Source organism: Neodiprion pinetum, chromosome 3 (genome assembly GCF_021155775.2).
Source record: "Neodiprion pinetum isolate iyNeoPine1 chromosome 3, iyNeoPine1.2, whole genome shotgun sequence".
In the NCBI taxonomy this organism is placed as follows: domain Eukaryota; kingdom Metazoa; phylum Arthropoda; class Insecta; order Hymenoptera; family Diprionidae; genus Neodiprion; species Neodiprion pinetum.
The window spans coordinates 24,796,465-24,868,553 of record NC_060234.1 but is presented as its reverse complement, the minus strand read 5'-3'; the positions used below and the strand labels follow the sequence as shown (position 1 = coordinate 24,868,553).

General features: G+C 40.4%; 1 protein-coding gene across 2 annotated transcripts; it reads right to left on the bottom strand.

The window, feature by feature from the left end:
• Window positions 1–17,112: 17,112 nt before the first annotated feature.
• Window positions 17,113–70,916, bottom strand: LOC124214220 (uncharacterized). 2 transcript variants are annotated; one of them, XM_046616398.2, is made up of 6 exons: window positions 70,814–70,916; window positions 57,239–57,580; window positions 26,668–26,811; window positions 20,768–21,099; window positions 20,422–20,696; window positions 17,113–19,234 (listed from the first exon to the last, which is right to left on the bottom strand). In XM_046616398.2, exons 2-6 carry the CDS (start codon window positions 57,549–57,551, stop codon window positions 18,505–18,507), a joined length of 1,794 nt encoding a protein of 597 aa, XP_046472354.1. In that variant the 5' UTR covers window positions 57,552–57,580; window positions 70,814–70,916; the 3' UTR covers window positions 17,113–18,504. The 2 variants fall into 2 exon arrangements, with proteins under 2 accessions (XP_046472354.1, XP_046472353.1); XM_046616397.2 differs by lacking the exon at window positions 70,814–70,916 and adding an exon at window positions 65,633–66,263.
• Between the last annotated feature and the right edge of the window lie 1,173 nt (window positions 70,917–72,089).

Here is a 72,089-nt window from a genome sequence, read left to right as displayed (position 1 = left end):
CGAACCATTCCTTTCCACGTTACTGTAAGTTTCATGCTTTACTTTTATTCCTTTTGTTTGTTTTTTCCGAAAATTTGTCGAAACATGTACTACGCTGTAATAAATTAGTGGTATACGCTTTGATGTTCCTTTCAAACACCTATCATCGAATCATTTTAGGTCTATAGAATTTAAGCGTTTGAGAATTTTAATACCACATTTGTATGCATACACCTACAGGCCAAAACATCGATCGGATAATATTTCGACACTTTTTCTATTGCAGTAGCCCGAGTAGATATTTGTTGGGATACTTTAAACCTGATTTTGGATTGGAGAACCTTATACCTTCGAGCTTGACCACGCACTGTAAAAATGTGGCGGTGTTGAAGCTGACCAAATCTTTTACCGGTATGGACTGCTGTACAAAATTTTTTCTACTTAATCCGTAAATTCTACATCGCACAGTATTTACAGATTGACACCAAATTATATAGTCTACAAAAATCCTCGGTGCATTTTTCTCGCAGTACATCCTATTTATCCCCCCCGCCCCCCTTTCCACCCTCGCCCTCTCTCTTGGTATCTTCACGGCTCCTACGTCCAAGCATCTCCTCTCGCGATCTGGTGTGTAAGATTTGCCGATTCGGATAAGCACTACAGCCGAACTATGCCGAACGACGTAACAAACGAGTCAGCGTCTAAACGAAAGCGCACGACCGCGTCTTCACTTCAGCTTCTCCCGAGACTGGATGGGGTGAGCAACCTTATTTGGCGAGGAGTGCCCTCGTCATAGTGAGAGCTTCGACCTAACCGACTAACCTAACCAGACATCAGTTCAAGGAATCCTCCGTCGACTTCATTGTCGATAGAGGATTTCAAGATCCATTACAACTATTATCACAGAAATGAATCTTGCTGTTAGAAGTATTTTTTCGTACTCTACGGTGGGGATGACTTTCTTGTCACATTCCCTGCCACGGCTAGAACGAAGTCAGAGTAAAAACTGTTGCCCAAAGAATTGAGATCAACCACGGTTTAGATTTTAGATCCTTAGATTTTCAATTGTCTAGATGAGATCATTTCATGGATTGTGTAAAGTTTTGAAACGCTAATTGCGAATCTGGCATCGTACTTATGCCGAAAACAACACGACTACTCTAATCACGAGTGTTTGCTATATATCCGAGTATATAATACAAATAAAGATAGGCCTGCAAGATTTTACTTGGCTTTGAAACGGTGATCCAATTTTCTAACTCAGTTATCGCCGGATCGTCGAGTTTGCCAGGGAATTGTCAGCTTTTGCTTGGAAGACAAGCCTAGGAAATAATTGAGAAGTGGATTAATATCGACGACTACGATATAGTTACATACCCACAATTTCATCGAGTCCAACTTTTTAAGATATGATGGGTATACGAGTGATTCGAGTTTTCAAAATTACAACTCAAGCATATATATAACTGCTTCTGTCTTGAAACTTGCATGAATAGAAAAATCTGAAAGAATAACGGTACACTTTGTACCATATTGCAATTTGTACACTTGACGTTATAGTCGACAAAAAAAAAAACCACTATGAACTAGCTCGAGTTTACCTGGTCAGCACAAATCGCAATCAATGAATAGCATTGAAGCAAACTCAGCAGAGACCTCATCATTTTTGAGCCACGTGCATAACCTTAATTTTAGTTTTAATTGGCCCGCGATTGCGAGAAAGATTAGCGAGTTTCAGAGAATCGGTTACCCGGCTGATCGTGAATCGCGGAGCCTCAGAGGCGAGGATTTAAGAGGATTTAAGGAGAGGACCGAAGGGCCCTGCAGAACAACCAGTTGGCGAGATTGGCAAACGTGGGCGCAATGACCACTTCACAATACCTCTAACGATCCGCGAAATTCTTGGCCGCTCCTCTCCGTCGTTGGAGCGGCGTCCCGTCGCGCTGAATCGCGTCGGGCACCCCGAAAGGATTTAAGACCGGATTTTAGTGACGGAAAGTTGAATCGTCCCCGAACGAAGGGCGATGTCTTAGCGCCCACGTAATACCGTCTCGACATTAGAGCGTTGAATGGCCGGGCACTCGGCTCTGTCGTGCTTTTCAAACCAGCTAAACGAAAAAAAAAAGAAAAAGAAACGGTAGATATCAACCGAGAGCGAGTTTTGCAAGCTGCCGCAGACAGTCGCAGCTTCGTTTCGCGTTCAATGCCCTCGTCGACGCGATTCTTTCAGAGATTTGGCCAGAACTTCCTCTTAAGTTTTAGAGGCCCTTGGGACCGATGACAAGAAGAGAACCGCTGTGGAATGACTAGCAATATTGTTCGCGTGTTATTCCGAAAAATACGAATGCCCGTTAATCTACATGAAAGCTCACGGATTTCGGAATTTCTCGTAATGCAGTCAACAATATTAGACTTCTCTCAAGTGGTTAACGAGTACACGTACCTCGTGTTTGCATATCGGAATATTTATAGGGGAATTAGTTTGAGGAATGGCAACACTTTGGACACTTTAAACCATAAACTAAATTGGAACCAAACTTGAAAGAATTTAGAAAGTACGTTATAGCTGGTTCAATTAATTTTAGTGGACTATGGTAAAATGCTTTTCAAAAACGAAGTCTTTTGTAGACTGTCGTTATACGACTTCTGCAACGACACAATCACGTGATATTCCGAAAAATAACTGCTCTATTTTCATCTAAAATTCTGATAGCCATACAGTAAGATAATAAATGTTTGACTCAGTCAAGAAAATTGTCTAAAACTTTGGTACAAAAATATATTATCTTCAGAAGGAGATGAAACTGGAGAGAGCCAATTAACCCGAGCCACAAATTCAAAAACTGATACGGATAAAATAGAAACGATATCGAGTCCCTGCATTATATTTGTCATTGCGAAAAATGCTGCTTTGACTGTTTTATAGCTTTTCCAAAATGTATTAGAATCAAGAATTCCGGGACACCAGTGTCATCAATTTAGATGACCGTTGGATGAAACATAACTATTGGGTGGGGACGATATATGAAACTTCTCGAGCGTCTACCATTTCCGGTTACTGACACTAATTTTTCAACAATTGTTTAATATTTTCTAAATTACAGAGAAACATCTCCACCGATTTGAACCAATTTCCAGCAGGCATTACATCCAATATTTGGTAGATACGTGTCACGAAAGTTATGTTTCACGCAGTAAGCTATGAATTCTCAACAACGCAACGGTTCAGAATCATTTCCATAAAGTATGGAAAGCGAGTAAGCTATTTAGTGGAGATGCGATACCGTTTTTTTTTAATATCTCCCGATTTTTGGTTACAAAATGGATTTAATATAAACTTCGAAAAAAAATTTAAATTATAAAAATTGGCCACGTATTTTTTATTATACTTCACTGCTACTTACTTAGATACAACTGATTCCAAACCCTTTTGTTCTTTGTATTGTTATTTATTTACGTATCCTCGGTATCGGTCAGCAGTTCTAAGTTTTTTTTTTTTTTGTAAAATATTTTGCCCCGGTCTCCCCCATTCTTCTACATCTAACGATTTAACCCGAGCTATCGAGAGCTAGAAATGCGATCATCCAGCCATACCTATTGGAAAAAAAATGAATCTTTCTTTGTTCGTCCGGCTAGTTTTTACACCCGGTTTTCTCGGGGGATTCCCCTGCGGATTGATCGATACCAAAGTGAGTCTCGTAGCGTACTGACACACATGCAGGGAAAGCGTAGAGCCACCAGCGAACAACTAGCTATATACGGCTGCGCCGTGCAAATCAGGAGCAAACAAGGGGCAAACGGGATAAATGGAGGGGGTGAGCTCTTCGCGCATTGGCATTCTACGGCGGCGGGTTCTTCCGGTTTGTGTGCACCGGTTCCCGTTACTCCCCAAGATAGAACGCGCGTTAGACTCACGATTGTGCTAATGGGTCAAATTGCGGGTAAGACTGCCTCCTGTTAGACGATCCAGGCTCGACGCGCGTGCGACTACGTGTAGCATGTTTCGAACCAAGATGCCCGCCTTTATCGACTGAGCGAACGGTGTCTACGTTGCTAAACTTCCCTTCTCAGTTACGTCACTCCGGAAGGTTTCAGTCGAGTTTTCCTAATTTTAAAACCCGGGTAATTTTTTTTATTAGGTTTGATTCAAACTCCAGCCCTGTTCAAAGGAACTCCTTATCTGCAAACGAACTCGCGAATAAAAACTAGAGATTAGCAAGGGGATCGCGTTGTGCGAAATAATTTGTGACGATTGATGCGTAATAAATTTTAAACGAGTTACAATGTTACGAAATTTCTATTTTATATTAATCAGAGAAAAAAAAAAATAACATAATTTTTCATTCATAAACAACATTTTTTAAATTACGTAACGTTAGTTTACACCGTGCTTGTGATTAGTACATTATGTTTACAAAATGTAAAACATTGACCAAAATTTTTTAGTACCCAGCAAACGATAGCCAACAAATAGATTTTATTGGTTTTAAACCATAAATTAGAATGATTCATTCGCTTTTCATGGATGATCGTTACTTCTTGATGATTTTTTTTTCACATGTATTCTGACAACGAAGCCTGTCTGTGATAAAGCACATCCAAAACAAATAAGAACCTAGATATCATCTTGGAGAAAGGATTTGTTCTCATTTCATCGCCAACTCCTATTTTTTCCAAATTCAATCACGCGAATGTGAATATGCGAAGTGATTAAAAATAGTGGATTGCTTTTCACATTGTAGATCCATTTAGGCAGGGTTCAGTCCTACGTGGTGAAAATATAAACTGGCCTCGAGAAGTAAGTTTAGGTCAGGAGAAATATGCTTATACTGTTAGTCTGCAAAGTCCGAAGGTGATATTTAAAGAACGCGACCGGCATGTTGAAAATTTAACTTTACGTATCATTTGAAAGTGCAGAAGGAGAGCATTTATGTACGTACGTACATACCTACGTCCAAAATCATGGAGGCAACCGGAATGAAAACTACGATAAATCAATCACTGCTGAAAACGGATGACGAGGAGTAACGTAATAGCTTGATTACCGCATTAACATCGAAGTTAATGCACGCGGTATTTCTATACCTACCTAATGCGCAAAAATTCTAATTTGGCGCGCAATTCAACTCTCCACTTTTATCAGCACGCCAATCTCTCGATCAATCATCGTTAATCTGCGAAATTTGTTTTCTTTTTCTCAGGAATTTTTTCTACATTTCATTTTTTCGTGCCTTATTCAGATTCGTCGTATAGCTGACGTGGGCTAAATCGCTGGATATGTGTTTGACCCAGGTCTCAATGCACAAAAACACGATGATTTTAAAGCAGTTCGACTCGTGTCGATATACGAAATTTTTTTCCCGTGCATCGTCGTTTATTTTTATAAGAATACGGATTATATAACGTCAAACTTCGGATTCACGGAACTTCTTTAGCTGCACAAAATGTAGGCTGGGCCAGACCGAACGCGTATACAGATCGATTCAGTTGAAACGATCATCGCGTTGGAAAAATAAAATGCAAATGTGATTCAGAGAGTTGACAAGTTGAAAGAAATACGTAAGACTAAAAACTGAGAAAATGACTACGATTTTCGTCTAATTTGTAGATAAGAAAAAAAAATAAAAAAAAAAACAATCAAAAGAACTGCGCATTTTCATATTTCAGTATCATTTTCAACGATGGCAGTCAGCGTATAACATCGACACGTTTTATTAATTTTACTACGAGACAGTTGTTATACGATGAGTATTTATCGAACAACCATTTTCTTCAGCTGGAAAGATCTCTTCAAAAATACAAAAATAGAAAATACTTTAATCAAAAAACAAAAGTTAAACTTCGATGCTTCATTTCAAACCGCTTCAAAATGTTTAAAAATCTAGTAACAAGATTGGTAATTTACCGGATTTTCAACAATTTAGAAACGATTTGAAACGAAGTATCGACATCTATCTATTGATTATAAATCTAGTATGATCTATTTTAGTATTTTTATCAAGATCCCCGCAACACATACGAGTAGGTGTAACAATAATTTATGACTATCTGGTATGACAAAAGGAATGAAAAAAGCGTCGATTTTTGGCGAACTTGCGACAGCTCCTTATGATTTTGCGAGGGGCGCCATTCGCTCTTCACTTTCTTAAGATCATATTCATCTAGGCGAGAGGATGCAAAGTCCTGCATCTCTTCGAATGGACCAGTCGCTACGTACACGGACTGTAAAAGGCAAACCCGTTGTACCAGCACCGGCACCATTCGTGGTCCGCAGGCATTCCGCTCGACGCCAGCCCCCCGTCCCCTAACCACGACGTCTCCGGTCCTCCCGGAGACCCCTTCTTCTACTTCTTCTTCTTCTTCTTCTTCTTCTTCTTCTTCTTCTTCTTCTTCTTCTTCTTCTTCTTCTTCTTCTTCTTCTTCTTCTTCTTCTTCTTCTTCTTCTTCTTCTTCTTCTTCTCCTTCTTCTTCTTCTTCTTCGAGGGACACGCAACACAACGCAACCGCATGCAGTCACCTTATCGATGGTATCATTATCGTACTCCGTACTTTTAGAGGTGAGATATCGATTCTTCGTTACTGCAGCCGACAGAATTATCACTGATTGTGAATTAAGATATTTCTTGCACAAACCGGAGTAATTGACAATTTATTGATTTTTGCCTACAATAAAGTACAAATACGTACCATTAGACGTAGAAAAATTTCAAGGTAAATAACCGAGAATTTATCTAAAAATTGTTAAATTTTCTACGCACTCTATGGAGATAACATGATGACTGTATTCCTATTTAATCAATTATATGCTGAATAATTCCAGATGCCTGATACAAACTGCCCTACGAATGTAAAAAATTCTAAAGAACTTGTAACTATGTAACGATAAAAATAGGCGGTCACCGAATGTTTGAGAAAATAATAACTAATTTATGAATGATTGATAAGGTGTCATATAGGGTGGCTCATTTTTAAACTTTTTTTTTCGTTGACAATCGTAAAATTTGTGACAAATATTGACAAAAGAACTGTCGTAAAACCTAGAGGAGGTAGGATAATATTTAGATAGTTCCTGCAGGCAGTTTTCCATTTTCCGTTTGATTAATCGTAACGCTGAAAACTCCGCAGTCCTTAATATCGCTAAGATGTGAAAATAATTAGCCGTTTATAGAATACATATCAATTTGAGCGTAAAGCATCTAATCACTTGGATACACCAAAAACCTCATTTTACCGGTTTCGATAGTCTACGATAAAGCACAAATTCTGTGAATTTTCTTTCACCGATTTTCTAAAAAAATGTCAATTTGTTAATCATTCGAAGTAACTTGACCATACTTTTTGATATTCATTCTTTAATATTAATTGAACAAAATTTCCAAACAAGTTTCAAAAATTTCTATATAAAAAGTGTTCAGTATCAGTGAGCCTAACTCCGATTCCCGTATGGTAATTCATTCAATGAAGGTGAGTGTGAATAAGTTCGTCAATACAGACCTGGCTTACTATGACGATCAATTCCCGACTGATTTTCTCAACACTGTTTAGTATGCATCAGGCATATCGACACGTTACGCGTGATGTAACGGAGCTTTCACGCCACGGCTTTATCCTAGAAGCCTCCGCGTTGCCGAGGTTAAAATATTCCTTTTTCAAAGCTGGTAGAGGTGTATATACGATTACGGACTATGATTGATGATGATCTTTCATTCAGAATCGATTTTACGGACATTTTTTTAAACCGATACCGTATACATATATAGGGTTCGGAGTCGTCGAGTTTCAATTTACTCATACTGATCTCGTATTATCTCGGCTGGCCTATTTTCTTTACACGGATATTGTTTCGTCAATTTTCATCGATCTTGATTACAAAATTGAATACAACATCTTCAGACCTCTGAAAAAGATTCTTAGGCAGTTGAGAATAGAAGCAAAATTGTATCTAATTGTGATGGATGAGTAATTATCCAGATTAATTAAATCCGCTATACCTATCAATCACGCTTAAAATCATTTATGTCATATGCTGTTATTGCTCGCGTCAATGAAGTTCGACTAATGATGCAGGAATTCATCATTTTTTGTTTTCTCTGCACGCTCATAAAAATTATGTATGTTTTGGTCTTTTTTGTCTAGCCACTTAATGGGAAGCTGTCAGGCAGTTATTTAATTATAATTATTTTCAAATTTTTCATCAACTCAGGGTAATATCAATGAATCTGATGTGAAAATCATTCAATAAACTGAAATAAAAATTGACCAGCATTACTACCGTAACCTATAAATGTTACAAAAATTGTAATTTTGAAAAATGTATAGATCTCAGGCTCTCGATACCCACACACAAACCAAAAGTCACGTATAACAACATATACCTCAAGAAGCGAGAATACATTCGTGGCTGAAAGGATTGACGGCCCAGCGGTTTTCGCCGCAGATCCTTGTTAGGCCAGATTGAAAGAAAGGGGGACACTCGCAGAAGGGGATTTAAAAAAAAAAAATAAGGAATAAAAAGTAAAGGTAAAAAAATTTCACCGAACCCAGACATTATCAAAAAGATCTTATATAAAGCGTCGAACATCTGGTGATGGTGTTGCGTTACCGGGTGAGAACGAACGTGGGTCGAGGATTTATTGTGTAGATTCTCGAGTGGAATTATACGTACACGCCTATAATATACTTTATACTCGCTGATATAACATGTCTGCTTTTGAATACGATCCCTGCATGTCATCGGCGTCTCTTACAAACCCGACGTCTCTATTGATCTTAGCTCGGGTGGAGGCGGTGCCTACTAATATTGATTGAAAAGATCTTCATGGTCCATGACCTAAAAATTTTCTCAATGAAACATTATCTTTTCAAAACTTCATATGGGTCGACGCATTCCGCGCTCCTCAAAAGGATACAATATGCATATCAATTCAGGACAAATTCTTTGTCAACTGGATCAATTCGTCTTTTGATCGAAGGAAGGTTTCGATTATTCAACTAAGTATATATATACCAATGAAAAGATATGGAATGGCTGAGTGCAATATTTATCTTCTCCACTGAAATCAAACGTGTGTTATTGGATATGAATTCACTAAATATAATCAAAATAATTACAATTAAAGCACAATCGATTATTGAGGAAAAAATTGTTGTCATTTCACGACCCAAGATCTTACGATACACAGTTAAATTCTGAATCAGTGATTACAAATTCATACATTTTTATTTATAAAATTAAGCGAACGAAGCATATTAATTCCGTTACTTATCTTACAAAATTCATTCTTTTCAGATCATCACGAAAATTGTTCATAAATCACGGGACATAGTCTCACTTTTAGTCTCGGAATTGAACATATTTTTCATACGATTCTGTATCGTTTTTTAAATAAAATTAAGAATAGTTATTAACACAGAGAGCAAGGCATATTTTTTTCCGACGATACCTACTGTTCAGAAACCGCTTCATTATTAAACATAAGCGTATCGAGAGTTTATTCGACTTGGTCTAAGGTCATGGAAAAATCTAATCGTCGGTTTTCATGTATTTGAATTTTAATACAACCACTGTCAATGATTTCGTGACGGCAACCACCTTAAGCCGGGATTTCCGGCATTCTTCTCGTTCATTCGCAATAACAGGGAGTAAAATACGTCCGAGTTGTAAAGATTGTTCTGGTAATAACGGCGACGGACATGCCAGAGCGGAGACACAGATCGCGTGTTATCGCGACACCTTTTCACCTCTCAAGAACAGGGAACGTTGTAAAACCAGACCCATTGACGTCCGACTGCCTAATCCGCGAAACGTCCATAAATCTTGACCACACGTCAGATTTTAGATCGCACTAGACTAGGAGCACGCATGAAAAGTGACAGTTTTGATTTAAGTTATACGAATATCAGCTGCAGGTACCCACACCGTGGCATGAATGGACCTCCCAACAAAACGGTCAACGTGTGTATATAAGAACGATTAATTATAATGCGGGATGTGGTTACGTTTCTGTCACAGTAATCTAGTTTGTCGTTACGTTGTAAGAACAGTCAACTCGGCCGATGATATCAGACCTGCATTGCGGGCATAGCCCGTAAATACGCGTATAGGTGTACAGAGCTGCCTACCGGCTCGGGACAAGAGAAAGTAATGATCTGGCAAGTTTGATGTGTAGAACGTACAACGCACGTTTATTGCATATACCCACACGGGTGAGGAATTTTGCTGTCAGATGGGAGGAAAGGTGGAGTACTTCGGGCAGATACGCGGTAACCTCATAGAATGAACATTAAGGCGTTTCGTTTGGAAGTGACATTTTTTTTTCTCCCACACGAACAGCTTGTCGTAAGTAGCACAAAAAAATCCTGGCAGAACGATATCGCTTAACAAGTTTCCACCCCTTCTCTGGCAATAATGTTCATATTGTAATAAGAAATCGCATTAATTAGTTATAATGAGAACAAGTTGATGTCCAAGTTTCATGAATTAGAGGAAGCTTGATTGCGAGCAATTCCACGAAGCTCATCGTCCGCAAGAATTTACAAGGTTTCGGAACTGTTTGACAAAAGTATCTTGTATTTTATAATACCTTTTGCACTGATTTTATGATACTCATTTTACTTGGTGTGATTTTTTCAAAATCTTATCCCTATGTTTGGTCATTAATTTTTCCGCTAGTCTATTTGTTAATTTGATATTCTCGACTAGCAAACCTAGACTCCTTGGTTAGAGATATCTTTAAGGCTGTTTATCGTTGAATTGAATTTTTATTTCGAACCAATTGAACCGTAAGAGAAAACGTATTAAAATTTCGCGAGCAACGAATCTCTTGTCCAATCTTTAAAGGTCATTGTTGGCATTCGAATTGGTTTTCTTATATTTGCGGAAGTTGGTTGGTCAAAAATCGACACTCAAGTCATTTTATGCTACACATTTTCATGAATTCTACTTCCACCATGGTGTTATACATAGGTATACATATACTATACGTATAAATACGCATTTAGGTGAGAGTTCCTGTAACCCGTTACTGGACACAGAAGTTGCACGTGACAGAGTCAATGATCGGAGGCCGAGGGATCAGACTCAGCTGGCGACGAGGAGTCTTGATCCGAGGAGATAACACGGTCGTTGTAGAGTTAAAAGAGGATAGGAAATAAGGTATAGAACAAGGCATTTTCTCCGCGTAAACGGTCCGGAGGTCAGGGGATCAGGGGCCGTGAATTAAATCACGAGAGACCTATTACGGGCAAGTCGAGGGAATTTCAATTGAACCGGTCAACAAAACCACACGAATTACATACGGATTACGAGCCAAGGAATACTCGCGTGTGATCGTCCGAGGTAAGAATAACTCTGCCTTACATACACTGGATCCAGAGACCAGAAGCCCCGGGTGGAGGCGATTTTCAGTATCAATTAGCACCACGAGAGTGCTCGATTGCGTTATATATCTGCCATTCCGTCACGGGCATTTACAGGTATACATTATACGTTCGTTGAAACCACGTCAGTACGGGAGATGTTTCGCGTGTTGAATGAAAGAAAAAAACATTCCATACCTCTCAGGCGTGCAAATTCCACGTCAATATTTTATTTTTTTTTTTCGAATCTATTCCGCGTATAAGATTGCGGTGTGATTCCCGTTTAATTATTCGATAAACCGATGCATATTTGAATTCTTCATAGGTATTTTTCGCAATAACTCGCCGCTCTCGGAAACGTCATAATCGTTAAATATGTGCATATACATATAGGTATATATGTATAGACAGAGTGGATTTCTAACGGCTGCATGGTCCGTCGTCTACTAAAATTTATTACGCACGCGCCACGACATGAGAGTGACTTTTTTTCAGGGAAACCAACGTCAAAAATTTTGACAGTTGTCGGTATTGAGCACAACTGCTAGCGACAAGTGTCAACATGTTTGAAGTTACGTTTACGACGGTTTGCCGGCCTGTTCTGATGAAGGAATCGTTCGAAAAACCGAAGCACGCTATCGATGTTTTCTATCTTATTCCGAATAATCGCGTGAGAGAAGAAAAAAAAGTTATTAAAAATAGAGCAAAGCTTACGTAGACGCAAAGGGGGATGCTCGAGTTGCGGTCGAAGACTCGAATCGTCGATCAGCCACCGGCACTGGGTTGATCGTCGATCTCCGTTCCAGTGGGGGAATTTATTTGCATTTTAATTTGCATATTAAAACAAGAGTCGTCGATCACCGAAGCAAGCTGCGAAATATGATACTCTCCCCGCTGCCGTCGCATTAACGTTGTAAAGTTGAGTTACACGACCGCAAGGAAACTCGACGGCCATGAGACGGCCACGCATGCCGATCTTGAAATATGCACCCGCGCCGCCGGATCGCCGCTGCAGACACGCTTACCAATCGGTAGGGAGAGAGAATCGGTTGATCCTCGAAGGGGGCTGGTCTCGACGATTTCGGGGCACCCTTTTTTTCGAGAGATCGCTGCTGTACCTCAAACCATAAAAGCTGAAACGCACGAGCTCAATTTTCCAACACAAGTTTCTGAACGTGTTTGAGGAGATTGGTTGGTCAAAAATCCATACTTTCAAGGAACCCTGGGTAGGTTGACCCCTCCGATTTTGATCTAGTTCATACATTTTGTAGTGCATCGAAAATCAAGAGACACGTATATTTTTTTTATCTGCTAATAAACGGTTTCATTTAAATCCATCGAGAGTATCAAGAAGTCACTCCGTTGGATGCCCATCTTTGGGGGTTGTTTTCACCCCTTCGGACTGTTTATTAGAAGATAAAAAATATACCTGTCGTTTAGTTTTCGATGCACTACAACATATTTGAACTATATAAAAATCGAAGAAAGCCAAACTACCTAGGTTCCCCTAGTGTTAATTTTATTACGAGATCTTCGTACATTGAATATTCGTCAAATTATGATATTCACAAGCTACGAAGATTTCTTTGAAGAAATCCTTTCCTTAATGGAAGCGTAGAATTTGTTTGGTTGACTCTGGGAATATTTTCGTAAACAGGGTGAAATTACTAAACGAATTTCTTCACCAACCGTAATTCCCTATTAAATTGATCTATATTACGTATAGACCCAGTCTGCGTTAGTTTAGATAGAAAGTGAACGATAATATATAAATAGTGACATGCCCATGGGCAAGAAATAAAACGAGTGATATAATCAATTAAAAAATTGGAGTGCTTAAATCGGCTGGCTACTGGAGTGAGTAATTCGATCAGTCACGTCTGATGATAGTTAACGGGCAGGTGAACGACTTATTCAAGAAAGTTTTAGGTCCTCGGTTTCATGGAAGCCAAGGAAGGTTCGATTCCGAAAAATTTTCAAGCGATGACAAATACGGGCTCGAAACTATTGATAATCAGGAGCTGCAATATGGAGAAACAAAATTTTAATTAATTTATAACCCTTTTGAAGGTATGATTCAAAAAAAATTTCCTCATATAAATAACAGATATCGTTTTCGGAAGTACTGAGAGTGAAATATATTGCAAGGCAATTTCTGAACAAAGAAAGCAAATTCATTTCTGAGTTTGTGCTGAAAGAATCACTGAAGTTAAACCTATCAACTGTCATGCAAAGATAGCATTAGCTTCTTTTGTAATTAAATTCTGAAAGATTTCAAGGAGTCAATCAACAAAGCTAAACTTTGTTATTACTTTTTTACATAGGGATTATTGGAGGTAGTCCTAATTTGAAAGGAGATGCAACTGAAATCCCTAACTGCGACATTTCTCTTTAAAATGAAACTGACTGTTCAGCCACTTGTTTTGAATCCTTCAAAAGTGCGCACAGTCGCTTTAAAAGCAAAAGAAACAAAAAAAAATTAACACGTAAAAATGTTTGTAAATTCTTGTTTCCGTTTTTGATAAGTTTCGGGTTCCTAGTGTTATTTCTTTAAACTAGAAAGATATTGGGCTGTCAGAGCAGTGGTGCCTATCGTTCTCAGCATCCGTTAGAAACACGCGATTCTAAACATTCTCATAGCATTTGAAGTGGTTGTTTTTACTTTTGCAAAACCAGAAGCAAGTAGCCAAATTAAATTCCCGGTTTAATTCTGTTGAGAAATGTCAGACTTAGCCTAAAACAATTCGAAATTTATTCCTGTCCTATCATATTCGTGAATTGAATTCTTCAACTTACGCCCTTTTTCTAGCTATCCTCGCGATTCCTATAACCCCGACACCGATTCCAGCAACATCAGTCACCCCGTAACGTCAACAAGTATTGAATGTTCTACAACGGAAGCGTGAAATTGATAATTAATCATACCACTGTCGTGTTCTTTCCAACTGAAATGATCTAAATTTCGATTTGTGGAAGCCGTTTACGAAAACGTAACACTTCATTAAAAACAAAAATAAAATAATGTACGTCGCCGGGTTCTTCAAGCTTGTTTTGATAAAATGGACCGGCTAAAAGTAATTGCATTACGCAACGCGTTTTGTTCACAAAATGTATCATGAATGATGTGCACACATTCCAATTGTTATAGTACACTTCGAGCGACGAGTTTCAGCTGCACGCAATGTAGCCTTAAAATGTATGATCAACACATCGCGATTCAAATGCAATTACAAACGAGGTGAGCATGCAAAATTGCTCAAGTGTCGTGTGATCTGAGTAGCTTGAAATACCGTCGGAAACTAGATTTGACGATGAACTGGTTTATACCGTCACGTTGGAGAGGCCTGGTCTCAACCGGTTGACGGACTCAAAACTCCGTTGTATTTGGGGCACTTCACGTAAACTCGACCAGATCTTGATCTTATAATCTTTAATTTAGTTCAAGCTTTTCAGATGATAGTACAGGTTCATTGAAATCCTCGAATTTCGCAATTTTATCTTATTTTAAGTAAAGCAGACGAAAACCTGCCAATGAAATCACGAGATTTTGCGCATACGCATTTGGCTGTTCAGTTTGCTGACACTGTCACGACAGAACAAACATGTTGAAATTAAGCCAATGGTGAAATTAATTTTTTCACTATCACTTATCGGAATAATGATACGTTTATTCATCATCAATATCGCTTTCATCATACATATTACAACATGGTTCTCATGGAATTGTCAATATTGCAAAAGTTCTCTCAACCTGCGCCAATATTTTACTTCAACACGGTTAATCCTTCACTTTCATGCAACTGTAATCGTATGCTGGTGCGGAACCGCAGTTCAGCAGCCATGAAGTTTCGAGAGTTTTTCGTAAGGTAATGACAACAATAATCTAATCTCTGGTGTCCCCAATTGACAATTTTATGTCAGAACCTAAGGACAACAATGAAAGGAAAACGTTTGGACTTCGGGAGGGGTAATAATTTTGAACATTAGTTACGCTGACGCCTGACAACTTATATCCATTCTTTTTACTTCTTATTCCCCCTTTCTTACCGCCAAAATTCACCATTATAATGTATAAACGGTAGTTTACGGTTCTTATAAATTTCTCCTTGGCATATATATATATATATATTATATATATATATATATTATATATGTAGGTATGCAACGTGAGCGGGCAACAGAGTAATACCGGAGCTGCACGAGAGGCGTTAGTAGGTACAAGAATAATGACTTAGGATTAGCTTTCCTCAAATTAGTGTCACACGTCCGGGGTATTTATCCAGAGTTACGTGGTTAAACACCGAGGACAATCTAGTTAAATCACAACGTGTACCGAGTGTAACTCGTGCAAACAAACAGCTACGTGCCTCCCGGATATGTTTGCTTCTAGGTTGGTGTTGAGGCGTTGCGGGAAAACGAGAAAGATTACGACCGAAGGGTATAGTGGAATTGGAGTATTACTATTATTGCTGTTATTGTATTATTATTATTATTATTATTATTGCCGCCGATAGGCGGCGCTGATTTTATGGCTGAAAAATTGTGAACTTTCAACATTATAGATTCAACGTTTTTCCGTTTACGGAAGTGTTTTGTAAAGTCTCATAAAAGCGCCTAAATCTTTAAGATTATAGAAAATCGGAAACTGAATTATGACTCGCAGAGTGGTTTTGTAGATCCAGGGGTTCAGGCTACAGGTGAAAAGATGCGTACGTTACGCAGGGTGGCGATTTTCAGACGCACGATGAATTTTAAGCGTGACTTCATTAAAGGGCGGTGAAAGCATAGATTCGGGTTCTATTACAGGCGGAAATAAGTTTAAATAGAATAGTAAAAAATGGACAAACTATGTCCAGTATTTTTATTTTCAAAACTGGGTAAACTCTCCAATTCGCATATCCTTCTGATCCTGCATACTTACTGGAACGCGTTTAGATACGAGGTTTGTGTGGAATTTTTTAATCAAGTCAGCTGATTGTCGGATCGTAACGAATGTATTTGACTAATTCGGTAGTCCGACATGTACACAAAGAGTCGTAACGCGTCGAGGCTGCAGATCTGCCGCCTCGGGCGGGGCTTTTTAGTAAAAAATAACATTTTGACGGGGCTGATCAGCCGCTAGATCTGCTGAGATAACAGTGAAATCCGAAACGTGTTTAATCGCTCGGCGAAATCTCGTAGCCATGAATCTCTCGCCGAGAGAAGTTCTTTGCCAAGCTGACCGGGAGTCACAAATTACGCTACGCCTAGGCCGACACACCGCGACCACCTGTGTATGTGTAATATGTATATGTATATGTATGTGTATATACCTACGACTCGGAGTAATTGAGACTCGGTTGCGAATAAAATTAAGCTACTTTGCTCAACCTTATCTAGATTCTCCCCACACGCGAGCCTGCGAAGTGGGTATAGCAATATTATTTACTGCGGACATCCACTATGTACGATGATGAGGAAAATAACCGTGGTGAAAAGCCTGAAAAAAGTTAGAAAAAATCTGCTCGTAAGCTTGGTTTTTTCACGATTTTTTCAGACAACACGGCAAAGTATTTTTCTTCATCAGTTCGAATACTTGATCCACGAATCATTTTGTTTCTCAATTCGATGAGAATTAAGAATACCTATAGGCACGATTTTTTTGTGCTTTCTATATTACTGTGCATGTTATACGAAGTAATGTTACGTTTACTCACCGGATGCTCTTTGAAGCGTGGCGACGATATTTCCTAGCGAACGTAATCGCGTTAATTGATATATGTTAATATTCGTGGATTATAGAAGATTGAATAATTTTATTTCACAACTTTGTCTTTAAATATACACATAATATACAAATATTACAATTTCTATAAAACGACAATAAGATAAGATTATTAAAGAAGTTTTCCAATTGTTTCTCATTTACGAAATATAATGACTGCTGGATAATAAGTGATTGTTATACGAACGTTTTATTCAACTTATCATAACGTAAACCTGAATTTGAAAGATCGTACGTACTAAATATACTATTCATTAGTTGGTTAATCTAAAGTTTTTATCTCGATCCGTTTTGTTTATTTTTTAAGCTTGTTTTTGTTTTCGTTTTCGCTGATGTGATTTTATTGCAGAACTTTTTTCTCGACAAGTTACATCATATAATGTCTTCGTACCGATCACACGGCCGAATCATCGTTCAGGATATTACGATACATCAATCGTGCAGCTCGAAATGGAATTCGCTCGCACAGATTTTTATTATAGATATACACGTTACTCGCGGTAAGTCACGGACTTTAGACGATGACTTAAGCTTTAACTCTAACGCCCATGTGTGCGTGTGGATCCGAAGGAAAAAATTGAGGAGCAAAATTTTTCAATGGCACCGTCATATTACGTACATTATATGTAGAATATTCCTATGTGTACTTACGTACGTCGTTGCCATGGAGTTACGTGAGAACTTTGAAGCACAGTAACACATTTTCGTTTGATACGTATTTTTTTTAACTTTATAATATCGCCCTTCGTCGCGTTAATGAAACTTGACGAGTGCACCGTTCAGTTTGTGAAACAACGTTTGGAATATGCAGAGAGTAATGTTATCATTTCGACCAAACAAGGACGGTTATATTTTGAGAAATGTTATTTAAATTTACTTTGTAAATAAAATTTGCGTTACAAAGAGTCAAGGGAATTTCCGAGCCGGTCTCGACGAGGCTGTGATGAAGTAAGAAGAAAAAAAAAAAGACACAGGAAAAAAGATGAACCATGGCGGCTGGGTTGATAAACCTACAACAAGCCACTCTCGGCAACTGGTACGTTATACATACATATAATACCTATCAGCGTGGAAATCTTCGGTACACATCCGTGCTTCTAAGGTAGAAATCAATTCATCCGTGGGACCGTAATCTCGTTCTGCCAGGCGGATCGCACGAATGTGAGCGTAAGTAGATGCAAGTGTGAGTGCGAGTGCGAGGCGAGCTGGACACGCGTAATTATACCTGAACGCATTGCGTGGATATAAGAGGGAAGAGGGCACTCCTCTAAGCGCCGTTACCTGGTCGCGCCCAATTACCGGGGCGTTTCTTCTGCTCCGCCGTGGAGTTACGCAGCGATCCCTTCAATGACTAATCACAGTGGCGTAATTTCATTGTCACAAACGTACGGGTAAAAGGTCGTTCAACAGACGGTGTTGTATATCGCCTCCTCATCCTCGGCGCTCCCGGAGGTCTCGGAGATCGCCGAATGCGAGGCGAGCTTGACGTACCCTCGGTCCCGCTCCTTGGTCCCCTTAGCCTCCTTCTTCCCTCCGGATCCGTGCAGCTTATCCCTTCCGACTACCTGTAAAGCTACGCTACCCGTCGGCTCGCATATCTCGGCGTAAATGTCCTCCGCCTTCGGCGGCGGCGTCGCCGGAAGCGGAGTGAGGCTGTCCCTGACCCTCGAGTAGGGCGGGTCGAGGTCCGGATGGTTCTGCACCTCGAGGACGCTCGTCGACACGGACCTCTGGACCTGCTGTCTGCCGGCCGCGGCCCCTGGGAGGAGGGAGGTCGCCTCGGACTCAAGGCTCGCGTACCGTTCCGGCGACCGCATCCCGATTTCCGGTCGAACGGCGAAGGTGAAGGAGGCGGACTTCTTCGCGGGGTTCCGGCTCCGCCCGCCGTGAGCTATCCTCGATATCCGGTCGAGGAAACCACTTCCGTTGCTGCTCTGCCGTGACTGGCTGCTTCGGTCCCTGATAGTCGTCTTCTTCATGTGCTCCAGACCCTCCTTCAAGCTCTGGAGGATCGGCTTCGTCTCCGGCTTCGACTTTATCTCCTTCAAGTGGAGTTCCTTCAGCTCCAGGTTCGTCCCTGCTGGCTTCGGCGGTGCCACCCTCGGCTCCGTCGCTCTCTGGTCCAAAGCTCGCCTGCGAAATGATTTTAACGGGTTTCAGGCCTTGAGGAACGGGAGTTCGAGGTAAGGTACGTAGCTTCGGACTAGGGCTCTGCGATTGATGGATTAATCCTGGACTTCGATTAATTGTTTTTTCAGTTAGTCGATTTGATCGAAATTTCGATGTTAAAAATACGATTAATCAAATTCTATGATTAATCGATTAGTGGCATAGTCCTACTACGCGTGGAACCTCCAAGGAAGACACGTTGCGGCTCGGATATTCACTGCTGCAGGATTAAGCTTTTAATCAATCATGTACTAATTTTTGACGATGTCTGAATATTGTGTGAGGCAGGAAAAGAAATCAATGATTCTGAAAATGGGGCGCTGTATTAATCGACCACCAAATTGTAACCGTAAATTGACCTTTATCATACGGGATGAAAACTGTAATTAGTTTCTCACCTAAAATTAATCATCAAGATGCCTTTACTTACATATATACTGTAGTAACATATTGACATTGTCCAGTAAATGAATACCGTTCATTCATCGAATCAAGAAATGTCTGCACGACGACACGTTCATCACCAAATTACGCATTGAAGAAAAGCATCATCGTTATCAAAGTGCAGATAAGAGACCATGCCTTCAAGTTGTGTTATGATTGACGACCTTCGTCGTCTAGGGTAATCATCGATATTCAGAATACAGCATATTATTAATCAAAATTATACGTATGCGCGTGTAATTAATGGATTTCATCACTTAGTGCACTTTTGTAAACATTTTTCGGTATAGTTTTTTTCATTCGTAGTTTTTTCAGGAATGAATATAACATCGGACTATCAAGAAAACAAAGGTGATTTCACGGAGCATTTCCTGAAATGAAGCTGCGGGCACAGAATATGGATGCGATAATTATCTTCAGCCTATAACATTACGTACGTACCCGAAGTCACTGCTGTAGCAAAGGTCAGTCATATCGAAAATTATTGTGGAAAATATCATGCTATTTTAGATGATTCCATGGAAACATTGTCAAATTTTGCAGTATTTTTTACAAATCTCATTTGGAATATCAGGAATATCAGGTGCTTTACAAAAATTTCATGAGGTCCAAAACACGGGTGTAAATTTTACATACCTACAACGATCCAACGTTCCGTTTCTAGCAACCTTGCCTTAACCCTAACTGTCCACTATCGAAGTTCTCACCTGCAGGCCGATAACAGTCGTTGCATCTTCGGCGAGGCCAATAACCTGGCCTCAGACGGACACCCCAGCCTGGCCCTTTTGACACGAGGCGCAGTTGGCCCGGTAGCGAGAAGCTCCAAGAGTTCCGGGATCGTGGATCCCGGCAGAGGTCTCTCGGGCAGCAGCGGTACCGCACAACCTAGGACGATGGGGCCCCGAGTAGTTTCCTCGAGCTGCATGAGACCCGTGTAGTCCCGAGGGAGCGGAATCGGCAGAGGTCCAGCTACGAGGCGAACCTGTGCCAACAGACCAAACAGACGCGACCATCTCTAGCGCTGCGGCGAAAGGGGTTCGTTCCTCCTCTTACCTTCAAGGGTAGGTCCCTCCTGGCTAGCTGGTGCACCCTGTAAAGAACGGCGTCGCTGTCCGTGTTGAGGTTTCCGCTTTGGCAAGTCGCATAGAACTCGCCCCTGCTCGACAAGGGAGCGAACAACTCGTGACCATGAGAGTCCAAGCACTGGGCGTACTGGTCCCGCTCCGACGACCTCGAGCTCTTGCCCTCCGGCATGTTGCCGATCACGCCGGACACCCCGGTGGATATCGGAGCCCTCCTCGTGTCCTGGAAAACGGCTGCAAGTCGAAGCACCTCCCCGGCTCGAACGGTGGTTTTGGTGTAGTGTGCTCGGAGGTTGCCGTTTTCTGTCAAAGAGAATATCATCAGACCGGGTCACGTCAGGTCAAAGGTTAAACGACTCGGTCGCTCGCTCGCTTGCTCGCATTTGTATTCAAGCCGTCCGAGGTGCCGTTCGGATTCAAATCCGGTGATCAAAGATAGTCCGAAGAAGAGATACCGATCTCCGTGTGCCAGAGGAGCTGTTCGTCGTTCGGTACCGAGCTGTATATACCTTCGTACATAGGTAGGTACGTACTCCGCAGTGCGGAGAAGGCATCTGCGCGGAGGCCGGTGTATTAATCATGCGGGCTGTCCCATTTGAATATGTCGCCACAAATATCTGACTAGCGATCAACCGGCTATGCGGCCACGCCGTATCTACGAGTATGCTTCGACCGGAGCGGAATGACGCATTACAGAGGGCGCTACCTCACTCTGTACCGACTACGTGCATCGGCTATGAGGCGACGTACTCGGACCTCGGACCCCACGAGAGAACATCGAGCTGAGAATCATTCGTCTTCAGGCACTGTTTCAGGAATCCCAATTAAGTGAAATTCAAGCTTCGTCATTAATATGCATCGTGCTCTGAAGCGTCATTCCCTTGCGGGTATGTTACGTTTGGATTTTTCTACGCTGAAAGCGCACCGAGTGAATAACTGATCGTACACGGTATTCACCATTTTTTCTACAAAGGTTGCGGTTGAAGCGTTTAATCCTTCAACCCTCAAATCATACGCATCTCAAGCCGTAGTGAACTCCGCAACTTCCAGATTGCATCACGCCCCTCATACTCGACTGACAATGTGTTCATAGAAAGGGAATTAAATGTATTTTATGAGGATGTAAAATGAACGTTGGCGTGTCGTAAAGTGAGTATCAATGTAAGCTGAAGAACAATAAACATGTAAAACGTAGTAGAACGGTCATCGATAAATTATTTTTTGTGAGGTTGTCCGAACCCCAATTTACCGTTGTGGGATTAGATAATTCTTTGTAAGGCTGTTGCGGAACCAGATTTTACTACCATGTACGTTTATTTATGTACCGGTATTGAATATTCAAGAAACATGGTGAGGACACTTTGGCTAATGGCGATTATTTCGAAACAAAATTTTTTGAACTGCGTCTTGACTTCCGTGGTGAGCCTATTTGTCATACTGATGTTATTATTACAGAAAGAATATTTTAAGAGTAATGGCAATTTGGGTTTAAACCATTCACGAAATTATGCCTAACGGAATAGTTCCCACATCAATTTTTGCTTCCCTGCATGACTATCCATACCAGCCGCTGTATCTATTGATACATATTTATTTCCACCTACAATATGAGAATCTACGACGCTACACAATTTCCGTTCCCTGCTGCCTGACAACCAATAATTATGATGTCTTAAACTAAGAATGTTACGTTACCTGAGCTAAAAACTACGGTCTCTACATCATGTTATGTACATTATATTAGCCGTACGTGACCGGTCACGTTAAATATAACAAGACATGATTATGAGGGGCTGCTTTTCTACTTTGTTGGTTTTGCGGTACTGGTTTATGAAACGCCTTCGGAATTTCTGGCAGTATTCACACCTTGCGGTGATGCAATGACTACCGAAGGTACAGTTCGAATCATTGGCTACCGAAGATCCCATTCACAAACAAGCAGAAAAAGAATGTACTTAAAATCTGATTTTTTTACGCCTACCTATAATCATTTATCGAGCATTTCGTGAATCGGATCACTGATGCAGAGGCACTCGTTGGAACGGTAACGAAAACGTAACATATACCCTTACCAGTCCAACAACAACAGTACTGTACAGGTTCTCAGACCGCACTTTTAGTTTTGCATAAACGATGAAAATAAAACCGGTATATTTTGTATTCTGCAACAGCGGACGAGGGACACTGATGTCAGATTTATTCGAATAGCCATATTTGTCATCGCGACAACGGTTTAGCATCCAAAAGCATTACTATTTCCCAGTCCAAACGAATTTCGCACGCGACTGGTACCCTATTCTTCTCAAGTAATCGTCCATCTCGCTTCACGCAACACTTCGTCACCCACGACGTGTCATTGGCCTTTGATGCATACGCTCAGGTCCGCCTCTACAGGTACGTACGAAGCCGCAAGCTTTTGCGACAGCTATTAGGTTACGCACGGTTCGCATCCGCGGATCTACGTGTACCTGCATCAACTTTCGTGTCACGGGCAAGCACGCTGCTCCTAGCCGCAGCAATGCAGGAATATTGCGCAGCGCGTGACTGTCCGTGCGACGAATAAAGGCGCACGGTGTGCGCGTATTATCCTCGGGCAAAATTTTCCTACGTGCTTAAGTCGCGCTTGATAAGTGTAGCCTTGGTACTCATGGAACCGCCCCCTGCGACGCGACAGATTATTGTAATTTTTATATCGAGTTTCAATATAATACGTTACGTTGCTTTTCTTGTAGGTAATTTGAATTTTAAACGTGGCATCGCGTTTTAAAATTTATGTTTTCGATAAGCGATGTAATTATTTTTTTAGACTCGTTTCAGGAATAGGTATTTTCAAGTTATAAAGGTCATCTTGCCAAGAGTAGTCGCTTCAACCATTTTCTTACCAGACTAGAAAATGCTCACTTGCACTTTTTTTTGTGTACGGTGCTGTTCTGAGCCATCGGTTGCTGTACCGGATTGACCAATTTCAAATGGCTGTAATTCGTAAGCGACAAATTTCCCATTCAAAGTGAAAAACATATTGTGTTAAGAAATTTTCGTCTCTTCAAGCACCAGTAAGAATACAATGTGTAGGTGAAACGTTTACATCTGAAATTCTTGCTTCTTGATGGGAGGCCACGTAAGACAAGCAAATCCGTCTAATGAATGATATGCGGATGTGCAAATCATTTTTTTACGAGAAGAATATTGTTGAAAGAATGTAAAATTCGAAAATTTGGTGATCCGTCGTTAATTTTTCAAAATCACCAAATTTTCGAATTTTACATTCTTTCTAAAAAACATATTATTTATTAATATGGGCCGCGAAAATACATATGGGGAATACCATGCGAATTTACCCAGCGTCTGACCCACGTCATTTTTGATTGTGTTAAAAAAATTTTCCGCAATTTTCCCAAATCCGATACAGTACCTCGAATTTCTTCAGATTTTTCATTAAAATGTTTAAATATTTACAAATATTGAGAGTGATTTCCAAAAGGACCTTTTTCAAAATTCTCAAAAACTGAATTTTCTATTCCAAACATTCCAAGACTGGGCCGACGATGGGTCGATTTTTAAAAAAAATTTCCAGAATTATTAATTTTTTCGATCAACTAAAACATTATTCAAACGGTCTGATAGAATTCCCAAAAGTTAAATGTGCCAAAAAGATAGTCCAGAGTACCTAGTTGAGAGTGGAAACTTCAAGTTCTCAAAATTTTTTGCTGCGCAACTGTCATTAAAACGCGTTTCTAGATCAGCACAACAATACCGAAATTTTACATCAACCGATTCAAGTTCCGATAACAAGAGTATTACTGGTAAAAATCTCCATACATCTGGGCTCGATTAACCATTCAACATTTTGTCAACAGTCACGACGCGATTGCGGGATTCAGGACCAATTTTGAAGCGAACGCGTTAAGGTTGTATCCAAGAAATTGCACGTTTTACGAAATCATTTTCCCCTGCAGATATAACTCTTCGTTGCCGTCACATCGTCCCTCTTTCACGCGCGTTAATCCCAGTGACCTTGGTCGATCGTAACGCTCTTCGTTCGCTGCACTTAACGCCAAGCCTAAATTACTGAGATCTTGATCGTCGAGCCAATTTCTGAGAGGTGAGAGGTGAGGCCCGTGTATCTCGCACGAACACCTCTGCGCCGTGGTGGCGTTGCGATACCAGCCTTACCGCATAGTAATAAGTGCAGCGGACGGCGGCAGCCGTCGTCCCTCCCGCAGGTTCGAAGGGTTCGCACTCGAGACGAATGACGCAATTAACGCGACCTGCCCGCGCGGACGCTTGCGTGCCGTTTATGGCGAGCCGATCCAGGGAAACCCTTGACGCCCAGGCGACGATGTTGCCTCAACTCGTAAACGAAGCCGTTAAAACGTATGTAAAATAAGATAGCACTAAGGCTTACGGGTGAACCTTACTGTCCGACATTTTTTCATTCGACGATAGAGCGAACTGGTGGTCGATATAGAAACTTCCTATGTCAGGAGCGTACGTAAATGCAAAATTGTTTTTGGTACCTATCGAGCTTCAAATATAAGAAATTTATTGTTCTTACGCGAATATATACTATAATGTCAAATCTTGGACAGCATAGAAGGTTTCGCAATCAGTCGTAATATATGTAAGTATTATTGTTTCGCTAACTAACTGATGTTATTGCAGCTACGTGTTATTGCAACGACTTAATACTGCTACTGTATTTGTTTTCAGACTCAAACCAGTTATAATGGTCAATATGGTCATGCTCATACTCAACGGATCTGTGAAATTTCAATTCAATTGGCTGTTTTATTTCATAGTTACGTGATAGTAAAATTTCAAGATCTCAGCATAGGTACTCACGGAGAAATTAAAATTTAAACCAAAATTTCCGTGATTAATACAAACGAGCCTTTCGAACTTTGTGTAAAAACATAATCTCGGCAACGAAATGAATGTTACTACTGAATTTGAAAAACGATACGCTCATAAATTATACACTACAGGCACTATGACGCTGAAGAGTAATATTGAAATGAGTTCTAATTACTTGCGATAAAAATGAATTGTGATCAAAGAGTCCAAGTGTCCCTTAATCAACGAGGGACGTTTCACAAGCTGTACATGTTTTTGAATTTTATTCATCAAACATCTTTCAATGTCACTATCTTTTGATAGGTATGAAATGACCGAAACATCCTCATGCATCACCTGGATGCCGCATTCGTTAGGAAGCGACTATCTCACGTTTTCACCGTCAATCAGCAGGCTTTACTTATTGATAATAACAAAAGACATGCATTACTCATTTCTCGAGTAAGTCCTGAGAAAAGTAGTCATGATCGGAACACAGAGAACTTGAATTCTCCAAGTTTGCCAACTCTCGAAAAGGTCGGTATTTTTTTTTTTGTTTTTTTTTTTCCGGAAACGTATCGGTGGAGGCTGTTTTTCCGTTTCAAACCTTACTTGGGACTTGGCTGATTCAGATTGCAATATGCTTCTTGCATATATCCAACGCGTCGCAAGTTGTCGGTGAAGTCGTTGGTACCGCTCTAGTCGTTCGTCAAGCTTTGAATAGAAATTTAACGAGTCGGTTTCCACAATGATTACAGTTCAAATCGCGTCTTAATGTCGGGTGCATTTAGAAAAGAGAATAGCGCAGTGACAATAGCAGCGTGAGTCATTGCAGCGTCTGAGAGGAAATTGCGCACTCACCTTATAAGCGACCAGGGACTGCAGTCTTCGCGAGTTCTGAATTTGAGTGGGCAGGGCGAGGTGAGCGGATATAATAGGGAATAAATACAATACTGCATACACGGAGCTAGTTGAAAACTGTCAAAGCAGACGGAGCTCCATATTCAGACAGAATACAATTTACTAGCGTACACTTACCCATTTTTGAATGTGTCAGGGTGTAAGCTCGGAGCGGTTTTGCCAGAAGGAACGCCGGGACTCCGGCTCGAACCAGAGCGCCGACTCTTCTGTAAACTCTCGCACTTCCGGTTCCGCTACCTGGCGATACCACGGAAAACCAACCTGAAACACAAAAAAGAAAGTTGGTAAAAATAATTTATGTAGTGAGGTTTAACGTGATACTGTTGAAGATGGTATTTTTAAATTTGAAATACCTTGGTTACGTTATCAAACACACCCATGATGTTCAGCATCAAGGAATAAAATATGTTACAAAACTTAATCTGATTGAACGTGTAATTTATTCAATGGTGTACATCACTGACTAGAATATGAAAACAATGATTATAATTAAGAGTTATTGAGCAATTGCCTTCGAGTGACTCGGCATGACTTCGACTTGACTTTTTCCGTTCTGATAAAATCAATTGCCATTGATTTCGTGGTACGAATATTTGTAAATTTTCGTCAAGTTTGCGGTTTAATACACTTTTCCAGGAATCTCTACAGCACAGAAATACGAAAATTAACTTTAGAAACGTGTTAATTTCAATGACAATATTAAATGTACACATGATTCATCTGAAATGGGGTATATAAGTGAAGTGAATAGGCAAATAATATAACCACGGTGTAAATAAGGGTCGTATTGATAGAACGTCGAGATTCCTTGGATCGTCGTTAAAACGTAAGGGTATGGGCGGGTATAACATACATCTACCTAAAACATCACCGATGGTACATACCTGCGGTAATTTAAATAAGAAATTTACTACCGACGCAGCACAACTGAGACAGAACAGGTCAAGATAATCGCGAAGTAATTTACAATCGGGGTTACACATCCGTTTCTTGTCATTGCTATTCACTATTTACTAGTAGTATTCACTGGGGCTAAGGCTAGGAGGGCCAGGGGACGTAAGGTATATTACTTCGAGTCCGATCAGCAAGCCAGCTTGCAGTTTATGGTACGCTTACGCTGCCTCTGCCACGCCGCTCGATTGACTTACGACGCCGATCGAAAGGCCATGTTACTTTTATTGGAGTTCAGAAATTTGTCATCGATACTACCAAGTCCAGCTGCAACTATATTACTCGTCCACGGATTGAGCGTTCGACTTCGCATGCGCGAGCTTTTTCGGACCTTCGTACACGGCAAGTTCGCCACCTCAAATTTCAGCTGTTGAACACGTTTCGTGAAGGTTGTGTAAGAATTCTCTTTGGTTAAGCAGATATTGAATAGCTAATTTTAGGGTTTAGGAATTGCTTGTAAAACTTTTGTTATCAAATGACCGACGACTGGTGACTCCTGCGAATCGTCACAACGCCATAATTTCAATTCGCCACTTGGCTCGGGAGATTTTGACACTACCTACGAGTAAGTTGGCCCCCCTTGTTTTTCACATTAAAATATTATCGCGTTATGATTTTACCGACCTTAAAAGTTCAACTATCTTGCGCGTGCGCTATTCGTTAATCAGCATTCCAAAGTTCACCGTTTACATACGGTAAGGCTTTATGCTCGATTACAAAAGACACTGGAAACACTGAAGATGATCACGAAGCCAAAGTAGAAGAAAAAAAAAAAAAGGAGAAAAACTAATCAAAAAGAAAACACGCAAAGTGAAAAGTAGTTATCCTGGTTGAATGCCCTGGCAGACTAATACAACCCACCATTCAGCCTTTTCGGATGCCTCAGGGAATACCGCGAGGTCTGTCGATGAAATCTAGGGGAATCCTCAATCAGTTGATACAAGAATTTGTGAACGCATCCTGCAGATTTACGATATCGGTATTTACGAAAGCCGTGCTTTATTATGTTCAACCATATTTCACACCATTATACATATACCCGTTTACGTTGGGTGAGGGCCTCTGTAATTTGATTACAAGGCATTATTACCATGAAACCACGTTGCGCGATCATAATTTTTTTTTATTATTAAACTCGATTACAATTTTTTTTCATTCGCGTACCTCCATGATCAGAGAGTTTAACTCTATAGGCTGGCGATTGTAGTGAGGGATAACGAATATTGGCGGTAAATTGCCGCTGCTCGCTCGTGAAACTGCCGATCAAATTTCATCCTCCTTGCACACCGTCCGATAGTATTAATTTGAATGTTTATTAGCAACGCAAGGTCCGGCCATCAGTCGGCGTGTGATAAAATTTTTCCCATGGTAGGTGAAGAAAGACTTCAAGTCCTATCGCTCGGTCTTGCAGAAGAAAGTATAAACAATGGAATTGATGATCACTATTTTATAGTCAGGTTCGAAGTTTCTACAAAGGTTCGCGATTCGGTCGACAATAACACGTCTATTAATCAACAAAAATCTTTATTCCAATTTTATATTCTGTTTTATTTGCCTAATTTTATAATACGTTTAATTGTTAACCATTAGAATTTCAAATGTAATTAAATTAACTTTGATAATAATCCGAGGTAACGTGCAACCGAGTAATAACAATTTCGTTAGATTCGTGGTTAGAATTCCAGAAGTCTCGTCGCGTTCAACGATTCTCAAGCGGTCAAGTATCAAAGGTGCTCTGAAAATGCCAAATTGTTCACAGGCATAGATCGATTTTCAAACGGTAGCTTTTTCTCCTATTTTTAACGAATTCCAATACATTTTTACAATTTCATTCTTAATTTTCCAAATGTTTAATTCGAACAGTTTTCTCTCAAAAAATAAACCGTCTATTTGTTTAAAATCGCCTGAATCACGCCAAAGTACATCCACCTTACGGCATCGCTTATGCAACAAAAATATTGACCCGGATCTTCCTTCGGGCAGGAAAGGGCTGAGCATGATCGGCACGACGCGGGTCGAGCTGTCGAAACGATTGTTTCATCCCCCAGGGTTGGAAGTTGGCGTGACTTTAACGGTGGTAGTTTGCAATTGATGCAATTGCTCGGAGGTCGATTCACCTCGACTTCGCGGTCTCGCAGGGATGGTGGAGAAGGTCAGCGAAGGTACAGAACGACGGCCCCAGCTCGAGTCTTGAGGGAAATTTTTATGCGGTCGCTAACAAGCTGTTATAAATTTTATACAATCTCAGTGTTTATAGCCCGCAAAGTTACCTTTACGAGGCTCGAACTTTGCTATTATTTATTTTTACGACTGGACGTACGCCGCAAGGCTTGAAACGATATGCCATGCCTTACGGTACACGGATAGGTAATCCCGAGAATTTCGAGCGCGGGCGGATGAGGTGCCGTATGGCTATTAGCCGCGGTATTAACCAGGGCTCGAGATATCGTGACGGGATCGGATTCGCGGTGGATTTAAAGATCGGAGATCAATCACACGTCACAAGCCGTGTTCGTTACCTCTCGGAACGAGATTAGAGCTGCCCACGCTGGACGGGAAACGAACTCGAGTAGGTGGCTATTGGCGATCAAATTGCGATTCCGACTCTTAACGGACCCTGGAAGAAACCCATTAAATCTGCCAAGACCTCGTAGCTACTCAACTAAACAATATTTCAACTCGGCGGCTGACAGCCGGGAACGAAATTAAAAGACAATGAAATTATACGCACAGACCAATAACAGGGGGGGGGGGGGGGGGGGGGGGGGGGGGATTTTTGTCTCGTGACTGATTAATATCTGAGGTAAAAATTTTTCGTGGGCGATTCTAGTCCTTCGTTTCACGTTTCCTTTGTGTCGCGGATGTTGGCACAGAAATTTGCAAACTTTTTTTGTATCACCGTTTGGGGCGCCTTGACCCGGATTCGGGTAACTCAATTTGGCCCACTTGAAAAACAAGTCTTAGAATAGATTAGTGCGTATTTTAGAAATTGAAGAGTAAAGGTTAATTGGATATTATCAGCGTCGCGGTAAGATATTCAAAAATTGCCTAGTGGAATGAAGAATTATTGATTTCTGAGTCTATTTCACTAACCAGTTTGCGTTCTTGAATATTGATTTGTATCCAATCAAGATATTCATAGATTTTCAAGAATAAAACTAAAAAATTAATAGAGAATTGCGTGTCCTTCGACAAGCCACGCACGCCGCGTCTTGAAGTCATCGCCGTTCAATATTGTCGAAGTACAAACAACCTGGAAGCAGTTTACATTCAAATTTTAAACATTAACAGTTGAAGCATCGAGATGGATGAAGCAAAGAGAACATTAATAGCCAAGTTTGTAAATATCTTGTTTCAAGTTTCGTAAATAGAGAAAAAAATATCCGATATCAACTGAAATGGTTGGATCAAAAGTAGCCAATTACTTCAGCAGTTTTTTATATTATCTTCATTCCATATGAAGATTAATTTTTCCACCGATCTGCATACGCACGAATCAAAACACATCACAATTAGAGAGACACAATATTTCATAGCAATAATGTATGCAAGAGAACGCATTTTTTTTATTACCGTTCTCAACACGATAAAAAAAACGAACTATAAAGCAAACAAAAGTGAGACGTATATATGGCGCTTGGCGACTCTTCGCAGCAATTAAAATATTTCGAGAATATTGACCGCATAAAAATGTTGAAAATAGTCAAAAACCTGTACTCCGACATTGATGAAAACAAAAAATAACAGTCGAGTCGTATCATAAATTCTGAAACACGTATTTCGGCACGGTTCGCAGTACCTACGTGAGATATCGTTAACGCAAAACTATCGGGAATATATTGCCGTATGGTATTTATGTAAGCACATAGGCGATAGAGAGTCGACGGCTCGTAGGCAGTTGACTTTTCAATCACGGTAACACAATGAGATACAAGAATCTGGGTCATTAAGTAATACCTACTGGTTGGTTTTTTTCGACTACCGGCCACAGCTCTTGCTCTAACACGTATTCCTATCCGCGTCTATATTACGCTCCGTATAGCCCATAGCTTCACATGAAGTACAGTGGCGTTCACACATGGGTGGATCCCGAGCGAAGTCGGCTTCTTGGGTAACGGCGTTGGCGTGTAATTGGTTAATTGTAACTCGTCTAATAAGTTTGCAGTAACGGAGTCTCGATCCTTCCGTGAAAATAAATAACGCCGACAGAGAGCACAGAAGCACAGTTTGGAATGTAATACTATATTCTCACTGTATCGATAACGTACATTACTATCACAAAGTCCGAACGATAAGAGCGATGCACGAGAGAATTGAGAATTTCGAATCTTAAATGTCTAATTTAAATCTCTAATTTCGAATCTTTGTATATAATTTCAAGTAAACGGACAGTGATTCTTGATATTTGAACACAGTTTCTTTTTTATCGATTAACTCGCAAAAACGACTAGTCAACAAAGTAGGAACTCTTCGAGTATCCGTCTGACCATTGTCCGCGGTAAATTGATTTATAAGAAGAATGGCTACTCTGGCGGCAAGAGTTCATAATGCGTGCGATCAGTAGCCCGCGTGATGCAGCGGATTCGATGCTTTTATTCTTTACGACTCTTAGTTAAGTATTAGCAACACTTAGATGTTGCTATACGGCTGTGACAATGGTTCAACTTTCTCTGGCTCGTCAATTGATTCTGATTCACTTTCTGAACAGAACAGTTACTCGGTTGTAAAAAAGAAAAGTATAAATTAGATTCGTAATACGGATCTGCAGGGATTCTGTTTAGTCATCGCGGATCGAAAGAAATCACTGCAGAATCCCGTCGATGTAATAAATAAGGGTCAAGTAACCGTTCGGCACATGCTGATAATAAAAATATCTTCCGCTTCTTCTTTCCGGTCTTTCTATCATCCTGCTTCGTTTATACGTAGTTTTTCCCCACGTCGAAGGTTTGGAGGCATATGAAAATTGCTCGGGCAAGATTATACCTGTATATATTTTCACAAAGATCATTATTTTTGGTTGAGCCTTATGATGGTCAAATTATACGTATTAATGTCAATTTGATTTTGCATACCTCCGGCGGACAAGGCTGTTTTATTTTTTCACGGATACAACCTGTTTCCCAACGTATTAATAGATTGCGCAACAAATCGGACTAAAAAATATAACGCAGCACGGTGAGGTCGAAATTTAATTCGCTTGTAAATGTCGACGCAAGCGATACCATTAATCAAGAGTGTAATATAGCACCGGGTGACGAAACGAAAATGATAACACTTTGTTTTATAACTTTTCATACGTTGCATCGATGTATGAATAATATACGCGCGATCCCGCGGAGCACAATCTATCCGATGATCATGGGTAATATATTCATGCAGGTATAAGATGTAAGTGCAAAGATACCTATAGGTGAAATTCTCAGCAGCAGTCTGACCGCATCTGTCGTAACCTTCGAGGGTCTTAAGATTAACCGGTAAGTGGACGAAAATAAATCACGCTTTCTTACAATATACCGCGTGTATTTTAGCATGCCTTTGTAAATGTAAATCGACCCGTGGTCAGCGGGTATAGGTTGGCGATGCCAAATTTGCGATTGTAATTCTTACGAAAGAAGCGACAGCACCGCTGTCCTTTGCAACCGGACCGGTGCCGAAATGGCAATATGGGTCTTGGCTCTTCCAGGTATGGATGTGCAAACACGTAACGCGATACCTCCTCAGTCGCCGTATCAAACCTGTCCAATGTGACCGAAATATTACCGCGCATGATATTCGCCGTATGGGTGATAATTATCACCAGGGGTTGATTACTGTTGAAATAAGGTGCACGGTTGGGAAAAGACCTTTTCAATTCATACGTATCCTTTCAAAGTCTATTGTACGCGTGAAATTCACTTAAGGTCATCAGATGTCGTTTAAGTTTACGCGAAGTCACGCAGTCACGCGTAGGTACAACCTAATTGAAATTCATGGCGTCGTTTTGAGTGATTCGAAGCCTTTCAAAATAGTTTCAAGCATCAAAATCTTTCAATACTACGTGTTTCACTATAGGTTACGAATTCTTTGGATTGCATTAAAATACTCTAAATGTCTTTTGAAGTCTTTTGAGATATTTCAGTTTTGAAATCTATTAAAGTCATTTGAAGTGTGTTCGAATCTTCTGCAATCTTTGATATCATATAGACAGTATCTTAAAATCACTTCCTGTTACATAGTCACTTGAAACAATTTAACGTCACTTAAAGTCGTTTGAAGTCAGTTCAAGTTCTTCGACGTCTTGTAAAGTGCGTTGTCATACCTTTGAAAGTATTTGAAAAGCACTAAGAATCTCTAAACGTCAAAGTTTTGAAATCTTTGATGATAATTCAAAGTGTTTCACGGGTTTAGAAAGTCTTTAGACACAAATTATGGGTGACGTATGAAGTAGGCGTCTCGTATCTTTTGAAGTCTCCTTAAATGTTCGTAATTCACGAACTTCAAAGTCATTCCAAGCTGTTTATAATCGAATAGAAGTTATTTTGACGTGCATTCAAAACGAGTTCCAAATCTTTAGAAGTAATTGGAGGTGATTAAATGGCCTGATATTCTACAATTTCGAATTCAAGTACCTGCAACTAGGTGTAATGGTTAACCGCTGAAAATATGAGCTAGGATAGTAGTCAGTCGGTAGCTTAGGAGATCCCCGTTATTCCCCGATGCTTAGACGATGGAGGTAATGTTGGGCCAATGGGACCAACCGATAAGCGATGTAACCACACCGCCTGAGTGTTTCATACGTGTAAAAGATACAGCGATGCAGGCCGCGCGTGTGCTGCAGCCAGCCTACCGGTGAAATACAGTTACCGTTACAGTTTGCCATTAATATGCGATTAAGTATCGCGTCTCGAAGCATAAGAAGCATAAGAAGTCACGGTAAGATCGTATGCTCGTGGTGCATATAACGCATCGCCAAGATACCCACAATAATAGCACCATACCGGTTTTGAAATTGGAAACGGAAGACGCTCGCGACACGCAGGAAGTAGTGCACGATGTCGCGGTCTTACTTTCAACGACATAAACACGTGTCAGAGCTTCGGTCAACGGGACAGCACGAGTTACTCAACGGGGACCAGGACAACAAAAAGCAGCCAGCATGGCTCGTTAAATGATTCCTTGAAGAGAACGATGTGTCCATTAAATCGCTGGAGCGAGGAGGTCAGGGCGATTGGCAGCAAGACTAAATTCCTTCCTTCACTTTCTCGTTGGGCAATCGCAGCGTAATATCGTCTATAGGTAGGCGGTTATACCGCACAACGCGTAAGTGAGATTCGTTCAAGCCCCGTATAGCACACGCTCTACGATCAGCCGCGGTCTGGCACCAGTTGTACTTTACAGGACTCCATTTCGTTCGCATGAACTTGAAAAAGTGAACGACTCGAAAATCGCGTCACGTTTCGGGCGGCGACGGAACCGGGCGTCAAAGTTGATGCAATTACGGTGCATCCACTGTTGCGCCACATTCACCGCGGATTTTATCAGCATTTTCAACCGGTTGCAGGTGAGCGCGTCACGCCGAGGTAGGGCTGGCGCAACAGTGAAAATTGTACGTTGTGAGCACTGAACGATTGGTAAAATGGTACGGAAAGAGGTCCTGCTAGTTCGCCGCCTCGTTAAACGATCGCCAGCTAGCTGAAACAATTTCCGCTAACACAGCTCTGCAGATACTACGTCGAGACCTGCCCACTGTTCCAATGGTACATTGTGCAAGACTATAATGAGTCTCTCTATCTATCCGTCTCTCGCTTTCGCAGACTTTGGCTCTCTTGTTCTGCTCCTTTCCTCCTCTATTTGTCCCCAAGCGATTTGAGCTACTCGCGATTACAGTACAAGCAATTTGGTATGCTAATTTTGATTTAGGGGGAAAAAAAACACGCCCGAAGGCGAGCGGAACAACCTTGGAATTTTATGATGCGGCACGCAGGTTGTACGCTTTATAGCTTGTTAAACTCTTTCGAATGAGAACATACGGGTGTAATACGCTTGTGGTGCAAAACTGGTGGAAAGGCAGATTGCAGCTGGGCTAGTAGGCAAGTAACGGGGACAGGGCGACGGCGTCTTGTCGTATAACGTACGCCTTTCGAGAATTAGCGGTAAAGGTGCACTTCACTCTGTAGAGGAAACACACGCAATCGCTACAGACCAGAGCCATTGACCTAATTTTAATTGAAAGTGGTTCGGCGATCAGAAGACTCCTGGAAAATGATACGAGTTTAATATAAAATCGAAGATAAACAGAGGTAAACGAACATAGAGTCGACACGGGGTCGAGAACGTGCTCCGACTGGATAAAAAATAAAAATGTACATACGAAAGACGGACAAAGTGTTTTAAAAAGTCCTCGAACGAAATTCTTCAGTATAATTGATCGAACATCATAGCCTGCATCTTGATTCGCATTCCGATTCGTTTGTGCCGTGGTAAATACGTCATCTGCTGATACAAGGACATCAGAAAGTGATAGTCTTCGTCAAGGTGCATAACCTCGCTATCCGAATTCATTCTTAGTCCAACGGGTTTGCGCACTTCTAAAATTTCAACTTCAGGTAGCTCAGGACCGTATAGAAAAATGATTTCGTTATTCTCTTCGTCGTTAGGATCCACCTCCGAAAACGTTTGGGAATAGTTTGCATTTTCTTGGGTAGTTGTGTCCTTCTCGCAGTTTACACGGTTCACAAGGTGACTCTGATTCACGTGACTTTCGTCTCGAGAGATAGAAGCATTCGGTGGGTTCAGTGCGTTTGCATAAAGATTTTCTGTAAAGTTTGAAAATATTTCCAACCTCGCTTGGCGCGACAAGCCTGGAAATTTATCGTCCTGAAAATCTGCATTCATGCAGCATACCGTTTTCTTGAATCCAGCTGACTTCAAAAATTCCAAAGTTTCACTGTTATATTGGTTACTACTGAATAACACAAGTAATTTTTGTTTTAAAAAACAAACCAGCTCGATAATTGTCTTCATTCTGGATGAAAAATCTTCTACAGCAGTGTTGCTGGTATGGAAATTCAACATTTCTTCAAAATTTGGTAGTTTTTGTTTCAAGCCAGTGCTTTTTGAATCCTCTGAAAAATGTGTGTGACAAAAATCTACTATACGTCGTTTCTCATTCAACCAGTCTGGTTTTGACGAAGTGTTTTCTGCAGTCAGTCGTTTCGTCAGAGGTGATCGGGAATTTGTACGCAAAACAGTACGAGTACTCTTTTTTCTCGTAAATTTTGAAGTGGCTTCCTTTGGCATAGCCTCGACGTTTGTTGCCGATACTGACTGCCAGGATCGAAGTCGTCGGTGAAAATTTTCTGAATCGGCTTTAAATCCACTGCTTGAAGCCTGGCGATCAGTTTTCATAGGGTTTTTTTCACCAGACCGTCTCAAGAAAAACTCTGACGAGGAATTGATGACTTTACGTCGTACATTTTCTCTGAGTCGGATCGGAGTCTGCAATCTGCGATAAGATCGCTGTCCAGAAGAATCTACTCCAGGTTCCAGCACGGAATCATTACCGGATCGCAGCGACGTTTGTCTACCCACACTCAAATTGGAAGTTGAACATGTCGTGGGTCTCAGCGAAGTGCAATTCAAAAATAAGGAACCAGGACATGTGTAAGGCCGACGTGCGTCGATCCATCGGTGATCTTCGACTGCATTCTTGTCAACGTGTCTCGTCGACCGGCAAGAGAGGGTCCTCGCCTTCGGTGGATTTTCGTAAGGGAAGAAATCAAGCGCCTCATTCACCGTAGGATGATTATTGTTCTCTGATGGGCTTCCGGATGCGAGTTTAAAAAAGAAGGGTCTATGCACCGATGAGGCTGATCGCGTGTTACGAGAAACAGTGTCTTGGGAGTAATTCGAATGTGTTTCAAGGGTACTTTGACCTCTTTTCAAATTTTTCGACATCTCAACGACTTCTCGGTGATTAAACCAGGTTGAACCGAACCCGGATGAGCCTTGGTTTTCAGTCTTGGTCACCAGTAAGAAACTGTTACGTCTGTAAAAGCTTGGCCGGGGGATAAGGTCACGACTGCTAATTCCCCTCAGAGACTCCTTCCTGGCCCACCACGCTGGATAATTTTTACGAAAGTACAGAATGCTCTCTGACAATGAAGTCTGAGAACCAGTGTGCCGTTGAGCCGACTCCCGTTTCGGTCTTCGCAGTCTGGAACCTTCGCGTAGAAACGCCAGGTTTCGGTAGTATCGCCAGCTCGATCTACGCTGGAATTTTTTTGAGAATCTGTACTCTCTGCTGTGCGAATTACGGATACGGTTCCAACTATTCCTCATCAGTTCCGCTACAACAGAGTAGTACAAGCACATTCATCATAAGACGTCGGTACAATGGGGAAGAAACATTGCAATGGTGCGCGGAACGGAGTGAACTGCGCCCGTTACCTGGCTGGTTCAAAGTCTTAGCGATATCCGTCCAGGTGTTATCGCGAATCGTGCGCCTTTTGTAATCCACGTGAGTAGGATCCCACAGTAAATTTCTTTCCTTAACCTTTTCAATGAGGTCACGGTTTTCCTTTGGGGTTAAAAATCCAGTCATATTGGACTGTCGTCAATTTAAAACACTCCGCGATAATGTCAGGTACGAACCAAAGCTTGCCAACGGAGAGTGACAATCGAATTCGTGCATCTCTTCTGTTTGGCCCGAGCATCATACGTAACCTTGGCGAGCATCCATCACTGATATTGAACGGTCCTTTTTCGTTCCCTTTAACGTGTCTCGAAGAGCGGAGTCATGGTGGCGATGCAGGCAAGCGCTGTAGTAAAGATCGTAGGAAAAATACTCGCACCGTCATTTGTCAACGTTGGTTGGAACCGGGTTAATTGCAGTGTCAAGACTACAGGCGGCGTTTACCAGCTACGTCACGCTAGCGTCACGCGAGCCGTATCTCAGAGTTGCTTGCATCTTCGCCGCGGAGGAGTCGCTCCTATACATTATACGTGTACCGACTTGTAACAAAAGCTCGATTGTAAAAACCAGCACAATATCATCGGTTACCATAGGCAGAAGTCGACTATACATACACTGTACAATAATGCCTATAAAAAGATACTGCCCGTTGCGGCATGCTGCTTCTTGCTCGCGCATGCAGGGCGTTTCGACTTCTCGCGTTCCAGGATTGATGCACGCTACGTGACACGGGGCGTGCTTATTCAATTGCATAACTCACGTTGCACGTTCGCACGCACACCCCAAAGACTTCCTCGTTAACCTCTCATCACCTTGAGAGATTTCCGAGTGAGCGCATTGTGCGTACCATTTCTCCGCTGTGTGGGCGCAATAAGTCCCATCGTATTTATAAACGCAACGTGTAACGAACGAGCAACGAACGTCAGCTGCAGCGTTGAATAGTTTCGGACTCAATTATCGTTTCAGCATCAGCGTGAAAATATCGGTTCGAGTCAGCAATGGGAGAAGACAGATCCAACTACTTTTGATAGTCTCAAATTTCCGATTCAACGAACAAAATTAACATTCCACGTTAATGTTAACTGTTACAAAGACTTTAGTTCGCGAAAAATGAAGTACTTGTGATGTAAACGACAAAAAATTTTAATAACGCTTTCTCATTAGTACACTCGAAACATCAAATGAGACTGAAATCGACTTGAAAGATTAAAAAATATGTATATTTTCTATCTTGAAATATCAGTTATCTTTAATGTCACCGACGTAAATTGTTAATGGCCAGAAAACTAAAACCAGTTTCACAGTACCCAAAATTCTAATTCCATGGTTTCTGTCTCATTGGTTTAAGTGATCAAGTTTTGCATGGAACGATCAAAACAAAGCCTTTCATAACGGTCCCCTTAAATTTCCACCAGTTTCAACCAGTCCTATGTGAGGTCTAGATCTAGTTCAAGGAACTTTAAGTAAAAAGAAGAGGCTCTCTTAGCGACTTGACTCGCGCTGACCCAAAACTCCGTCCTAACGGCCCGCCTCACTATCGTTTCTACCTCTTCAACGGGCATGACCACGACACGTTGGAGTGCTCGTGAGCGGTGGTCGTCGTGGTATCCAAGCTGTTCATGCTGGTGGAACAAATAGCCGTCGGTGCCCGTGACATAACGTTGTGATCGGCGGTTACGAGGTAAAGATTTTTATCGAGTCGTCGGTAACCGATCGACGAACGGCGAACACGCCAAACATACTTTCTCCCTCGTGGAGCGTGGCCTGGAGGCTCACGAGGCTTACGGAATGACCTTGTGCCTTCTCCGCACCTCTCGTTGCGCCACTTTCCATTTCTTCCGGGTACAAGCCGATCGATCGCTCTTCGTTCTCTTCTCAACTCACCGGGCCGCGCAACACCTTCGACCGACGCCCGTTCACCTGGCGAATCTTCCACTTGCTCCCAAAGACCCCCGTGTTTCTTTCCAACTTTCATTTCAGCGCGTCCTAGAGCACGCTTACGGACTATACCGACTCTGCCCTGAACGGGCGAAGCCCTGGGCGCATGCCGGCATTCCTTAGAAAGCAAGCCGGACAGTGCCCGGTTACGCACGAACAATGACCAGCGCCCGGGGCCGATCTCTCGAACGTTGCCTCCCCGGTGCACTGCCCCCCCCCCCCCCCCCCGCCTTTTGCCGGTGGCGATCCGGACACACTCTTCCGTTCCCCTCGACCGAGGACCCGTTTGGTCTTAATCCGGTCTGGATCCCGATCGGTTCTTGGCCGATTACGAATGCGATGCCCCGGGAGAGCACGACGTGGTCAGGTTGGTTCGAGCTGGCTGCATTTACATTTCGATTATACCACTGCAGGTACGTAGAACACTGGTCCAGCCCGGATCCTCGAGATCCTGTGGCATTCTGTATACTTAATACCAGCTGCAGATCGCTTGCTCAACTACCCTGCACTCCTTCCCGTGACTCGATACCATGGACTTATCTGCACGATACCACTCAAATTTTCTCAAGCAATGATAGACTAGCTCGGTTTGTGCCTTATACATATCTCGTAAGCGCCAGATGAAACGATCTTTTCAGATCGCGATCTGTGATACAGAAGCCTTCAACAATGCTCATTTCGAGCACCTTCGAGGAGTACTGTGCTCTTCAAGGATCATCCGTCGAGACAAACAGAGCGATGTATACGGCTCCTGAGTACGCAGCGAAACCCTCGATTATAAGTTCCCGCGAACGTGGGCGCCGCCGTTTTTTGAAACCGAGTGGTAAACAGTGCGTAGATCTTCACGCTGTGGATCTACCACTTTGGAAAGAGTCGAGCGTCGAGAAGTAACGTTACTTTGCGTGGTCCCCGTGCCACGCTTCTTGGAGAAGAGCTAAACCGGAGGCGACAACTCACCGATGCCTTGGCTGACGTGTTACGCTTGTTCGCAGTGTTCCGCTTCCTTCTACAACTTGGCTTTGCACCGTCTTCGCGACGTTCAAGAAATAGTCCGTGTTTAGATACGCGTTTTAGAGTCGTTGCTCTTCACGTTGACATGGTAATTATCTAAGATTGAATTCCAGTAGCAATTGCGCTTCACTGTTATACAAACCAATCATTTTTTGATCAAGCGACTCCTTTGTCGGACTTGGATGGCTCAATTTAATCGGGCATTGATGGATTGTCGACACGCGAGGCAAACTCAAATTATGGCTGTACACGAATCATATCGTCACCTTGGCTCCTGCATGGCTAAATAAACCTCTTGTTCAGCGAATCATATATTGATAAAAACTCCGGTCACGTTCTCATTATTCTAAGCCCGACTTTGATAGCTTAAAAAACCGTTCGCCATAATGACACGTGACTTTAAGTATTCAGGACAGACGATTCGTTTATATATTTGACCTCGGATTGCTGCAGGAATCAACGGACAAGAATTCTGTGTGCAAGATCTTATGAAAATGGAAGGATACGTTACATTTATTTTTTGTTAACGGAAAAGAAAAAATTGGGGCCGCGAACAGGGTGCTTTTTCTCCATCAGAAATAATCTATGAAACTTCGTGCACTTCAGGGTGAAATAGCCGACAGGGATAAAAAGTTGTGGGAATGATACGGGACCGTATAGATTTCGTGCCTGTGTTACAAACATTATGGTACCTTTGCACGAGTCACGATCGACGAATGTAATGCACGAATTACCATAACCACTCCCTTTGCCATGACATAGGGCGTGACCAAAGTAAATTGAAGTTGCCTAACTTCGGTCCATTAATCGATTCGTTTTTCTCTTTCACGATTACAAACGCTGAAGACCTCGTGCCAAGAAGCGGGGTATTATTAAACCTGGCCAAAACACTCCACGCCCAAATAATTTACGTGAATATAACCGGAAGAAGTGTCGTTAGAGCGAGACCCAACATCGTTGAGTATATTATGAATATCATGATGCGTAGGTAGTTTTTTTTCACCACGTAATACGATCTTAAAAATCGATCGATGGCTGAAGCAGGGCGGAATAGAACTTGGAAAGAAGAAGCAGTGCCCAGTAAAAGGTGAAGAAGACGTTTCCGATTAATCCTCGAAAATCGCCCAAAAACTAACCGATAATTAAAGGTCATCGAACAATTATATAAATATCTGTAACTTTGGAAGATCGGTTAGCGTCAAAGGAAAAATCGAAGTTCGAGGTCACCGTTGATCTTCGGGTATTTCAAGTCTCGGTCGATAATTATACTCACAACCTAGTTCCGAGTATTTCTCGGGCAGAATCAGTTTTTGCGCAACCCTTAGCTGCCACCGCGTTCTTGAAGCGGGAACCATCGCGCCAGCTTCGATCTCCTCTTCCAAAGAGTCAAAAGAAGTTGCTGTCCTTGTGGACGTGAGCACCGGAGGAGCGGACTCCTTTGTCTGTAGGTCAACCATTGTCTCCCAGTATCAAATTGGCCAGTCTTTTCTTACATCACAGCGTCGAATAAATATGAGAGAAGCCAACTAGACGGAGGCTTCTTAATTAACTTAGATTCTTTTTCGCCTATTTCCTCGGCCACAACGGTACCGTCTCTTCATACAGATTTACTTCTGAGATATCCGCGTTAAAGTCCGTTTAGACAGTGGCCAGTTGATTTTCCCGGGTTTTAAATGAACCGGGATATAACTTGTAACTTTGACAATCTAACGATGCCATGTTTTGGACTCGTGTAATTTATCTTGTCGAGCAATTCCGGTTTCCGAAAGTGTCTCCTTAAATGAAATCCTGAAAATTGTGGAACCCTCGGTGCGATCCAAGGTCCAATCAAGTTCCTACACAAGTTGTGCGTAGTTTGGCGTGAATCACGGACCATTTCAGCCGGCCTCGGATGAAGAAAATGACGGAATATGGAGGCATGTTTACGCGTGGCATGCCTGCCGCTCGGATGACTTTTTGCACAACTTCACAAACCGAACGAACCGACGCCTTACCGCAGAACGAGCCTCTGCGCTACGAGCTGCTCAGTGTGCTCGGTAAATAAATTATTATGTAGAACATTAAAGGTGCGGCTGAGTTGCGCAACAACTACAGGCAATTCCTGCTCCTGAGCCGTTTTAGCGGCCGCAGTTCCACCGGGAGGTAAAGCTTTTTATTGCGTACTTAGGACTGAGCTGCTACGCCAAAATTTAAAACAAACGGACGTTGGCGGTAGACTTGGCCACCATTTTGAATCTCGATGCTGAACAAAAGGATTTCTACAAATTTTTCAACCCGTAGTTTGGAGTGAATCAACACGTACAGTTAACTCTCATGGAACATTCGCCGAATTGCGAACGATTCATCGCATTGCAGTTGATAATTTTTCACGACTATCGTAGTTCGCGGTACGATTTTAACCCAAATCACGATAACTTTATAGATTTTACAGGATTTGGGCTATATTAAAAACAAAGAAAATACCGCCTGAAACGTAAGGTGATACAAGTTTGAAAAGACTTTGCGCATTCGGTACGCTCAAATTTCGGCGAAATATTCAACATCTTAATCTGTATCAATCTATTTTCAACAAATTTCACCCGGATTTAGCAAAAAGTGAGAAAAGTTTTGTAGTCGATGAGTTCGAACAACATTCCAGGGTCATCGGAATGGCGGATAAAAAATTCGTCTTCGGATGTCTAGTTTCATGGAATCTCGAAATCGTCCCTTTTGGCTGGAAATATGCTGGGCAGGTAAGAAACGGTGCAGCTGGATTTGATACAAATTATATTCCGCAGGGTTCCGGAGAGTCATATAGCATTCGTTTATGTGTTAAGTCGTGCTAACCGGGTGAGAGAACCGCGTCTGGATGCATAACGCAGGTTATTTCTCGGGCGTATTCGCAACAGATGTAAATACCTTCAGGGCATAAGCCATCTCCTATTAAATATACGTTATCGTACCCGACAAATTGCTCGGGTTGGTTAGAATAATTAGCATGGGGGCCGAAGCGGCCCGCCGCGCATAATGTGCATGTGTATAATATGTATGTATTTATGTATGTACATGCCCACGTGTAAATGCATGCGCGTACCGAGTCGCATAAGAGCGCATGATGATCCTCTTATTGTGTTACCCAACACAGCTACATTTAATCAACGCACTGACTTAATATATTAGCATGGCTTGTTAAGAATGTAATTTAATATGTGACGTTTGCATGCCAGCTTCTGACAGCCTCCGCTGCCTGTACGTGAGCAAAGTCTCACATGGCTTAAAAGGCTCGAGTAGGTATTCAGTGCTCGATGCTCGTGAGCTTTGCGTTATTTAGAAAATAGTTTCAGACAGATCAATTTCCAATTTTATACCATACAAGATGTCCAGTAACTTCTTGACAATCATTTTCTTAGCGGTGTTGCGCATAAAAAATGGAAAACGTGGTGGTTTGAGTGAATTCGATGTATACGTTTCGCCGTACCATGAATCTATAGGTTCAAAATTCGGAAATTTCGAATTGCGGAACCATTACGGCGAACGAGAAATGGAAAAAGTTATACTCGGTTTGGGAGAAATTTTGGTACCCGTGGTGGGAGTTATTGAGGTCACTGATTACGAATGTGAAATAAAAATTCAGAAATTCGGAATAACTCGACCCGTTGTTTGAGAGTTCGTTTCAAGTTCAGACACGTAATCAGCGTTTTCAAAAACCTCCGGATACCAAATTTCGTCGAATCCGTTATTTCGACATCTCAAATGTTTAATTCAGATTTATAATCGTCATTGCAATTATTATACTTTGAGAGATACTCGTTTTTCGAGATATTACTGCCTACTGCCAACATATGTCCTATCGCTATTGCCTTTAATTAGTTATCGATGTTACTTTTACGGTTATTTATTCAACTACGAGACTTCTATGAATAAAGCCGTTTTCAGTCTGCTATTTCCTCTTCTATGCCTACTGCAATCGCCATTATAATAATGATACGGCTGATGATGTCATCGCCATTGCCACTGCTATTTCTATATTTCTCTTCCTGTGCCTGTTCCTGTTGCTAATAATATCGCTTTCGCTATTATCATGATTACCTTATTTCATGCGGTAAAGCTATTTCTGCACTATCACGAACGCGTTTAGTCCAAGGATGCGTGTATACGTCAAAAGATGCGGTGCAATTAAACTCTTCCAACAATTCAGGAATTCATTCACTACAGCTACTCTGCATTCTCGGATAAAACGTACGTATAACGTAGATCGATCGATCAGACCAAGATGAGAAAAAACGTTTCATGCACGCCATCCAAGAGCGACTGCATTACAACAGCTAGCTGATCCCTGCAAGATGGCTCAGCTCCGTGCCATTAAGAAACTAATCGTGCAGTAAGATAGATTAAATTGACAAAAACCAACAATAATTTTAATAATTTTATCGCAAAGTTCATTTGCCATTTGCGCAATGGATAGTTCGAACCTAAAATAAACACAAACAGGAAAAAAGAAACAGAAATTGGTTGATACTGGGCGGGGAACTGTTCTTAATGCGATTTTAATTATGAGTTAACTATAAGCGATTAGTTTTGGTGAATTTTGTGGGCTAAATTCTCAGCCTTGAAAATTTAGTCCACTGTATAAACGCATACTTCAATTCATTTTACTATCATTTTGTTTTGCTTGAAATACTATATACTTATAATTAGCAGCTACACCGAGTTCCCAAAATTGAACCTTGAGCCGAAATTAAAGTACCAGGGTCTTAACAGTGGCCATGTTTTGCACCAGGGTTTAATTCACCTGTCGAACACCTCTTCTGTTTAATACTCTGGCGAATAATCCACGCCAAATATCGTCATCCACGAGATTGTTTTTGAACTAATCACTCGAAAAATACCAAATCGTTTTCGAAAAATTGTATCCCGAAATACACTTGTACGTGCGTAAAAGTATTGGCGACCAGGAGCAACAAAGGAGATTGATAATTCAAAAATCAATACGGTTTCCCTTATTGATCACAAGTCACACTTTAGGGATTTATCAAATCCGTATATTTGTGTGAAGCGAAGATTTTCCAAAATATGCAGCAAAAAAAAAAAAAAAAAAACTAACGAAGTGTAAGGATTAGATCTCGACTTTTTGTTTCAAATGACTTCATAATGTTTGAAATATCAAATTGACGAACAGAAGAAAATCTGTTCCAGTTAATTTGCGATAAATAGTTTTTCCAAGAAAATAAGCCGTTGTGAAATAAAATCGAACGAATCTGCTAGATTTTGAACTATCTTTGAAAGAGATTTAAAACGGACAATCTATATCTGGAAAAAAACTTTTGTTTTGCAATTTGAGTATTTCGCCCACAGTTTTCCATTACATAAATCTATTAAAATCTCAATGTTCGACCATATCGTTTTGAAATCAACGAAAAGATATTGAATTTCGACTCACCAACATGACCGCCTGAATTTGTCCGATCGCGAGCATCGCAGCGATCGATTAAAAAAGTGGTTTACCATCTGATAGCGAGAATATCAGTGCGCGCCTTGGGGCGAATAGAAGTAAGACGACTCGATGATCGGGAAACTGTTTCGGCCACCCAGAAGAAGTTCGGAGTTATAGGAAGAAGGCGAGCAGCTTGAGAATCAAGTTGTGCAACGGGCCGAGAAATAGCTCCGCCGAGACTCCGCGGGTGATGGAACGCCGTCCGTAGCAAGCACTGCAGCTAGAGGGGCATTCGATATAGATGCAAATCGGTACCGAATACAGGTGAAAATGCAGCGCAGCTCGGCCGATCGTAACTCAAACCCTGCTCGCTCATTGCGTCCGCTTTGGCTCATCGGCCGGGGCTGGGCGTCCTTTTCCCTACCAGCGATCCTCGTAAAAGTCCGCCTGGATGCCGAGAGACTTTCGATTTCGTGCGCCGCGCGCTCTTAGAGACCGGAGAAACGGCGAGGATTTATATGCGAATCTGCTCGAGCATTCGACGCGATTTTAACACGCCGCGCTCTCCTACAGGCGCTGCGCTCGGCGCGCAGGCGTCAGGTGCGCCGGCTGAGAATCGCGATACGCGCTCGCTTCTGCGCATGTGCGTGCGCTACGACGCGCGAGGAGAACCGAAGGGCTGAGCTCCGCGTATCTGGCTGTAAATCAAGGGTTTATGCATTGAAGGAACCGAGCGAAACCACTTCCGTTGTATTCTCGTGGTTTCAACGTCGTTTTCACCCATCGCTGAGCCTGTAACCAATTTTCAACGCGCTTTTGCTAAACATATTAACTTTTGAACTGCACAAATAATCATGGTCGATACTGCAAATTTTTCTTTGGAAGACAAAAAAAACCGCCAGAGAATGTTTCACACCAGTGTTAAGAGCCCGTTGAATGAAGTTTTTCTCAACTTTGGCTGCGAGTTTATGCATTCGCAATTAACAATTTAGACGTATTTTCACATTTCTTTTCCAGGATCTTTGAGGTTCTTTTTAACTTTAATCTTACTTTTCATATACGTGATTCTAATTATACATAAATTGCTCTGAAATATGATGATGCTTTTCAGTTCTCGGTCATATTATATCAAAAATCCACACCAGCAAATTCAAACCTATCCAAAACATTGATATAATTGTAATTTTTCTACATACGAATAGTTGACTTGTTGACAAAAACTAAAAGTCGGTAAAACCAAATCGTCAGATTAATTCACGCGTCTCGACAACTGATACGAAAATGGATTCAGTCGAATTTCATAACATTATTTGTATTAATGAGTTTTTAGTACATATCTACTCATTACATACAGTTAATCGAAGAGTTTTCAGCAACGGTAAGAATCAATGCAAATATACCTTCAAACGAACTCCATGTTTTCGCATATGACGGAAAAAATCCGAATACACATAAGATTTGAATTTCACGATAACAATATTTCAAAAAAAAATATATATTTACGGTGGAAAATGTGTAGTAAAATCTGTAAAATTCTTTCCAAAAGATGCAAATCCTGTGAAGAAAACTGTAATCCACGAAGAATTTCTTTTAATATTTCTTCGATTTTTATTCTTAACAGATTGTAGTCATAATTCGCAGACTTTTAAAAGGATATTTTGATGAGACACGCAGATTGATTTGCACAGTGAGAAATATTTTGTTGACTTGATTACTGTGTCGACTAAGAATTTCCGTTAGAACCTGGAATAATAACTACCTGACATAGTTAGGACGAGTGTGTAATTTAGTAACGGGATGTAGGCCGTAAAAATGTAGTAACACTGATGCTGCCGCGTTCTGGTAAATTATTTGAGTAAACACACGATAGTGAAAGTAACTTTATACTATCCAGTTATTGCATCCAATTATGTTTATTACAGTTACTGGCATAGAATTTTACCAAAAAAAAAAAAATAACTCGCAAGTTTGCCGAATAAGAATGTCAAAGAATTTGAAAGATCGTAAAAAGTGGCAAAACCAATAAACTCCGGTAAACCGAATCGTAAATGTATTAGCATTCAAAATTACGTTGATCGTTACTGATCTATTCTTAAAGATATTTTTACCATTTTACTGTAAGAATGGCAAAGTGAATTCGATCTATAAGTCAAGTCTACTTTCAACCTTTAATCAAGGCAAAAATGTTTGTAAGCAAAAACATGATGAAACAAATGTTTAAAGCGTGCAATTGACGCTGATAAAATTAAATCTAGTAACAAAAAGTCCTGGTGGGTGGAAAAAAAAAATGTAAAACACTAAATCTCAACTGTCTAAACATCGAGTTAATGACAACATCATAGGCAAACGGAAAAATCAATATATAGTTTTTACGATTCTAATAAAACATAGCTAATTTTATATGCCCACATGAATTCCCTGTAAATCGTCTGAGATGGATTTTTTATCGAGCACGTCGGTAAAACACGATATTTACAATCCTTATAATTTTCAGATGATAAATATGTGATTCAGCAAGCAATACATATTATTATTGCTAACCAAAATCTAACTCAGAAAATTTGCGCAGAATTCATTTTCAAATAAGACAAAGTATTGTTTATCAAAATCGGACAAGCTGTGGTTTCTTCGACGAAAAAATGGTGGAGTAATGCAATTTGGTTTTTAATGGTTTAAAATGGTTTTATTAACTGTTTTTAAATTTCTTCGCGTAACACGGAGACTTTTTCCACAGTTATATCTGACTAGGTTAGTTTCACTGAAACTTTGAAACACTCGCTTTATCACGGCTCTACCGTAAGCCCGATCGAGCTAAGTTTCACAATTACTTTTGTCTGGAACCTGATTTATGGCATTTTATTGTAATTTCAATTTTGCTATTAATATCATTGGCGAGTGCAGATTATCCTAGATATCAAATAGGTCAAAGTCCGAACAGTCACGAGGCTTCGACCAAGTTCTAGACCGAAGCGCGTGCACGCTTAATTTTACACCTGTCTCTCTGCACAATATTCTGCCCTTGATTTGCATCAATCGTATATTATACTACGAGCAGCTATTGCAGCACCACTTTCAGATGGCGTGATCAAACCAGCGTAAAGAATTTGCACCTTTCATTCCTCCTTTATGGTATATCTACGATCAAATTGTAGAGCAGCCACGATCTCGCCGTTTCAAATTATTCAATTATCCGCTATCTCTATGATTAACGACCACACGACATTATCCCATTACCGCGAGTAGAGAATAATTCACCATTCATATATTGTGTGCGGTTTTTTCCCTGTGCGCGTGTATGTGATCGTGTCTATTATTAAATCTTCGTGAATAATTTTGTTCGTCCATGTGTAAAGCGTATAGTAAGAAATTTCAATCATGATTCAAGTTCAAGAGCATAAATTAATATTCTATCGTACGTTGCACTATTTGCAAATTAGCTAAATAAACATGCGAAAAAAAGCGTACGAATTAATGAACTTGGTTATTAAAAATTGTGCGAAAAAAAGAAAGGCTGAGTGAAATACTTCCAAGCGATACTCCGATATTTCCAGTAAAAATTTTGGATTACGAGTTCAATTAAATTAAAAACGTAAGCAGATGGTAAAATGACAAAAAGAATTTCATTTCCATTCGCGTCACTCGTCTTACAATCGGTAGACGGAAGAAAATTTCGGAAAAGTATCCGGTCTCGACTGTTCTTTGTAAATTACAACTCGGATCGGAAGTTTCTTATATTTTTCGTCTCATCCCTCACGCACGAATATATCGGCGAATTGAATTGGACGAGAATTACAGTCAGCCTGACCGAGACGAGGGGAGAATACAGGCCTCACAATCAGAGGTGAATACCGTCCGGGTTATTTGACGTGGGAGATGTGCGTGCGTCATTAAAGCGATCTCTGCAACGGCGGTGAATTGCCTTGGGCAAACTTCTGTTATACACGTGAACTTGGATAAGTACCTGGCAAACTGGTCTATCTGTTGCGAGTCGACGTCACGCCTGGTGACCTGTCGAGGTCTGACGTTGAATCAACCTAGGGAGGTAAATCGCTCTGGTAATGCAAATTTCCGGACTCCAGGCGAACTCTGGTTCGTATATAAGTTGCGTGCGTTATGCGGAGGCTTCGTCGCTTGTTTCCAGTAGATTTGTTGAACCTAGCTTCCCTCCACGGACTTGTAATACGGAAGCTGACTAGGGCCCGCCGTTTAAAACACTCGCCGCGAGACGTGGCAAAAAATCTTTAACCTTTGGCCAAATCGGGTAACCTACATCCGGATTTTTACTCGCGTTTCAAACTCGGGATTTTTTACTTTGAAAATGAATGGGACCGATAGTAATATAAAGTTGAAAACGATTGAAGAATTCTATTTGGAAAGTCTGCGGTAACGATAGGAAACACAAATGCAACATTCTTACTATTGAATTGAGAGAAGATCTTGAAATTGGACCGTTTAAAACGGTAGGTCTTAAAGTTGGATAGTTAAAGAAAAGCGTGCACATTAGGGTGGGTCAAAAAAAAATCAAGTATTTTTTTTTTTTTTTGGATCCGACACACGAAAACTAGTTCCTAGGTACCTCTAGAAAGTACTCACCAAGTATGAGCTCCTAATATTAACGGGAAGATTATGCTCATCATAGTTTTCCATTTTCAATTTAGTATCATATAAAAATGGTCATATCTTATCAACAATAAATCGTTTAACCAATCGCAAAGTCAATATTACTATTATTAGGAAATTGAACGCTCTACAAAAATGGTCTCTTATACTTTTTTCATTAATCCAACCATTTAGAAGAAGGCTTTTATTTAAGAAATATCATTTAACATGTCGGGAGAAAAAAAATTTTATATGATACTAAATTGAAAATGGAAAACTATGATGAGCATAATCTTCCCGTTAATATTAAGAGCTCGTACTTGGTGAGTACTTTCTAGAGGTACCTAGGAACTAGTTTTCGTGTGTCGGATCCACAAAAAAAAAAAAAAAATACTTGATTTTTTTGACCCACCCTAGTGCACATGAAACGAAAATAGAAAAGCCTGATAGCCGGTCGGAGCATCCCGCCGCTATCCTAATACCTGCAATAAAGATAAGGGAATGCTCCAGCAATGCCCAAGTCTAGCTAATGTAAGTACGAACATAAAGTGCCTAGAACACCCGATAGAAGAGCCCCGGACGATAAGATTCATCGCATGTAGTAGACTTTCATGTATGCAGTTATGTGTATTATAGCGCCCGTGGAAAGTGTTTAGGAAACGGTGGGTAAGGTCATGGTATCTTTTTCTCCTCCTTGTCCCATTTTTTCTTACATCCACGCGTCGCGTTCACACAGAGAAATTGTTGTCTCTGGTCAGGAGACAACATTTCGCACTTGCGGTGAAGTCGTCGATCCCTTTTGCAAACACTGCGAAGGTAGAGTAATGTTTATAAGGAACATCTAGATTCTAGACTGTGCTATAAACGTTTAAACGGGGAGTTAAACTCGAGAAGAAACGAACAACTTTCTCAACTGCTTGGACAATTTACTTAAATGCGGGCATGCAACACGGACTCGTTTCTTTCTTCATTGATACAATCATCTTACGCGACGATCTATTAAAATATGAAAAAGACGTTATCGCGACGAATGATTTTTCAACGGTCCTACTTTTTCGAATGAACTGCATTTTCGGGAAAAGTACAAAATATCAATCACCCCGATGATCCAAACTATAATTTGAAGTTATTCAATGAAAGTAAGAATATACAGTACAAGTATACACAATAAATCTCGTTGCCTCGCCAAATTTTGTTGAACTTTATTGCAATTGACACTATTGTGATCGGTCAATTGGTCAACGAAAATAAGCACGACGTTTTCCACATTTTGTAGAAATTCTTCTTTGTATGCATATTTCTTTTCCCATAAATTTTGTATTAAATTTTACTTTCCATCGAACGAATATCAATCATTTCAACAGATTCGAATGAAAAGTCGACATTAGGCTCTAGTTTACAATTTTTGTATTCTCATTTCCCTAAACTTTTAGAAAAAAAATTGGTAGCTTGCGAATACGTGGATTCGACATATCTTAAATGTGCAACTGTCGCGTACCAAAATAAGCCTAAAAATACGTATCCTTGCCTAATCGACTCCATTAAAACTGTAGTCAGAAGTCCGAATCAAACCAGCACGATTGTATAATACAGTACAAAAGTTTAGGACAAGATGTATCGATCGAAAAAATAAAAAACGCAAATTTTTCTCGGTCACATGGCAGTGCGTAATAAATTGATTGAACGAGAAATATGTTATAGGAATGAATGGGTTTCTGAACGGTGTTCACAGAAACATGTAGAAACAAATATAATTCGAACACCCACTTCCGGGGCCGCCTCGAGTGATTTACGTTTCATTCATTGTCATTCAGGCATTCACCACCCCGCGTACATATCCATGTAATCGCCTGCGTGAGCGTCGGTGTAAACGCGATGGTAATATGGTGGCTTATCCCCCTTATCCTTTACCCATATGTCACTGACCACCTACCACGTACTTCCACGCGGCTAAACAGCGAATTGCTAAGGGAAGATATATAGTGATGCCGAGTCTTGGGAATTCACTGTATCAACGTACACGCGAGTCGACAATGCTCGTTCTGATATTAAATTATAATTCACGACACGCTCGCTCACCTTACCTCATACTTTCCTCCTCTATTTATAGATACGCGCGTGCGTGTGTGCACACGCATAAAACACATGCAACTGCTGTTGATACCATGGGCATTTTCATAGCAACTTAGACGAACCTGTAGTAGCGATGGTCGCGAACAAAGATCCCTTTTTCGATAAGAAAATGGGGATGAGTTAACTTCTAAGGTGACTTCGAAAAGGCAAATTCAATTACTTTCTAATAGACGTAATTTTTCAGTCTGATAGCACAACAATCTCTTGCTTTGAAACTCTCTTTCATTATTTGACCATCAGACATTTGTATTAATTGTTGCACGGCAATACTCGAATTACAATTTTTTTAGCGAGCATTTACTGTAAAATTTACCATTTGTGAAGAGATAATTTTTTTACACGACCAGTTTTGATGGGGCTGTTCCCAAAAGAAGCCCAAAAATACTTTTGAATCTTTCAATTCAAATTGCAATACCTTTGTCGAGAAAATTATCATCAACGTCGCCTCTGATACAAGAGATTGAAATCTTAGAGAAGTCTTAGAATCATATGAAATTATCTGAAATCACGTAGAAATATTCTAGGAAATATCATCGTGAACGTACGTGAAATCCTTTTAAATTTCTTCGAATCTATATGGATATCACATGAAGTTGCTTATAATTTTCTCTAACGGGTCGAAATACTGGACTGGAACATGTTTCAAAGGTAGTTTAAATCTTGCGTAATACATGAAAACTTGTACAAGAATTTACTGGAATGCAATTAAGTTATTTGGAGTATCAAGAATGACGCAGCTTTGTAATCCTCGAATCCTTAAACCCGATATACGCAATTTACAAATCACCAATCTCTCGCACTGATCATATTGTACAAGGTGAATCATCAACTTCCGTTCAACTATCACCGATCTTTGATGATTACTGACCCATCACTTTGTCATTAAATATTTCTTCGGATGTTGCGATTATCAATATATTTTTTGTGATCTATATATTTCTACGATTTCAAAGGGCCTATTAGTTGTTTATTTACCTAATTTTTTCGACAACTGACTCTGAAATTTCGTTCACATAAAGTACTGTACTATTTGATTGAGTCTTTAAAAAGAGAGACATACCGTAAGCCAGTCGAGTAGCGGAAGAACCACCTTAAAATAGCGATCCTTCACCTCGGCGTCAGTTTTCCGTCCAATCTATCACTCACGATCAGTGCTCTAACGTATCACACAATTGACTTCCGCTCTTTATCAATGAAACTTAGCGTAACTCACGGTAGTGTGGGAATAAAACTTATACAGACAGCCGATCTCAAATTCTGCACCGATGAAAACCTCGTTCCAACATCATTTTTACCTTTCTGAACCAATTTAGCCCAATGACGATTGAAAAATCGCCAAAGACCAAGTCAAAACGCGTGGGCAGAACTGGCAAACGAGGCTTGGACGCTCCTGGGGTAAGAAATAGACAGACAGAGTGGATATAAGGAGCCGATAGATTTCAGTTGAAACGCGGAAGGTGGACGTGAATTATTACAGAGCCTGAATCGACGCAGTCCGCATGGCTTCACGCAGCTCTTATCTTTTGATCGTGATCGCGCGGCGCTCCTTTTCCTCGCTGGCTGTTAGCCGCTTGTTCGTTTATCCGTTTGTTCATTCCGCCGTTCGGCGTATATTTCATTACACGGCAAACCCTCCGTATTCTACTCCCACGTCCTTTTGTCCGTCCGTGGCATCTGTTACCGACTACTTTCGTTGGACCGCCGCATGTTGACTTAGGTTAAATCACAGCGACAACCAAGCGCACATAGTAGGTACCTACTTATAATTTACCGGTTGTGTACAAGCCGCGCAGAGCATGTGAATCCATCTTCGCTGGATCCTCAGAACGGCGATTATAAGTGTCTGCGATTCGAGGGGTGCGTTAAGCACACTTGGCGTTAGTGATTCTAATTGTCAGGCGGTTAATTTCGTGGACAAGTCGGTTAGGTTGGCAGTACAGAATCATATCGCAGCTGAGTATACAAGTTGAAGTTGACTGTAAGAAGTTGAAAAAAAAAACTAAAAACATCTGGTTTTTTGATGAAAATCGGTACTCGTCGGTTCGTCGAGTGGCTGACCGCGTATCTGAAGTCAGATTGCGAAATCAGAAATGGTGATCTAATATGGTGGAAAGAATCTAAAAATATTTCAATTTTGGTAGAAATTGATATTCAAAGGTTCTTCGGAGCACCGATAACGAACCCAAGGTCAGACTTGCAAAATTTGCAACGGTGGACCCATTACAGTGGTTCGAAATTAAAAAAAATCATCATATTTTCAGCGTTAATCACGAATCTGAATTTGTAGTTCCAAATCCGAATTGGATATCATTCTTTTTTCTCTCTATAAACTTGAAGCCTGCAGCTTGTGAGAACGAAAAGTTCAAGGGCTGGCTCATGGCCGGTCTAAAGCCGTTTGTTTTTACAAGAAGTTTTTCAACTAGTGATAAAAAAAAAAAACGTTAAGCTTCCAAACGAAACACCATAACGGAGACACGCGTCTTGTATAAAGGCCGATTCATTTGTGATCGGTTTTCTGCCGACCAGATTTTGATCGAATACGTGCCTTCGGTGCGGCCCGTACGTGGCCAAAAACGTTGCTCGTTGTAATTACTATTTGTCGAAGCTTTGGCTATCTGGAATTTGATCTGAAAAAAGTATCATATAGAGGAGGTTACGCAACCGGCAGCTGGTTTATACACACGCCGGACCAAAAGAGCGTTTCTCGGTGATCGGCGCAGAATGGATCGGGAGCGAATAAACCGTTAATAAATGGTCCTTCTACGGTATTAGTTTTTTGAACACGACAGCTCTATTCATCTCCAACTGTCTCGCAGCCGCCTCTGTAAGACGACTTTTATACCCGCCCGATTTGCTGTACAGTTACTTAACACGGAGTCGCGGGGCGACGATCGCTCTTCGTTCGATGCGGATGTACGGGGTTGCGTTATAATACACGTCGGAAAGATGTCGGTGCGTTGCTAATTTTTCGAATAAAAACGGATCGAGCAGCCTTCCGAAGTGATGAAAAAAAATAAAATAAATTTCCTATTTTCACCTGTCAACCGTATAAATTGCTTGCATTCGTTATTTACCCTTTTTTTGTTACAACGTTTATTCGTGCATTCATCTTTTTGCGCCGCGGACTCGATATTCGGCATAATCGATCAAGATTTATCGAGTCTGAAAAATCCGATGTCAGGTACGAAACGCCAGCTGGAACAGTCTTCGAAACGCATGATCATCGTTCGAAGTGAAAAAAAAAAAAGAAACGAATAAATCCCTGCATTGTTTCCTTAACGGTCACGTTACACGTTTTGTACTTTATTTTTTCAGACAATTCGATTTGTATACTTATATATTTTCAGCTGAATTTCGATGTATAGTCATTACATTTTTCTACGACTTTGATTAATCGCTGTTTCTTATCTCATTTTACTCGGCTGCCTCTTTGAATCGACTTGCGATTTGCTGCCGTCACACCGCTTAACACAATCGTATGCTTATAGAATTTTTTATAATAATCGATCTGCGTTTACTTTTATAAAGACGTATAAAACATGATAGATACAACGGAAATTTTTCTCATGCTTTTTGCAAATCAACCTGAACTTTGGATCGACCGATTAGGTTGTCAAAGGACTCAAATACAGTCGTTAATATCAAACTCTCATCACAAGTTTCAGCGGTGTTATTGGAAACTTGTTAAACTATCCACCCAACAGCAAAAAATGGTAATTTTTAACCAGTCCGTGTATTACCTAAACTTTGTCAATGAAGCTCGACCGATCAAAACTTAAAGAAGAAAAAGACTGAAGAGTATGAAATACGATTTGTGACGAAATTGCAGTTATTTGTACCGTTGTTTTAAGACAAATCATTATTAACTCTTTCAGTCATGCATTTTCAGACTCGATATCATAACCTGAATTTTGTCATCCGACCTCGGATTTGAAGTCGGAAATTGATCATTTCAATATCCAAGATGTTGGATCAAACCATCAAAATTCGATTATTCGTGCCGGGACTTGTTACTCGGAGGTTTTTCGCTAGGACATTGAAATTTTTGTGGTGGAACGCTTAGCATCCCACCGTGACTAAGGGGTTAACAATCCCCTAGTAGCCGTGCAGGTGTTTCTCACACTCTACCGAGTCTAATGCCAAAAACCGCGTTGCGGAACGAACTTTATCGTTAAAAAATGACGACTCACCGGGATATCCTTCGGGGATGACAATTTCGGGTCCAACTTTGACGTCGTGGCGGTATCGGTGCATCAGCAGGGTTGCGGTGACTCTCAGGGAGCGCTGCTGCTGCTTGTAGAGTAGAATTGGCCTTGTCCCAGCGCCTTCGATCCTGACAACTCTCGGCAGGGAGAATCTGTCGAGGAACTCGCGCAGGGGAACGTAGCCTCCTCCAGAGCCAACAGCCTCGGCTGTAGCTTCCCTCGAACTTGGCAATGAATCGTCGCCCGTGCCGGTGGCCTCGCCGCTCGAAAGGGTTGAAAACTCCCCGCTCGACGACATCTCTCGAGTAGATTTAGCCCCCGTTCAGACTGTGGGTCGAATAAGGAGATTTGGTGAATTTTCGTCTTTTTTTTTTATTTTCCTATTTCACGTTTCAAGTAGTTTAGAGAAAAATAATTTGACCGTACGTTTTATTTTAACGAATTTTTAACAACGTTTGAAGCAAATACGAGATGTTGAAAGACGGTGAAACTCTATTGTCCACAACTTTTGCGACTATCAGTTTTAACCGAAATCAAAAAATGTGGACTAATTATTTTTTTCAAATACTCTTATTATACTTTATGCACGTATAAGAAACCGGCGTTTTTTGCCATGAAACTTTACTGTTAATCGATTTCATGGATTGTGCGCGTGGTTTCTCATGTGCTTGCGTTATGTATACTGGGCTATAGACTGTTTCAAATTAGGGGAATATTACTTTCTTTTTTTTTTTACTTCAAGGAGGTCGAACATTATTTATTGCTGTACGAAAAATCATACTGTAGCATAGGATTTTTAGCTCACGTCGAATAAGTGCATTGCAACACGTGACTGTTTCCCATACATGTCAATATCAAATGTAGAGAAAAAAAAAAAAACAAACAAACAAACAAACAAAGAAAAAAAACACTTATTCCAGTTTCTTCACAGAATCTTACAAAATAATCGCGAGCACGGTCTTACACGAATGTAATGTGTGATAATAACGTATCTTCACGTTAGAGCTAACAAAAACCGAGTATTAGCGAAACAAGGACTGTCTGTACCTTTGTTCAAAATGGCGGACTGAATCCAATCTTCCATGGTCGACAAAAATTAATGTATGATTATGTATCTTAAAATAAAGCCAGTCTATCTGTCAAACCATAAGATAAAATTATTTTTGCAAGTTCCGCGAAGAAACTGATGTGACTATACTTTCTTACACAAGATATGTAAATGTCAAGGAATCACGTGGTGTATGGGCCGAAAAATATCTATTCAGAGAGATATTATATTATGAGCTTTTATGTTCGTTCTTATGTTGAAAATGCAAAACAACAAAAAAAAAAAATACAGTATAGACAACTATATTACAGTTATTTCCTTACGGTTCCAACAGTATTCGCAGAATTATCATAACGATGCCCATTTGACTATCATTTTTTTAAAGTGCACTAAGAGGCACTGGTAAAAAAAAAATCTTCCTGTGAATTATTGCAGAATTTTAAATCCCGCCGTTTACGGAGTGCAAATTTTGTAATTTGACAAGTGCTAATAAGACCAAAACTTTTTCGTCACTATATGTTTCTTTTCTACAACCTGCAGGGTCATTTATCGGTTATTGAACACTCGAGCCGTGAGCGAGCGAGAGCTGCTTAAATATGAGTAACAGATAAAATCAGTAGCGTTAGTCGCGTGCTCAACAACCGATAAATGACCCTGTATTTTTTGAGTTGCCTTTAGTTGAAAACAAAAACAAGTATATTATTTTCCAAACAATTGAATTCATAAAATCTCAAACAATGCACAGAAAGTATTACCCACTAATTCTACTGGCAAGGTTTGAGAAAAATTCACGTGATGAAGGAAAAAAAAGTGAATTAGTTCAACGAGAATTATGCTTCGGATACAAAGTTCTTATCGATACCCAAACGAGCATCACCGGTTCGCCAGGAAACGAGAAGGTCTTTCGGTTATTAACATTATAATACAAAAATCGTGTTACGCGAGCATTCAGCCGTTGTTGCTCGAACAAATGAAGTGATTTGTCGAGGAACAAAAACGTTAAATATTAATTAGATTCAGAGCGTTTTTTTCGTAACAAGCTGCACGGTATACAAATTTATAAACAATGAGAACGTGTAAAATTACGTTTCCAGGATAGCAGCATAGAGATTTTCAAGGTTTGCCCGCGGTCTGCAAACTCAAATGTACCGAACGTGAAATCGCATGTACTTCGAGGTATAATTTCTACGCAGTACCGAGCGTTGCGTAACGTGTATATTCGCGATTGAAATCGAATACTTGCGTCGATTTGTACCAGAAAGCCTCTGTTGATCTTATCGTACGACGGATCAAAAAATTGCGTAGACATAGAGAAGCGCTAGTTGTTAAAAAGGCATGCTCGTTCCGAGTCTAGGTAGTTACATCGTTCGATCAAGGATTGTAACTCGGTACAACCAAGTTGGACCAACAATTTTATCATTAATCATTTCGCCCTCGACATAATCACTTTCACCTGCAATTGTTGATTTCGGCAATGTATAACTTGTACGCGCATTTTATACGTACAACCAATTTCGCCATCGCCGTTAATTTTGCTTGGGTGTAAGAGGTATGCGTAATATATGTAGGTATACTTCGGTTGATCGGATTTAACGTGTCGATGTTTGCTTTTTTTTTGCCATTGCAATGAGCGCAAAAGTAACGCGTGTACGAAAGCAAAAACGGGGCTACATGAAATATCGAACAACGCGTTTCTTTAAAGTCGTGTTTTCTTTTCTCTTGTTATTATTGATTTGCACACGCGTGCGATATCCCTGCACAGTTTTCACTTGTCGACTTGAGCCCAAAAATTGATCGCGTCCTTTACAATGCAAGGTACTCGTCAAAGTGTAATTTTGGATCATACGTTAATCACTCAGTTCTTATTGTTAGCAATTTTCTCGAAAAATTAACAGAATTTGCAAAGTTTATTCGGAGGTCGAACATTACTTGGTTTATAAAGCCGTAGATCTGAACCAGTTAGTGGAAATTTCATAAAAACTACTAGACCGAACCCGAATTCATTAATTTTGGCACACTGTGTGTAATTTTTATTCGAATTTTCATTCCATACAATTGACGTATTCGTCATTTCGATTTATCGAACTCGTTCGCTTATTCAAGTGACGCTGTACTCCGAATGCGGATCGATTTTCATCGCACGAATAACAATTCACGTTCAAAACTCTACTTAGAACTTGAAAGTGGGTTAATATTCTAATTTGATAACCCCTAATCTTGTTGCACATTTTTCAAACGCGTTTCTGTGACTTTGCTGTGAATCAAAGCTGAAAATTCGCTTCAACGGTGTTGAAATAAAATTTTGTTAAAGAAGAAGAGAGGAAAGATCGGTAAACTGCTTCGCTTATCGGTAAAATTCCGGTTACAGGCCGAAATAAAAATGTTTCAGTTTTACTGAGAACACAATTTGTAAGATTTTACTATATTTTCTCAAACACAATATCGCTCTACTTTCAACTACATATCGGCAGATCGCGTCATATAGATATCTATTAATTCCGATCACCAAAGAGGCGTGCATTGACTCATTGCGAAAGTGGACATTGTCGGAACGTTGAAGAGAAGTGACGGCGATCAAGGTTAATTTCATATCTGGTATACCAAAAACTGTTGGACCCGATTGCGCGTGACGAAATAAGCAAATCAGTTAAAATCCGACGTTCAGAGGGATCCGGAATTCAAGCGTATCTGGCCGAGCTTTCACTCCACAGCGCAACTTGTTATATTCTCCGTGAAGCCGAATGAAGAGAGTATGAAATTCCAATATACATATATTCAAGTATTCAGGTCTCCTTTTCACTCGGCAAAAGCGAACCCCTTACAGCTGTCCATAAAAAAGCACAATTCGCCTTTGTTACAATGCCAGACTTTCCGAAACTCGGCTTCGTTTATTTTCCCTCGTAGGTACTCGAAAACTTCTGTCTCGTTTCGAGTTTAGGAAACCAGGCTCCTCACAATCAGTTATAACCCTGTTTTGTATTCGTCCCGTTCATCGTCAGACTCGTAGTTACGAGCAGCCCGAAACCTCGCCGTTCGTCAACCACATTCACATTTTATGTCGTATACGGATTTCAAATACTGGATTACGAGAAGAAGAAAATGAAGAAGAAAAAAAAATAAATAAAAATGTTTCAAGCCGGGCAATGCGAAGCAAACACGATGCGTGTAGGTATTATAATATTTACGGAATATGCGGCAATAATCCACGTGCAGGCAATGTTTGCGTTTAGATTTGAAAAAGAGAAGAAAAAGTTTCTCATGCTTCTGACGTATAATATAGTTACCCAAAAATCCCTCACATTTACGCTCTTATATGCTAATGCGTGCGTGACCAGGTTGGAAAAAACTAGAATCAATATTATACGCTTCAAAATTTCAAGTGATCCTCATTTCGGTCGTGTCATACTTTTATGGGACAGTTTGTGGTACGGTTATGACGTGTATACCAAGACAAACTACACTGCTAATACAGAATTTGTAATACCGGCATTCCGCTAAGGTCAACGTTTATGCCGATTAGCTTACAAAATTGAAATTCAAAGTATAAGACATTTTCCCCGGCCCAAAATTTCGTCTCATTCAATCCCGATAGGAGCCGTAAGTGATTCCTAATACTGTTATATGAATTACTTGTCCTTTTCTGAATCTTCGTAAACTTTATCACGTAACTTTATTATCGTGGTAATGACGAGAAATTATTCAAACATTCTTTGCATTCACGTGTCAAGATCAAGGCTGCAAAACTTGATTTAAACGAAAAAATGAAGTTCGCGTGTTGCATTTTTATGAAAAAATGTAGACAAATGATACAGATAAATTATAATTCATGCGGCTAATGGAGGGTCTGTTTTTATACTGAATAAAAATACAAATACGTATTTGCTGTTCGAAATTACCGTTTAAATATAGATTCGTTCGATTTTACTCCACAATGGCTCATTTTATCGGGAAGAGTATCTTCCACAAGTGCAGTGGACCAGATTTTTTATAGTCGGTAGTGAATTTGCTATGGCTATTTTTTTTTTTTTTTTAATAAAAATCAATACCTGCAATCCTGCAAATGTAAACGTGATTAAAAAAAGTGTCTCAGTGACACTTTATATAATATTTTTATTCAATAAAATAATCAATCATAGAATGAAATCGAATTTATCAAATTTTTCATCATTCTAAAGTAATTTTAAGTTAAAAATCGATATCTGGACTCTATATTGTAATTTCGGTTTTTTTTTCTTATACCTACATTTAGAGAAATATTCGTAGCTTGAGAATTCGTGAATTTGATAAATCTGTGATGCTTCTTGACTCACGAAATTCCTTAAATTGTGAAAAATTTCATAAGTAACCTTGTATCAAAAAGTGTGTATCGAAAAAAAAAAAAAAACACTCGCGAGGAGCAAAAAAAAGGTACTCGATCATAAACAGAGAATTTAAAAAACAATCCGACGTAACCTCTGATACAACAGAAAGATAAAGATAAAACAAATACACTAGAAGACGAGAAAGATGGTAATTGATATTTGAAGTAAAACAGAGGGAGGAAACGTACGGTCTAGATTGAATTGTGGTCGAGGTTAGGTTTGAAAAATGTGCCCTCTAGGCAAGATCTAGCTCACTGGCAAGATCGGCAGCTGCCTTGGTCATTGGCCACTTTTTATCATCCACTCGGTCCTGCCCGGAGGGGATTTGTACCCTAAAGAACCGAGAACTCACTTTCCATTTATACATATAATTCAAACTTCCATGAAGGAGCAAAAAACTCGCCCCGAGTTATACGATCAACCGATGAAACAAAACTCCGGAGAAGAGATGAGAAACGTTCACGTACAGTATCAGTGTACACAACTTCGCAGGTAATAATTATCATTCTCATATAAATATTCCCGGAATGAAACAAAATGCGAACAAGAAATAGGACTAACGATAAGAAGATAAGAAGAAAACTCGCTTGCCTCGGAGCTTTTCAAAGTCCTCGTTACTCGGCCCGTATCGCCTTTGTTTACTCAAAATTCCCGATGTTTATCTACAAGCACTTCGCTACCCGTGAAATCATTTCAAACAAGTCGCACTGTTGTATAAAAAATGAAAATATCAAGACAAAAAAAGGTTCAAGAGGCTCAGATCCAAGCCTAATCGAATTCGATATAATAGTTTAAATAATAATTTCATGACACGGAACCTATTTTTTTTACAACTGCAGTCTGTAATCGCAATGGCTCGATGATCGGTATCTTTAAAAGTTTCAAATTTTACCATTGCGTCGCTACGTGCATCCGATTTAACGAGGCATAGCTAATTTTGATCGCTTGTGTGTTTTCTGAGAACCGCCTGAAATGAATTTTGAACAATTTCTCACGATTTTCAAATTTTTCACGATATCGAGCACCGGATTTTTTCTCATCACCTGACAAGCTTCAGAGCAAAATGTATCCTTACGATTTCCAGAGAGTTCATTCGCGAGTAAAAGGAACACCGACGTGGTTTGCGAAAATTGGAAAATCGGTTCGTTTATAATTTAACATATTTAGTAAGAGACCGTAAGTTTGAAGCGATTTTCGTTTTGAGGAGACACTGTTGTAAATAAATTGAAGTCACCGAAAACGCGCTGTTGCAATAATTTTTTCATTTTTACACTTGAAATTGTATCAACGTTTCCACCAGAATGTTGTGGAATCCCGAACCCAGAGTCTTATAATATCTGAATTCATGTATTGCATAACATATGGAAATTAGAAAGAAATTCAAAGTGTTTGGATCCAATTTTACAACAAATCACTTTCCTAATCTACCTCGAAGCACTTAATGATCAGATTCGTATATTACTAATTAACAGCTATAAACGTAATTTGCTAGAGAGGCACATTGGCCGAGGTAATCGACATTCTCTTTCATTCATTTATATGCAGTCATCATGATACTTATTTACCGGCTTCGATAGACCTCACATTCACAAAACGAAGACATTTTTTGTTTGCTTTTGAATAACAACGCACGTTATGCGATGAATAATTAATGCCGGTGAATATGTAATCATCGATCGTTTCATTTATTTAGTATCTCGTTTCAAGTAACCATCAATGTTGAACACATTTTTTTTTTTTTCTTTTTTCGAAATTAAACGCCATTCTTAGAATCAAGTTCTACGAGTTGTCACTCGTCTCGAAACTGGATACACCCGAAGAGAACAGCTGTGTATATGTACAGTCGCCGCGTGAATTTCGATCAGAATTGTGATTTATACGGTACTTGGAAAAGTTTTTTTTGTCAATTTTAAAAGGAGACCGTAATTTTTCTAGTTTTTACTTCTTCACGGCGATAAAGTTTACCTTCAAAGTATACAACGTGTGCTTTTTTCATCAAAGTACCGTAGGTCAATTTCTTTCTATTGCAGACAATTTGTTTCTCAGGAATTCGAAGCAAACTGAGGATGATCCGAAGTTGGATCAGCGAAATTTTCACCACTTTTACCGATCGCAGATGAAGACTTTTACGCAATCTTACGCTCGGAGCGATCGTTCGACTGCAGGAATATTTCTCGAGATACTCGAGTTCTCGGAACTTGTCTGACCAACAAGGCAGCGGCAGGTGATTCCACGATTTCACAAAGTGGATGACGATATAACCGCAATTTGCGAAAATGCGTAACTCCGATGTAACAAAGGTTGCGCCGATCAATTTCGCGAATACCTCAGCGACCGGGGAAGATTACCGAATACACCTACAAACGCTCCCAGCCATCGACAAGTCACTGAAAATTTGCATAATACCGCAAGGAAAGCAAAATCGGAAAAATGAATAGCCGATTAAGCGCGAAATCGGCCCGAATTGCTTCAATGAAACAATTACGCACGACTTCCTCTTACCGCATTAGCGGAGCGGTATCCGCACTGTTTGCGGTTAAAAAACAAATGTGGCGAGCGTAGTTGAGAATGGACGGAAAAAGATGCAGGGAGAAAGACTGCGGTGAGTGTAAATAGTGTTTTCCTTGTACCGACGTTTACGGAAAGCCATAAACTGCATTTTTACGAGCCTGTGGCTGTCAGCCGTCGAGGCAACCCGAGCACGAACGCTTCTGACGTAATAAATCGGCATTGCGCGTCAATTATCCGTATGAAAAGTTGGCCATATTAGTATAACCGTTTCCAGGCAAACCCCAATTAAAAAAGTCTCCGCGAGTATTTACAATTCGATCCGTTACACGAACGGCACTCTCTTCATTTACGAAGCTCCAGGTACGGATGCCATCACCGTTCAAGTAAAACAATTTCATTATTGGCATTTATTTGGGATTTTGGTTTTACACCGCAATTTCATTCTTTTCATTCCATTACCTTGATATCTCTCACATCCTTGATAAAAGTGTATATTGCAGTCATTCGTAGCACGCATTACTAATTATTATATGTTTTAACGATCAAGAATCCTCATTCGTGCACTTGTACCTTTACATTTGTTTATCAACCACTCCGAAACGTACGAACGTGATGAAACGAACTCAAATGAAAGAAAGCAAAAAAAAAAAAAAAAAAAAACGAAAAGAAAAGAAACGACAACGCAGGTACGACAATTAACTTGACTATTTAAACGCGTGTCCGATTAAAAATTTCCAATTAATCAAACTGCACAAATACAATTCAATAATAATATCTCCGTAAGATCCTCGGTTGATACAGAAAATTGTGATACAATTTTCCCCACGACGTTCGTTATTTATTTTATTTTCTATTCATTTTATCAGAAGTAAAGTAATTTCACGCACGAACCGTCAAACCGTCTACAATTAATTCGGATTTTAGGAGCACATCAACGTCGAGCTGCTAATTATTCTCGGCGATTTAATTCATCAGCGAGGGACTTTCGAGCACCACCGCGGCACTTGATAAGCGCACGTCAAGCGTGAGTTTTCCTCGTCGGGGAAAGCGCGTGTTGGACCGCGACGTCGGGCGCCTCGACGCCCGGGACGAGATTGTGCGACTGAGCTTAGAAGCCGCGCGTCGCCGTGACTACTTCCACTCCCCCTCCCACCCCCCTCCCTTACTCTCCTACACGTTTCAACGAGCCGAAGCGTGATGTTCGTAGTCACGTGTGCTGCACGCATATTCAACGCGTGTACTCTTACGCGTGACTGCGTTAAATCAACGACGACTAGGAAATCACGGGGATTAGTTCAATTCGATGACGTTGATATTCGGAGTGATTTCTCTGTGACTTTTATCCCCTGATTTTAGGGGATTTCCAGCCTGACGAGTCATTTCCACTTGTTTACGACGTTACCCGTGATTTCCGGGTTCGATGGAATCACAGGAAATGAGGAAGAAATCAATGGAAATTCATCGCGGGGAAAACTTATTCTATGGACCAGCAAATTTTAGCGTCCGATTTATATGGAGAAAAGTAGAATCTTAGCTTTCGAATCAAAGATTTTGCAAGTTAATCGACTGCGAAAAAGCAAAATTCTAGCTTTTGTAACAAATGTTTGTGCGGAATAATTGATTACCGCGATGAAAAGATGTCAACAAATAGAAAATCAACGAATGTGCTCGATAAGAGAAAAGTTAATAGGATGTCAATATTTGCACGTTTCCCAGAAACGGCCATTTGAATTGTGATTTTAAGAAATTCACCAAAGATTTCTTATGATTTTAATCGGTTCGATTGAACTCCAGTTATCCTTTGACACTGTGATTTTCAACATTTGAATTTGTGACTTGCTTCACCGGATAATCTCATCATATGTACTTAGGCACGAAAATTGAGGTGCGAGTCCGTGATGTAAAAAGTTGCACAAAACAAACGATGCAAACTTTGTTTTGGGAACTGTTTAACTTAAAATGGAAACTAATTGTTAGTAATCAAATTTACTCCAAAAATAGTAGTCCTTACTATTTTTCTATGATTTTAATTTGAACGAAAGGAAAATATGAAATCTGCCGACTCAAAATTTCTGTCAACCGATAATAAACATAACTGTGGGCGCAAACAATTATTGTTTCGGTAGATCAGTTAAACCTGAACTTTGGTACGGAATATGCGGTGAAAAAAATAAACGTATGGTTATGTTATCTAGTCACGACTGGAGATACGGAATGTAAAAAAAGAAAACGTGGTTACAATCAACTAACTGATCAATGAATCAAAATTAGCTGATCCGGGTGTTCCTTTTGGAGCAGGTATAATAAACTCGCTTAATTGGATGCAGGAATTGACGGAGTAGCCAATCATCTATGCATGTCGTCGGCAATTAAGAAAAATGAGACAAACGACTGTGTCTCGATTATTATTTAATATACATATTAATTACATCGTGCAAAAAAACATGTCAGACATTTTTTCTATAAATAACGAATGGTCATACATTATTTTTTAGAAAATGCTATTCGAGTCTCTTGTCAACCGGAATACCAAAAGTTCAAGAGCTCACAATATCACACCTTGTAAGATATTCAAACTTTAACATTCCTACAAACTACAAAATAAACATTAGTTAACGTGTCAATAGGTTTTTGTCGAACCGTTTTGGAATTATGCCAGATTTCGAACCGTCTAAACGACTCATCATCTTGCCTATAAATTACAAAAATCCAGGTTCAGTTAATTTCTCGAAAAATCGTTCAATAAATTACGTACTGAATTATTCCAACAACCGCATGATGAGTCTATCGGTAAGTTTTGAAACTATTCGAAGTTCCGTAAGTCCTTGGTGTACAAGTTTTGTTCAGTAAAACTCGTCGGCCGCTTTTGGTCACCGTTTAACATTCGATCGTCGCGATTAAAACGGATGGACGATCTCTGAGAGTACATGACTTTTTGTCCAAAGAACTTGGCAGGGTTTTGAAGAATTTGTACCGCCAAATTCGCAAGGTGAGTTTCAAACAAAGTCTCTCTGTGTCCGAGATGTGGCGTAAGTACCGGAGGACTGAAATCCGTGACGGATTATCAGATAAGTCGATTGAAGCGACCGCATCCTTTTGATCCACCAGCTGTCGGATACCGAAACGAAGCGAAGCGTGTCGGTCCCTGACCTGACACACCGCGTCGAAATGCAAAGCTCGGATATAATGACACATTTCAACATAGTCCAGGCTCGTGCCTGCGGGATAATCTGCACTCGGCGAGTAGAGGTGTAATCAACGAGACGATACAACAATGTACCCAGCCTTACCCCCGATCACTGACATTATTATTCCGTTCTTACATTTCTCCATTAATTGTCAGGAATTATGGAGACGGATCGACCACCGTTAATTAGAGAATACCTGCAGACCTCTGGTACGTAGCTCTGTTATTACAGGATTAAACGTGCAGGCGCGTCTAGCTGCAGTCCCCTTGTTTTCGGACGAATGGGACTCACGGAGAACAAATCGTAAGTTAGGTAAAGAGAAATGACCATTAACCAAGCCCTTGAATTTCCCGTTCTCACACGCTGCACGTTCCAAGGCTATAGTGAGAAAAAAGAATAATATCTAATTCGAATTTCGAAGTGGAACTTCAGATTCGTGATTAAAGCTTTTAAAGCCCTCGGATACCATATTATATGAAAATATGACGGTTGTTTTTAATTTAAATCACTACAATGGATCCACCATTGCAAATTTTGGAAGTCTGACCTTGAGTTCCTTATCATTGACCCAAAAACCTCCGCCTACCAATTTATAGCCAAATCCGAATATTTTTAAATTTTTTTAGATTTTTGAAAATAAATTTATACAATTACGTACAGTACAACAAATGCTTGTCAACAATTGAATTTTCGGGTTATAATTATGCTGTGATTCAAGACTTTTTTTCATGTATTTCAGAGAATTTTTGAGAATCAGATCAATGAGCAAAATGAACTGTAAAATATTACAATAACATCAAACACACCAGTCATTGTAAATTATTATGAACATTGGAAATCTTATATCTCTTCTCAAACTGTCAAAATTTTAATATCCGTTACTCGAATTTTCGTATTCCATACAAAAAATATACTACACTATCGCAGATACTCGATACAATCAAATTTTCAAAGATCCTACACCAATCGATATAAATTTTACAGAAACATGTACGGGATCAAGTTTGTAAAAAAAAATTACATATCAGCTCATGACGCACAAAATTGCGCGTAATTGTATGGGAAATTTTCAACAGAGTACAAGCTTTTTTCCTGATACTCGAAAGGACCAAGAACACAGTTGAGATCAGTGACCAAATAATTTTTTCTCAAAACAATAACGACTAAATCTGTATTTTCTTGGCGATCCTCTCAATTCACGAAAATCTCGATATTTTTTTCCGAGACAAGAAGAATCGTTCTTATTCTCAATGTATCTGCCGAACTCTCCGACAAAGGGGTAAAATAGCTTGTAAAAACGGAAAGCCCTGTATTGTCTTCAATCGGGTCGCTGTAGAAGGCAGACCTGCATATAATATCGGAACTTATCGTTCTCTAAAAGCCGATGACGGCACAAATATCCGACCGGGCATTACTTGAGAGTAACGACTTTACTCGCTGCTTTTACTTTAGGGCTGTGAAACCCGAGCCGGACAATCACTCCCCGCGATCTTGAAATTGAAGTAGCTTTCAATTCCCGGTCGTGGAATTTTTTAGAAGCCGATACACGATAAGTCTTTTCCTTTGGCGCGGATATATACATAAATATATCTATATACGTGTGTGTGTGTGTGTAAGTATACATATACCGGTTTCAAATTTTTCACTCCAATTCAGGTGATTACGTAAAGTTGCGCCGTGACCCCGCAAATATAGCATACCTACATATGCACACAGGGTAGGGTGTTTTGCTGGGAGGGGACATTATTTTTTGCTCCCTTCTAAACATTGCGACACGTGCAAAACTTCCTCAGATACGGTATTTTAAAAGATAGGTCGAGGACGGAAATTTCGGTACCTTAACGACGAGCTACTTGACAGTTTACAGCGGTATAGGGAGAAAAAAAGAAAGGTAATAATAAAGGCGTTATTCGGTACGGCGAAATACTCCAAAGTTAAAGAACGACGCCGCGACGTTATACCGAACGGCGATATTATTCCAGAGACATTGGGTGAGAAGGCAAGGTATAATGAAATTAGAAAAGATAGATGCAAGATAAAGAGACAGATAAAAGGTAATCGGAGAGAAAAGGTAACCGAGAAAATTTATAATCTAACTGATTTACCAATCACTAGAGAGAAGCGACAAATTATCAAATTCAGGCACAGCAAGGTAACGAATGATATTCCGATCAAACGTAAGCAAGAAATAGTAACACGCTGCTGTTCAGCGATATCGGTCAATTGATCAATTAACTTCAAGCAAAATCACAGAAACATACAGTAGTCGCTACAAATTAAGTAACTAACAATAAGCAAGCGCTAACCAGTCGCGAGGTTACTTGCGTTATTAGATACCGAGACCACGTGACTCGCGCAGGGTAAACGAGAGAAAATAGAGAAAAGAATATAAACAAGATACGACGCAAGTAACTTCGTGGCTTCGCAACATAACAAGGAAAACCTCACTTACGTGAATAGAAGATGAAGTAGCAACCAGGTATAGAACAGAATAGAAAGAGATCGTAAAGTGTGACGAGTCGAGCGATGCTCATCGCAATCCCGACCGATTTTCGGCGTGCTGCGGTCACGTGATTCTCTCCTTATCCAGCACGATCGCTGATTGGTCCAGGCGGGTCACGTGATACGGGTCAACAGGCAAGACGGGCGGTAGTCCATCTTCTCCTTCGTAGTTGACATATATCGAACTATCGATCGGTCGAGCGATTTGTAGAGGTGTTGTGTTGGGGGTGGGAAGGGTGGGGGGGGGGGGGGGGGGGGGGGGGGTGCAACCCGCACGTTATAACGGCATGGATGCAGGGGTGGAGGTAGGAAATCAGAAAAACCGAAAATAAGAATGGCCAGAATTCCGAATATAATAAACTCGAATAACAAACATGAGAGAACAGATACTATCAGAAATTGTAAGTCCCGAATGGTGCCCAATGAAAAGTTGCAGTTTACCTAAAATTTAAAGAAATGAAATATATATCGTTACCAAAAATTGCTTTTTTGCTGGTTAGGTAAAACAATTTTATTTTGTGTAGGTAAGAAAAAAAATGAATAATCTGAAGAGGATTTTTCTTGATCATGTTAAAAGTATAAACGGAGTTTTTTGGCGTTGAGGGCTTAACGAATGAATGAATGAATGAAATCGGGTTTTCTGACCTTTTATACCCACTCATTGGGTATAAATAATGACGTATGAGCATAATTTAACTTTCGGAATTATACTCTATCGACACTTTATTTTTCGAAATTCTGCTTTATCGTAATTTGAATTTTTGAAAGCTTGCATTTCGGAACTTTGAACCGTCGGGTTTCCAACCATTCGAAACTCGATTGTATCGTGAAGGTTTGACTTCTTTACTTCAAGTTTCGCCGCAAAATAATTGGGAATTAGGCGTTTTCAGAACTTCAACCCCGCTTCTTCCAACAAACTTAATGACCACTCGGCTTTCGCCTTGACTTACGTCTCCAGATCACAAATGTACACAGTGTATAATTCTTCGACACCGTTGCCGTTTTCTATGCATTTCAATTTCTGAGCCCCCCCCCCCCACCCATTATCATCGAAACGTCAATTCGTAATTTTTTCATTCATTCGACCGTCGACAGCGAAAAAACGTCATGGAAAAGGTAAGCAGCGCTGCTTCCAAACAAATGTACAATGCATATGAGTGCAGAACTCGCATCACCTTGCGCCAACTTAAGTCTTGCTCATATATATGTACATATACCGAAGTGGT

Excerpts from the sequence above, each read along its gene's own strand:
- LOC124214220 (XM_046616398.2), bottom strand. The coding sequence starts at position 57,551 with ATGTCGTCGAGCGGGGAGTTTTCAACCCTTTCGAGCGGCGAGGCCACC. Across the intron at positions 26,812-57,238 it reads CATCCCCGAAGGATATCCCG|GTTGGTTTTCCGTGGTATCG; the intron begins GTGAGTCGTCAT and ends TTTGTGTTTCAG. Across the intron at positions 19,235-20,421 it reads CGACTGTTATCGGCCTGCAG|GCGAGCTTTGGACCAGAGAG; the intron begins GTGAGAACTTCG and ends ATCATTTCGCAG.